We start from the raw sequence: 72,089 nt of genomic DNA on the forward strand, positions 1-72,089 counted from the left end.
CATCATAAATATTTTTTTCTGTTATGAGGTGATGTATGTTGGCTGCTTTCATTCTCATATTTATTTTGAAATCATATCAGACAACACAATGCGACCTTGTATTAGACCAAGCTATTTACAGAATGGAAATACAACATAAACAGTAACTACTACTCTCAATGTCAACTTGAAGCTCTGTAAATAATCATTCACAAATCTAATATGTGACTAATGAATGGGTTTGTCATTCAAACCGTAATTGCCGAATTCATATTACAATACATAGGTCCATCACTCAAAATATAAGCAGACTAAGTCTTGTAATTGTCATCTGATAATTCTAATTACATTAGATGGGTTATAACTCAAAATCTAAATAAACAAAACTAAAAGAAATATTAGGAAAATTTGTTTGTATACTACAAAATTGACCAATAAATCAATAATAAATGAAAACAAATGCATATAAACCTAATATTAAGATGCACCATTTCTCGAGCTGAATGTGTTTTGTTACGCTTTGCATCGATTTCAAGGGAAGTCAATATAAAACATATTGAGGTTCTGGTGAATCAGAATTCTATCTACCTAAACAATCTCCTATACTGTTTTTTTACAGTCTGTTCATTATCTGAAAAAACATATTTCCCAATTTACACAATAATCATTTATACAAACATATACGCAGGACCACATAATTCTAAAACGCAGTACGCAAACGGCATAAAAAATCACAGGAGGCCTAAGTAAAATTGCCTCTAGTTCCATACATGAAACCAATTTCTACAAAACGAAGTAGTGAGAACATGGAATGTACTCCGTTAAACATCTTTATATCAATGTAACATGTATAATTTATCCCCATAAATGTGAAAAACATGAAAAATAATTCACTCCTTTGTTTTCTGGTAAACCACCTCCTAACAGCGCTAGCGGATGTGGCTTATACGTTTAGCTTATTTTGTCTCATAAATCCCTTATACCTGCTTGATATGTCCTTAAAACATTGGTCAGAGTTGGAATAATAACTCTCTATCTATCCTCCTTTGTAAAATTACAAAATATCCCTCATAACTCTTTATTTACTGAAGAAAATATGAAGATTATCCAAACTCTCACCTCGCCCTATTTCGCCGACTGCACGGTAATGGAGACTAGTATGGGCTTCACTATTTTCACCTATATATATCGAATTACGCCTTCCTAAAACATGGTTTTGACTTCAAATTATATTCTATTTATCGGAATACAACTCTCAATCACTCCATTAATAGATGAAATTCTATTTTTGTATTTTAACCGAATAAAACCCATGTATACCTATTCTTAGACTGCCAACAAATGGCCGTACTTGAAGAAATCTGTGTTTGTTCATCCAATTTGAAACATTTATTACAAGGTTGCTAGCACTTTGTTCGTGTTGATTTCCCACTTTTATTGAAGGTAAATAATTCTACTTTCATCATGTTAAATAAAAAGATACACAGACAAGTAATTAATTTGAACATATGAGTTTAAATAAGAATATATCGAGTTTTACAACGAAGTCCCCTTCATATTTGAACACATATCTCAAAGATATAAGATCGCACCTGACAAGTAATACCTCAAAAATGTTGCCAAACGTATATTCTCTTGGTATATACTTAAAAAGACACAAAAAACACATTTAAACAGGTATAATAATTGAAGGAACTGAGTTAACAAACACAAATGGTTGCGATGACGGATCAAGTTGAACGAAAACGGGTGCGAGTGTTTACAGTGCTACGTTTCCGTCCGCACGAAGGCATTTATGTTTCGAGGCAAAATATTTCGGGATAAGTCTCGCCCCAGCTCTCGTACTAGTCGCACGTAGCGCGTCGCTCCTCTGCACGTTACTTTCGTCGCTCTATATCCCATTCGTTATGGCTGATGCTGAAGCTCCTGCTGCCGCTGCTCCTGCAGCACCGGCAAAGGAAAAGAAAGAGAAGAAGCCCAAGGTAAAGAAGCCCGCTGTTAAGCCTACCCACCCTCCCTACGGGACTATGATTGCTGCTGCTGTGAAAAGTTTGAAGGAAAGGAACGGCTCATCCCGCCAGGCTATTCTGAAGTACATCGTCGCAAATTACAAGGTTGGTGATGAGAAGAAGGCTGGAAGCAGACTCAAGCTGGCCCTGAAGAAGGGCGTTACCTCTGGGGCATTGAAGCAAGTTAAGGGTGCAGGCGCCTCTGGCTCATTCAAACTTGCGAAGGAGGACGCTAAGCCAGTCAAGAAATCTGCACCCAAGCCAGCTGCCAAAAAGTCTCCCAAGAAACCCGCTGCCAAGAAGCCTGCGAAGAAACCCGCTCCCAAGAAAGCGGCCAAGAAGCCAGCAGCCAAGAAAGCCGCGAAGAAACCTGCTGCTGCTGCTGCTAAGAAGCCTGCCAAGAAACCAGCAGCCAAGAAGGCCGCGAAAAAGCCAGCTGCTAAGAAACCTACACCAAAGAAGGCCAAGAAGCCAGCGAAGAAGTAAAAGTGACCCTTGATGACCCCTATGAAAGTGTTTAAATGGCTCTCGATGAATGGTATGAACCTAGATTTAAGAAAAATCCCAAGGCATCTGTAGGTGCGACCGAATGTTGTGCTTCTGTAAGAAGTGAAGTTTTCTACTTTTAAGATTTTCTAATGACTGTACCTGAACAATCTCACATACAAAAGATCTCTTGTGTGTAAATATGTGAAATAAAGTATTTCTAGATAATTTTGATATCTATTCATCCTTCCTTATAACAGAGTATATATATAATATTTGATGGCCATAAGCAGATATTTAAGCTGATTGTAAGAATATACTCATAATGGTTAAGGTATGCCTTTTATCAAACAGTATTATTGATGGAAAATGATGATAATTGTCTGAATAATATTCAAAATATAAGAAATGATAAACTCAAGGCAATTGCCTGAAAAATATTGAAAATATAGGAAATGATAATAAACTCGAGGCAATTAAGCAGATTGTAAGAATATACACATAATGGATTAAGGTATGCCTTTTATCAAACAGTATTATTGATGGAAAATGATAATTGCCTGAATAATATTCAAAATATAAGAAATGATGATAAACTCTAGGCAATTGCCTGAAAAATAAACTCGAGGCAATTGCCTGAAAAATATTCAAAATATAGGAATTCATTAGACTAAATGTATCTAAAAGGATCCACAGTATATAATTACTAAATGATAATTATGTTTTCAATGTGTTTATTATAAAAATATTGAAGGTATAGAAAGTATCGAACCAAAATAGTTGAAAGAAAATTCAAAGGGATTCTTATGAAGAAAAGGTATGAATTATCCTACTATGAAATGGTGTTACTTTAAAATGCAGGGCAAATTGGCAATGTCTAAAATAGGGAAACTTGTGGCCGAATCTGATGTATTAAGTATTTTTTCTAAACTGCGTAAAAGTCTACGGCCTGGGATAGATGTATTTCACTTTCTGAAAACTTGAGGAATGAAGGCAATCTAATCTGGTAGACCACGTCTATTCATAACGCTACTTTGTTTTTTTTTTTTTTTTTTCAGATATTTCCCTTCAGTTTATCTTAAATACTGATGTTAAAGGAATGCATTTATGACAGCTAAAAGGGGAACAACGGATCATAAAACATAAAATTTCCAATCGTTGCCTTTTAAAATATATATATTGGTAATATTTTCCTACAGGGGTTGGCTTCTGGTATTCAAAATTTTCTTCCCTCTTATTAAGAGAAGGAATCACGTTAAAACCCTTTCAGTTACTACAATCTCCCAAATAAATCTCATAAATAAGATAAAAACACTCAAGATACTGTATTTCAGTTTCCATTTCATGGTGATGATATTCGAGACTCAAGACCCCGCACTAATGTTGCCAGATAAAAAAAATTCCCTGTTTTAGGGAAATTCTGAGTCTAAAAGGGAATAAAAGGAAAAAACTTCAAAATCCACGGAAATTATACTCGAAGGTTTCACATTTATGAAAAGCAGAATAAGATGGTAAAGGAAAATTGGGAGAAGCCACATAATTTATAACAAATAGTCAAGAGCTGAGGATGCAGATTAACTATTCCTTCCGGCAAAGAGTTGATTAAAGGTACTTTAAATCCGACCGGAAGAATTCCTATTAGACAATAGGCTGGAAAACAATCTTCATGTTATACATAATTTCACTACAACGGAATTTTCTCCTCAAATAAAAATTAGAATTATTTTATTGGCATGTATGCGTTAAATACATGATGCACATCTGTTTTTCTTAATTTTATATATGGAATTCTATGAAATATTCACCCGTGCTCATTATCAAATATTTTTTTTCTTCCTTCACTAAAGAAAAGAATATATTTTGTTTTCAGACACACTGTATATACAGTCTCTCTCTCTCTCTCTCTCTCTCTCTCTCTCTCTCTCTCTCTCTCTCTCTCTCTCTCTCTCTCTCTCTCTCTCTCTCTCTATTTTTATATATATATATAAATATATATATATATATATATATATATATATATATATATATATATATATATATAAATATATATATATATATATATATATATATATATATATATATATATATTATACAAAACGGAAATTTTGCTTGACAAGGGGAATTTTTGAAGACCAAAACAGGGAAATTTAGTCCAGCCCATCTGGCAACACTGCGGCCGCACTAGGGGGATTTAATCTTTATTCACATCACCCAGGGTTACAATCTGTCTATTTTATCTTTTTAAGCCCTCCATGAGAGAAAATGCCTTGTTGGTATATTTTATGTAGACTACAAATATAAATAACGTACTGAAATATATTCATATAAGATGTGAAAGCAGTACTTTTAAGAATCTCCATCAACACCCACATATTTTTTAAAAGTTTTGCATCACATTCTTTCACTGGGTCTTTATTTCACGACCATATCCCTACGACATTGCAATCTTCCACGTGAGATGGTGTAGGCTACAATGGCGGACTGTAACGTGTGACTTGAAATTGACAGTGGACTTAGTCGTTGAAATAGCCCACTAGATGAGCAAAGCCAGCCTATTAAACTGGGCGACACCGTAAGCCCCTAAGGAATATTTGAAACATGAAGAGCTTTGCATGCATTCCTAAGCCACCTAGTAGATAAATCTAAAGTGAAACAAAAAAACAAATTGCTATAATGTACACTATACTTTTCCCTAAGTTGGAAGAAGGATCAGAAAAACAAAAATTTTGGACTATGGCTTTCGTATTTTCATAACTCTTCAGGTCCAATTGGACCGGTATTATTGTACTGTATTGCAGGGTAATGTAACCTAGAGAAAAAACTTCTTTTTTTTTCTATAGAAAAATGACAATTGTTTATCAGTTCATCAAGTTTATACCTTCCGGGGCTACTGTGTACTAATTTTTGTTTATCGGTTCATCAAGTTTATACCTTCCGGGGCTACTGTGTACTAATTTTTATGTTATTGAATTATTTCTTATTTACTACTGTAGAAGAGGTGATTTCAATTCTGTTCCTAACTTTTGTACCAATTAGACCAGAAGAGATGAAAAATACGAAAGCGCTAGTCCAAAATTTTCGATTTTTTTCTTATCCTTCCTCCAGCTTAGTGACAAATATATACATCGCATGCCTCAGCGATAGATCGTACACTATACATTCATGTTACTATGCCATAGACACTACATGTAACCAAATAGGCCAACATACAGTACATGACAAATCATTTTGTCTACAAGTACTGAATGAACACATTTTGCATAATAATTCTAATACTCCCACTGAAATATTACTATTACTGTATCATGAAAATAATATAAAATTCTATTACCATTATTGATGTTCTTGATAACAACAAATATACCTTTAAATTGGATGCTTGTGACCAGCCATCTCCTGAGATGTGAAGTTTAGTCTGGCATTGGAAGAAGCAATAGCCATATCCATGGCACTTCAAGTATGGCTAGAAGTAGCATTTACTGGTAGCATTATTAGTTGTAGCTGGTTATTGTTAATTGTATTGTTCTTTTAAATCTACAGACAAGAATGACTTATTCAAAAGATAAAATTAACATAGAAGTTAGTGTACTTAACAATAATAATCAATATATCAGCATTTTTCTAAGCAGGTTTCATCATGAGCTACATTTCGGCATAATTTCCCTTTCTTTTTGTGGACGTTCACATTGCACTTCCAACTCTATCTCTAGCTGGTCTGCATTTTGAAGTTTCTCATTTGTCCATTGTAAATATGTGTCTGCTGCAACCATACTACCTTCAGTCTCTTTTTATCCCCTCCAGATTCTATTTGTTGCTGTGACCATTCTGTTAAACTGAAAGAGTGTCCATTCTACTCCTTTGCATATATTTTGATGGTGGAATAGTGTGCTCTAATATGTGAAGAAATATCGGAGATCTTAAATTGGTGTCTTATTTAAGAAGTATCAAATATCTAAAAATGAGATTTGCTGATGCAGGTATATTAAAAAAAAATGTGAATGCAGACGTGACTGTGGATATCAATCTTTTTGATTTGCTTAGTAAGATGGAAGAAAATGAAGAAGAAAAGTAGAAGGCATCAAAGTAAAGTAGCTGAGGAATGAAGAGACTCTACAAAAACCCTTTTGTGATACTAAAATTGAAGTGCACTTATGGCACTATCCCTTTTGGGGAAAAGTGTTTATACCTGCTCTAAATGACATGACTATACTAAAACAATTGGTATAACAGAGCTACTTATAAAGTATATAGTGCATAAAATTTGTAAGGCTGGACTCCCACTTGTGAATTTTTCATTGAGCGATGCTGATTGTTGCCAGATATCTCTAGAAAATGTGGCCATAACAGGGAGAGCGACAAAGGGCAAATTTGTGTCTCGAATGACGGAATGACAGCCGTCAACGTTTGCGGCTAAGGTACGAGCGATATAACACTGGGGATATGCGAACGTTAACCGGCTGACAGGATAAATGGTGGAAATATGGCCAGCAATATTAAATATTGTTTGTATGCATCGCACTATGCAGGATCATGCACACAGCCATTGAATGCCTGTGGAGCTACTGATGATAGATGGAACGATCGACAGAACATCGAGTGTCACATGTGATATAAAAGGGGCACTGAACCCAATCCAGCAGACATCTGTTGTCTGTTGTGACAGCCTCACCCTGGAACCACACCCACCTTTCCATTCACCATGATCACTCTTCCTCTCCCACCTTTAACCCTTGCGCAATGAAACGATCTCCGACCTTTAGTGTAAAGAGCTCAACGAATAGTGCTTTCCCTTTGACCTGAAAATTCACTTAGCGGCTGGATGCTGTCAGTGGAACCATGGCTGATAAATATGCACTTTGAAATTTCCTTCCAGAGACTAGAGACATTGCTAGACTATCTTAGGCGTTTTCATCTAAAATTCTTGAATCATCTTCGTATTTTACTATATATGTATGAACTTATGCTTAAAATAATGTATCATTTTAGGATTTTCACTTAAATGGAATCTCATATTTCTGGATTTTCACTTAGATGCAGCATGAGAACTGGCTAGCGATGCTCACATGGCCTCCTGATATACGTGCGGACCGAAAAGCACACCACATGGTGGGTGACGTGTAAATATATTGTCGCAGGAATGTTCACATCATGCATTGCTCCATCATTTTGGTCACCTGTACATTTGCAAGCCTTCAAGCAACATCGCTCCTCATTCTCCATTTGTTGCTCGATGCGTCTTTCAAATGCCTAATTTCCAAATTATGTCGCCACAATTATGGTCGAACCTTCATCTTCGCAAGACGGGACGTGTGGGCATATTGTCGTGTGGCCTAGGAAATTCATTGTGAACAAAGTGGTCGTATTACACAATGACGTCATGATCTATTATTTTTCTTTAAATATCTGTCAATAATCAGCGTCACTAGACAAAAAAATCGCAAGTGGGAGTATAGCCTAAGTTTGTAATACTGTATGTAGGTTCAGTATAGCCAAACAAAGAGTCCAAGTTTAGAAAAAATGAGCATTTTAATACCCTGACACTCATCAGTCTTTTACTACATGCATATCTTGAGCATTATTTAAAATCTTTAAATCTTTGTAATCATTACTCATGACTGTCTCTGGTCCTAGGACAATCAAACTGCCTTAATTCTAAGTTGGTTTATTTCTAGTAGGTCACAAATTGCTCAATCATTTATAAACAAATTTTGACCCTATTACTATGCAATTTCTTATCATCAAGAGTAAAAAATTATCTTCTTTGGCCTACCGCTCTGCTCAGGTTAGGTACGCTAAGGTATACTGACCTACCCCTCTGCTCAGGTTAGGTACGCTAAAGTATACTAACCTTCCCCTCTGCTCAGGTTAGGTACGCTAGGGTATACTAACCCACCCCTCTGCTCAGGTTAGGTACGCTAAGGTATACTAACCTTCCCCTCTGCTCAGGTTAGGTACGCTAGGGTATACTAACCCACCCCTCTGCTCAGGTTAGGTTCGCTAAGGTATACTAACCCTCCCCTCTGCTCAGGTTAGGTTCGCTAAGGTATACTAACCCTCCCCTCTGCTCAGGTTAGGTTCGCTAAGGTATACTAACCCTCCCCTCTGCTCAGGTTAGGTACGCTAAGGTATACTAACCCTCCCCTCTGCTCAGGTTAGGTTCGCTAAGGTATACTAACCCTCCCCTCTGCTCAGGTTAGGTACGCTAAGGTATACTAACCCTCCCCTCTGCTCAGGTTAGGTTCGCTAAGGTATACCAACCCTCCCCTCTGCTCAGGTTAGGTACGCTAAGGTATACCAGCCCACCCCTCTGCTCAGGTTAGGTACGCTAAGGTATACCAACCCTCCCCTCTGCTCAGGTTAGGTTCGCTAAGGTATACCAACCCTCCCCTCTGCTCAGGTTAGGTACGCTAAGGTATACCAACCCTCCCCTCTGCTCAGGTTAGGTACGCTAAGGTATACCAACCCTCCCCTCTGCTCAGGTTAGGTACGCTAAGGTATACCAACCCACCCCTCTGCTCAGGTTAGGTTCGCTAAGGTATACCAACCCACCCCTCTGCTCAGGTTAGGTTCGCTAAGGTATACCAACCCTCCCCTCTGCTCAGGTTAGGTACGCTAAGGTATACCAACCCTCCCCTCTGCTCAGGTTAGGTACGCTAAGGTATACCAACCCTCCCCTCTGCTCAGGTTAGGTACGCTAAGGTATACCAACCCTCCCCTCTGCTCAGGTTAGGTTCGCTAAGGTATACCAACCCTCCCCTCTGCTCAGGTTAGGTACGCTAAGGTATACCAACCCTCCCCTCTGCTCAGGTTAGGTACGCTAAGGTATACCAACCCTCCCCTCTGCTCAGGTTAGGTACGCTAAGGTATACCAACCCTCCCCTCTGCTCAGGTTAGGTACGCTAAGGTATACCAACCCTCCCCTCTGCTCAGGTTAGGTTCGCTAAGGTATACCAACCCTCCCCTCTGCTCAGGTTAGGTACGCTAAGGTATACCAACCCTCCCCTCTGCTCAGGTTAGGTACGCTAAGGTACAGTATACCAACCCTCCCCTCTGCTCAGGTTAGGTACGCTAAGGTATACCAACCCTCCCCTCTGCTCAGGTTAGGTACGGTAAGGTATACTAACCTATCCTCTCTTCAGGTTAGGAACGCTAAGGCATACAAAGTAAAGAAATCTTGCATGACGTGTCCAAATACATTCTTTCCCGGGTAAGGTATATATTATTATTACAAGCTAGGCTATACCCCTAGTGGGAAAAGCAAGATGCTATATGCACAAGGGCTCCAAAGGGTAAAAATAGTCCAGTGAGGAAAGGAAACAAGGAAATAAATAACTACAAGAGAAGTAGTAAACAGTAATATCTTAATATCAAAGGTGATTTTAAGGTTTGGAAAGTACTTTGGGCCTCAGACCACAAAAATTGTCAAGGAAGGTTCTAATATTTTTTTTCTTTTTTTTTATCAAAACAAAATTGGCCTAACTTAATCCCAGCCACCTGTGTATGTGAATGCTCGTGTATCGGGAAATTCCCCACCACCCAAGGGAACATTAGCCTAGGATAGCTTTTCCACTGGGAAAACCAGCCTGGGCTGTTAATACCCACAGTGGATTTCGGACCTAGGATATTTTACCCCCTATAGGCCATTTCTCTCACCCCCCTTACATGGAAGATTTTACTTTTATTTCCACAGCAAGTAAACCATTCTCCCGTTATCCCCCTTTTCCAGACGGACACAGGTGGGAACCTAGGACTTTGGGTGGGCAAAAACAGAAAAAAAAAAAAAACCATGATTATATAACACTTTAGAGATTCGTAAAAGGCCACAGAACCTAAGACACCCACCTAACCTAACCTAGTAGTTCCTTGGTCACAGACCTAGGAAGGGGGCAAGCCTCAGACCAGCTCCTAGGTCACAAACCTCACATGCCCAAGGACCCCCTTCCCAGGTAACAGACTTAGGGGAACCACGAATTACTGGAATACCCAGGTCAATACTGGAATCCCTTTGAAAATTACCGAAATCCTCTACAATATCACTGCAAACCCTTAGAAATCGATAAATAATGTGTTTTTATTAATTTACATTATTTTTTAGTAAATTAATTAAATAAAATGTGTATTTTAAAGCATTTTTCTATATACCCTTTACACAATATATAAAAGGGTACAGAACCTAACAAATCCACCTAACCTAACCTAGTAGTTCCCAGGTCACAACCCCTAGCTAGGGGGAAGCCCCTAGACCCCCTTCCCAGGTCACAACCCCTAGGCAAGGTTCTACCTGTAAATATATAAAAAAACAAATATGCTAAAAACAAAAATAACGTATTTTAATAACACTTATTATTTACGGATTTCTAAGGGTTTGCAGTGATATTGTAGGGGATTTCGGTCATTTTCAAGGGGATTCCAGTATTTACCTGAGGATTTAGCCGGGGGTTTGACCCCAGAACCCCTTTCCAGGTCACAGATCTCAATATAAGATAACTCAGAATCAAACTTACGACACTAAAGTTTGGGTAATGACACAATGAGATTTTAAAATGGTGTTCACTACATTAGGCCTACCATGAGTCACCATGAAACTGTAGTTGCTACAAGTCGCCTGGCTATACGCTTATAATACCAATCTGGGAATCTCGGCTCAGAGGGAGGAATAATATCTGGGGGGAAAATGACCCTAGGGGGATATATATACTAAGGGTAAATTTCGGACTGGGAAAAACAGGTCATTGCAGCGGATTGTGAACTTTACCGTAGGCCTAGGGATTTCAATACTTCATCTCGCAAACTACTTTTAAGTAAACTGAATAATGAAACACCTCTATTAAAGCGCAGATCTTTCAATGTAGGATGAAACACAGTAGAAAGTAGCTTACCTTTACACAGAACCAATTATCAATTTGCTAAAAGGTTGTGTGACTTGAGTCTCTAAGGTGACATATCACAGAACGCGATGCCGTTTCGAATTTAGATTTCCTAGGTAAATTTTTCTTTAAATTTCAGGTAATATCCAACGTTACATTAATAACATAATATAAGAAATTAGTTTCATCCACAAATTTGTTAAAAAATCAATAAAAGATGAATTTGACACTCGAATTTGCGATTAATTTTACAAAACTAACCTCCATAAGTTTCACTCAACTAAAGTTTACTAAACTAAAACACAAAACGTCAAATCCAGGGAAAGTTCATTTCGTAAAAAAAGCTAAAACGATTATATAATTTTAATTATCAAGTAGTCGTTTTTACCTATTTTATCTTAATGAATACCATAAATAATTATTTTTTTTTTATTTAGCCTTCGTCATTTCAGGAATTTAATATTGTTCTGTCATGATATAATTTTGCCATCTCGTTAACAGCTGGTACCAATGGTGGGCACTAGCAATTTCAACCCACTCCCGGTTAGTATGTCACTGCCATTATTATTATTATTATTATTACTTGCTAAGCTACAACCCTAATTGGAAAAGCAGGATGCTATAAGCTCAGGGGCTCCGACAGAGAAAATAGCTCAGTGAGGGAAGGAAACAAAGGAAAATAAAATATTCCAAGAAGAGTAATGATATTAAAATAAATATCTCTATACAAACTTTCACAAAACCAGAGGAAGAGAAATAAGATAGAATATTGTGCCCGAGTGTACCCTCAAGCAAGAGAACTCTTACCCAAGATAGTGAAAGACCATGGTACAGAGGCTATGGCACTATCCAAGATTAGAGAACAATGGTTTAAATTTGGAGTGTCCTCCTAGAAGAGCTGTTTACCATAGCTAAAGAGTCTCTCCTACAATTACAGTGCAGTAAGAAGAATTGTTTGGTAATCTGTGTTGTCAGGTGTATGAGGACAGAAGAGGATGTGTAAGGAATAATCCAGACTATTCGGTGTATATGTTAGGCAAAGAGAAAATGAACCGTAACCAGAGAGAAGGATCCAATGTACTACTGTCTGGCTAGTCAAAAGACCCCATAACTCTCTAGCGGTAGTATTTCAATAACAGCTGAAAAGGTTCTAGTGTTTTAAAATAAATACTATATGGAGAATCCCTTTTCTGGAGCCTTTGTGGATGATTGGGACAGACCGGGTGTTAAATGTTAATAGTTAGGAATTAAAAAAAAAAATTAAAAAGGAAACAAACACAAGACCACCACACTGAAATCTTTCTACCCGGAGATAGCTACCCGAGGATAGCGTTATGTTCGGCTAGCAGTAAATAACTCTCTCGATTAGTAAGGCCAGGTATAATAACAGACGATGCTATAGTAGAGGACCCTGGTGAGGAAATGAGGAAATAATAAAAAAAAACACATGAAGTAATGAACAATTAAAATAAAATACTTTAAAACATTAACATTAAAACAGAAAAGAGGAAAATTTCCCTGTTTTACGAAAATAGGAAGAAAACTTCGAAATCAACAGGGCAATTTTACTCTGTTTCGCATTTATGAAAAGCACAATACATAAGAAAAGAAAAATGAGAGAAGCTATAAAATCTCTAACAAATAGTAGAAAAGTTGGTTCTATTAATGACAGTACTAATACTCTGGTGTATATATAGACCTAACCACTGAAAGTCATACTTATAGGCCTACTTACTTATACTTGGTATACTGAAAGTCATAATGACAGATGGAGGAAAATTTCCGTTGTTTTGGGAAATTTTGAGTTCAAAAAGGTAAAAAGGAAAATAAAATACTAAAATCAAGTGGGAAATTTTATTCGAAGGTTCCATATGAAAGAGCCCCTGTCCAGCAAGAAGGGCTGGGCAATCTCACAAGCAAGCTAGCAAGATGGTAAAATAAAATTGGGAGAAGACACAAAATCTATGACAAGTAGCAAAAAAGATTGTTTCTGTTTCTGAGGGCACGAATTCTGAACAGATGGCAGTGGGAATAGATCGAGAGTTTAACTGTTACGTTGTTGCAGCTTAACTATCCCTCCCGGCAAACTGAGGATTGACGAAACTTTTAATCCGACCCAAAGAATTCCTATTATACAATAGGTTGAAAACAACTGAATAAGTCTTCATGTTAAAGATAATATTACTATTTACTTGGAATTTTCTCCTCAAATAAGAATTAAACTTATGTTATCGGTATGCATTCAATACATTATGTACTTCTGTTTTTCATAACTTTATATATGGTATTCTCTAAATTATCCATCCTTGTTCAATATCTACTATTATTTTTCTTGCTTCACACTAATGTATAAAAATATTTTGTTTTCAAAGACATATAAACAGTTTTTCTTTTAGTAAACTCGTAATTTTCTCTTCACAAATATTTGTTTTGTATCTAGATTTCTATTATGCTATAGGCCTACTGTATTCCTATTGATGAATGTAACTCAAGTTCAGAAGATAGCCATGAACTAATGGCTGACTAAAACTGTAGTTAGTAAAATAAATGTAAAGTAAAACCATGAAAAAATAGTTTCATTTTTACCCCCTGATGAGTTAATGTCGTGAGGTGATAGAAGCCATATGTTCAATTGATCATTATATATATATATATATATATATATATATATATATATATATATATATATTATATATATATATATATATATATATATATATATATATATATATGTGTGTGTGTGTGTGTGTGTGTGTGTGTTTATATATATATATATATATATATATATATATATATATATATATATATATATATATATATATATATATATGTGTGTGTGTGTGTGTGTGTATATATATATATATATATATATATATATATATATATATATATATATATATATATATATATATATATTAGAACAAGGATATATTTTGCTTGAGAAAGGGAATTTTTTAAGACCAAAACAAGGAAATTTAGTCTAGCCCATCTTGCAACACTGATATAACAGACCTATCACTATATCAGTCATAAATGTTGACATGCGAATTTGGTGTTTGAATAACTGCACAGATATTGAAGAAAAAAATTCTCATTCCTAATTTTGCTTACATTATGGAATAAAGAATTAGTGGACGCAAATTTAAAACAATAAGAAATTCCATTTAGGCAGCAAGTTGCATCCAGAAGCAGGCCTCGTGGTTGAAGCATCAAATTTGGTAATTTTCAAGTTTTTTACTATTATTATTATTATTATTATTATTATTATTATTATTATTACCTGCTAAGCTACAACCCTAGTTGGATAAGCAGGATATGCTGTAAGCCCAGGGCCTCCAACAGGGAAAGTAACCCAGTAAGGAAAGGAAACTAGGAAAAATAGAATATTTTAAGAACAGTAACAAAATTAGAATAAATATTTCCAATATAAACTTTAACAAAACAAGATGAAGAGAAGACAGTGGAAGACCATGGTACAGAGGCTATGGCACTACCCAAGACTAGAGAGCAATAGTTTGATTTTCTTGACAAAAATACATCTCTGCCTGCTAGAAATAGAAAAAAATGTTTGCAAAACATGGATTTGGTAAAAAAACTTGAACCACATACATGGTATTATCAGAATCATGTAAAATATTGATATCTTAGGATAGTTGTTCGGGGGTTAGAACCCATGATATCTGAGGGTAATTCTCTTGTAATATCACTCGCAGAAATATTATACAGTAGGAAGCGGCCGGAGGGACCTTCCATCTGGAGGACATGGCTATCTCACCTAAAAATAGATTTTTCCTAGGTAAAAATCCGTTTTAAAAACATTATAAGAGAAATTTCATATATAACGGATTTTGAGCGAAGCGAAAAATCTAGCCATGACATCCTGATGGAAGGTTCCTTCAGTAGCTTCCTAGGGTATATTTAACTACAGATAGGAAGCTACTGAAGGAACCTTCCGTCAGGACGTCATGGCTTGAGCCCAAAAAAACTATTAAAAGACATGTCAGCCAGTTCAACATAAAACGGATTTTGACCGAAGCAAAAAATATTTTTGGGTGAGATGGCCATGATGGTTTTTCTACATGTTTGAACTGTTAAAATTCTACCGATTCAACCACCTGATTAGGAAGATCATTCAACGACTTGGTCACAGGTGGAATAAAACATCTAGAATACTGTGCAATATTGAGCCTCATGATGGAAAAGACCTGACTATTAGAATTAACTGCAGGCAACTGCATGCCCAGTATTACTAACATGATGGCACTGTCCATGAAGATCTGAATGTAGAGGATGGTCAGAATTATCAAAAAATTTTCTCGACTGAAATACATCTGTGGTTGCCACGAATAGAAATGATTTTTGCGACACGTTGGGTTGGTATAGAATTTGAGCCCCATACATAGTATAATCAGAATCATGAATAATATTGTATCTAACCCGTTCCAGAATTTTGCGATAGAGGGGTAAAAATGGGTAATTTTCACTTTTTTTACTTTGCTCGACTGAAATACGTATCTGGTTGCCAGACATAGAAACAATTTTTGCGTCACATTGAGTTGGTATAGAATTTGAGCCCCATACATAGTATAATCAGAATCATGAATAATATTGTATCTAACCCGTTCCAGAATTTTGCGATAGAGGGGTAAAAATGGGTAATTTTCACTTTTTTTACTTTGCTCGACTGAAATACGTATCTGGTTGCCAGACATAGAAACAATTTTTGCGTCACATTGAGTTGGTATAGAATTTGAGCCCCATACAGAGTATAATCAGAATCATGAATAATATTGTATCTAACCCATTCCAGAATTTTGCGATAGAGGGGTAAAAATGGGTAATTTTCACTTTTTTGACTTTTCTCGACTTCAATACATATCTGGTTGCCAGACATAGAAACAATTTTTGCGTCACATTGAGTTGGTATAGAATTTGAGCCCCATACATATTATAATCAGAATCATGATTAAAATTGTATCTAACCCATTTCAGAATTTTGCGATAGAGGGGTAAAAATGGGTAATTTTCACTTTTTTTACTTTTCTCGACTGATATACATATCTGGTTGCCGGACATAGAAACAATTTTTGCGTCACATTGAGTTGGTATAGAATTTGAGCCCCATACATAGTATAATCAGAATCATGAATAATATTGTATCTAACCCATTCCAGAATTTTGCGATAGAGGGGTAAAAATGGGTAATTTTCACTTTTTTGACTTTTCTCGACTGATATACATATCTGGTTGCCAGACATAGAAACAATTTTTGCGCCACATTGAGTTGGTATAGAATTTGAGCCCCATACATAGTATAATCAGAATCATGAATAATATTGTATCTAACCCATTCCAGAATTTTGCGATAGAGGGGTAAAAATGGGTAATTTTCACTTTTTTTACTTTTCTCGACTGATACATATCTGGTTGCCAGACATAGAAACAATTTTTGCGCCACATTGAGTTGGTATAGAATTTGAGCCCCATACATAGTATAATCAGAATCATGAATAATATTGTATCTAACCCATTCCAGAATTTTGCGATAGAGGGGTAAAAATGGGTAATTTTCACTTTTTTGACTTTTCTCGACTGATACATATCTGGTTGCCAGACATAGAAACAATTTTTGCGCCACATTGAGTTGGTATAGAATTTGAGCCCCATACATAGTATAATCAGAATCATGAATAATATTGTATCTAACCCATTCCAGAATTTTGCGATAGAGGGGTAAAAATGGGTAATTTTCACTTTTTTGACTTTTCTCGACTGATATACATATCTGGTTGCCGGACATAGAAACAATTTTTGCGTCACATTGAGTTGGTATAGAATTTGAGCCCCATACATAGTATAATCAGAATCATGAATAATATTGTATCTAACCCATTCCAGAATTTTGCGATAGAGGGGTAAAAATGGGTAATTTTCACTTTTTTGACTTTTCTCGACTGATATACATATCTGGTTGCCAGACAGAAACAATTTTTGCGCCACATTGAGTTGGTATAGAATTTGAGCCCCATACATAGTATAATCAGAATCATGAATAATATTGTATCTAACCCATTCCAGAATTTTGCGATAGAGGAGTAAAAATGGGTAAATTTCACTTTTTTGACTTTTCTCGACTGATATACATATCTGGTTGCCAGACATAGAAACAATTTTTGCGTCACATTAAGTTGGTATAGAATTTGAGCCCCATACATAGTATAATCAGAATCATGAATAATATTGTATCTAACCCATTTCAGAATTTTGCGATAGAGGGGTAAAAATGGGTAATTTTCACTTTTTTGACTTTTCTCGACTGATATACATACTGTATCTGGTTGCCGGACATAGAAACAATTTTTGCGTCACATTGAGTTGGTATAGAATTTGAGCCCCATACATAGTATAATCAGAATCATGAATAATATTGTATCTAACCCATTTCAGAATTTTGCGATAGAGGGGTAAAAATGGGTAATTTTCACTTTTTTGACTTTTCTCGACTGATATACATATCTGGTTGCCAGACATAGAAACAATTTTTGCGCCACATTGAGTTGGTATAGAATTTGAGCCCCATACATAGTATAATCAGAATCATGAATAATATTGTATCTAACCCATTCCTGAATTTTGCGATAGAGGGGTAAAAATGGGTAATTTTCACTTTTTTTACTTTTCTCGACTGAAATACGTATCTGGTTGCCAGACATAGAAACAATTTTTGCGTCACATTGAGTTGGTATAGAATTTGAGCTCCATACATAGTATAATCAGAATCATGAATAATATTGTATCTAACCCATTCCAGAATTTTGCGATAGAGGGGTAAAAATGGGTAATTTTCACGTTTTTTACTTTTCTCGACTGAAATACGTATCTGGTTGCCAGAAATAGAAAAAAATTTTTGCGTCACATTGAGTTGGTATAGAATTTGAGCCCCATACATAGTATAATCAGAATCATGAATAATATTGTATCTAACCCATTCCAGAATTTTGCGATAGAGGGGTAAAAATGGGTAATTTTCACTTTTTTGACTTTTCTCGACTGATATACATATCTGGTTGCCGGACATAGAAACAATTTTTGCGTCACATTGAGTTGGTATAGAATTTGAGCCCCATACATAGTATAATCAGAATCATGAATAATATTGTATCTAACCCATTTCAGAATTTTGCGATAGAGGGGTAAAAATGGGTAATTTTCACTTTTTTGACTTTTCTCGACTGATATACATATCTGGTTGCCGGACATAGAAACAATTTTTGCGTCACATTGAGTTGGTATAGAATTTGAGCCCCATACACAGTATAATCAGAATCATGAATAATATTGTATCTAACCCATTTCAGAATTTTGCGATAGAGGGGTAAAAATGGGTAATTTTCACTTTTTTGACTTTTCTCGACTGATATACATATCTGGTTGCCAGACATAGAAACAATTTTTGCGCCACATTGAGTTGGTATAGAATTTGAGCCCCATACATAGTATAATCAGAATCATGAATAATATTGTATCTAACCCATTCCAGAATTTTGCGATAGAGGGGTAAAAATGGGTAATTTTCACTTTTTTTACTTTGCTCGACTGAAATACGTATCTGGTTGCCAGACATAGAAACAATTTTTGCGTCACATTGAGTTGGTATAGAATTTGAGCCCCATACATAGTATAATCAGAATCATGAATAATATTGTATCTAACCCATTTCAGAATTTTGCGATAGAGGGGTAAAAATGGGTAATTTTCACTTTTTTGACTTTTCTCGACTGATATACATATCTGGTTGCCAGACATAGAAACAATTTTTGCGCCACATTGAGTTGGTATAGAATTTGAGCCCCATACATAGTATAATCAGAATCATGAATAATATTGTATCTAACCCATTCCAGAATTTTGCGATAGAGGGGTAAAAATGGGTAATTTTCACTTTTTTTACTTTGCTCGACTGAAATACGTATCTGGTTGCCAGACATAGAAACAATTTTTGCGCCACATTGAGTTGGTATAGAATTTGAGCCCCATACATAGTATAATCAGAATCATGAATAATATTGTATCTAACCCATTTCAGAATTTTGCGATAGAGGGGTAAAAATGGGTAATTTTCACTTTTTTGACTTTTCTCGACTGATATACATATCTGGTTGCCGGACATAGAAACAATTTTTGCGTCACATTGAGTTGGTATAGAATTTGAGCCCCATACATAGTATAATCAGAATCATGAATAATATTGTATCTAACCCATTTCAGAATTTTGCGATAGAGGGGTAAAAATGGGTAATTTTCACTTTTTTGACTTTTCTCGACTGATATACATATCTGGTTGCCAGACATAGAAACAATTTTTGCGCCACATTGAGTTGGTATAGAATTTGAGCCCCATACATAGTATAATCAGAATCATGAATAATATTGTATCTAACCCATTCCAGAATTTTGCATTAGAGGAGTAAAAATTGGTAAATTTCACTTTTTTGACATTTCTCGACTGATATACATATCTGGTTGCCAGACATAGAAACAATTTTTGCGCCACATTGAGTTGGTATAGAATTTGAGCCCCATACATAGAATAATCAGAATCATGAATAATATTGTATCTAACCCATTCCAGGCTTTAATTGGGAGACTCTGAATGGATATCTACAAAGATGTTGGAATATTTTTAAAGGTACAGCTAGTGTGACTGATGCTACAAAGAAAACCATTGTCCATTTGTGTGCCAGCCATTTTATGAACAAGGTTAAGAAATTCTGTCTTCTCAACTACAAAAGAAATATAAAGTTTGGAATGTACATGATAAGTTTACTGATGAACGCTAGAACTATGTCCGAAGCTGAACAGATCCTGCACGATATATGTGTCTCTTTGAAAAATCCTACGCTGAATGCTGTGACAAAACAAAGTGTTGAGAGACTGATGGTGAAAATTAACAATTTCGATACCTCAGTAGCAGATGCAGAGACAAGTGTACAGACAGAAGGAACACCAGGCGATGAGAAGATTGTGAAGTCCGGGTCTTATACTGAAGAAGATTATTTACTGCTTGGAGACAAATCACCTTTCAAAACATGGGCAAATCAAATTGCAGCAAACACTGATACTGATTCCTCTGATAAAGAAGCAAATCCTTTCTTCAGTTTGAAGTATATGGAGCATATCCTGAAGTTTTATTTACCACTGTTTCCCCTTTGGTCTGCTTTGCTGCTTGGAGACTTGACAACCTTCAATCCATTATACAAGATGCACAAAAACTCGCTCATTTTGGCAAAGACAACTGCTCTCTCAGAAAACAGATTTAGAATTATCAAAAACCTTCATTTGGATGACAGAACTCAATCAAGAATAGATGTATTCTCACATATGCTGTATGAGGCAACTACTTCGGCCCAGATTATTGCAGCCCGTGACTGCCTCAAAGCCCCATCTTTGATTGGGAAGCATCAGAAGAATACATATAAAAAGAAAACCCAGCTACTGCAGGAAAGATGGGCAAAGAGAAAACCTCAGCCAGCAAATTTAAAGAGGACAAAAGGCATTTTTCAGTCGCCACCAAATGACAAATTTTCTCTGCCTGCAACTGAGAAGAAACAAGACTCTCATCGTGGAAAGATTTGTACACCTGTGGGTGACCACTCGGACACAAACAGCATCCAGTCTTGTGGAATGCTAAATAAGGGTAACACCTGCTGGTTTAATGCTACCATACAAGCATTACATGCCAGTAACATCTCAACCAGGATGCTTGAAAGCACTACAAAACAGAGTCCTGTTGAAGTCGAGTCATGTGGTAAACGGAGGCAAGCAATAGACAAAGAAAAGAACAGCATACTGGACATATTAATGTTTCTCAAATGTGAGAGAGAGTGTAAAGACCAGGTACCATCTCAACTAGTTGAACAGGCATTGAAGTGTGTAGTTGATGCAAATCCAGATGCTTTCACAATTGAACAACAGCAAGACGTTCACGAGTTTTATACCTCCATTGTACAGTTCATGGGCGAAAAAAAAGATCGAGAAGTTTTGATAAGAGAAACTAGAGTTTGCAAGAAAAATGGATGTAATTTAGAAGGATTAGAACATGACTTACTACTTGCATTTCCTGATAAGTCCAGCAAAGTCAGAGGAAGAATCACCTTATTTCAGCTAATGAGCCAAAGTCAAAACTTCGGTAGTGGAAAGACAGTCGAGTGCAATCAGTGTGAAGAAGATGCTAGCCAGTCATATAAAATAGTGCAACTTCCAAACACAGTCATCATTCTTTTGAAACGATTTCGCTTTGAAAATGGAAGATCATCAAAGGTTATGGACAAAATTGAAATTGACCAAGTTCTGAATTTGAGCCAATTCTGTGATACAAATATTTCAAGTAACATGTCCTACCACCTCAAAAGTGTTGTTTGTCATCATGGGGCTTCCTTAGCAACAGGACATTACACAACCTTTGTGTTGGACAAAACCAAACAGCATTTCATTGAATATGATGATTTAAATGTCAGTACCAGACCTTTGAATGACAGTAGACTTGCAAGTGGTTCTTATGTCTTCATGTATGACAGAGTGCCTGCCAAGATTCCAGCTATTATTAGGCCAATGTTGAAGTGCCTGTCTTATACTGGTGGCCTGCAACAAGCTTCAACTGAAAATTTTGGTCAAGCTCGTTCGATGTCTTTGAAGAAACAAATGTTGAAATCGATAGCATCTGGCCATATTGACAACCATACTTTGGAAGCACTGGAATCAGGACTTGGGACTATTTCTTGTTCATATAGATCCTGTATTGAACTAATAGAAGCAGTTGATACTTTTTTATTTAAACAAGATGAGAATAGTGTCTCAGTTGGAATAGAATGCTTTGAGAGTGTTTGCGAGAAGATATGGAAGTGTAGAAATTGTCAACGCAGAAAGCATAAGTCGTCGCAGTTGCTGATTTTAGAAGTGGATAGGCTGACTGTTTCCACCTGTGTGGATGCTTTGCAAAAAGTTGGTCCCTCTGATTTCCCACAACGATGCAATTGTCAGAGCGATAATTTCCAAGTTTTTGTTTCAGCTCTGCCAAAAACATTATTGGTGCATGTCAAAGACTGCACCTCTCTCATGACTGGCGATTTCTATGTTCCAGAAATCTCAACCTTGAACATCCAGTCATCTGTCATATGTGCTCTACCTCTTCTTGGAGGAACATATACCGCAGTGTCTGCCCTTGCGTTTGACAGTGGAGGAGCTTGCAGTTTGTTAAAAAAAGTTGGTGGAAGGTTAGAGAAACAAAGTGACTCAAGTACTGGGAATGCTGTATCTCTACAGAGTTGCTCGGAGGTGTTATTGTTTTATGACAAGCAGCCTTCTACAGTCGTGTATGTCTTGCCAAGTTATTGCAGTCTGGACTTTTCACAGTTGGAATCCTTGTCACTGGGTTCTTTAGATGAGGTCACCTTGCAAAGAAGGAAGTTTAAACAAACTGTCATTCAAAACATGGTTATTGACCAGCGGATGATAAATTCACTCACTAAACCACAGAACTGGCTCACATCAAAGGAGATAAATGCATATATGCATCTCTTGTGCAATCTTTCCATTGGGAAGATCCATTCTGTGGACTCTGGATGGTTCAGTCAAAAGCTTCTGTCAGGAAATTTCACCAAAATTGTTGTTTATGGAAGTGAAAGTAGGCATTTATCATGGGCCCGTTTTGATTTTGTTTTGATACCTATCAACGAGGATGAGAATAGACACTGGACAATGTGTGTGGTTGACATGAAGAACAAAATTGTATATTATTCCAATTCTTTAACAACAGAAAACAGGGATCTTGTATTCCAGTTATTCAGGTATCTAGCATATGAGGTCCTCGTACACGAAGGTGAGATAATAAAGTTCAGTGACTGGAGATGCTGTTTTTTCAGTTCCAACAAGGCTTTCCAAAAGCAGAATGATGGTAGTAGCTGTGGTGTATTTGTCTGCGCTACTGCCAAAGCCATTGTTTTGAGGAAGAAACTACCAGTCCACCCTGAATTTGCAACATTGTACAGGTATAAAATGGCTGTTGAATTAATGAAAGGGTGCATTGAGGAGGAGTAGAAGAGTTTTGATCTGTTGCCTACCATCCAGGAGTAGACCATGCTGGACACCACGGCTAACAGCTAACGTCAGATGCCACTGCCACCAGGTCATGCAAGATGTCGCTGCCACTAGGTCATGCAAGATGCCACTGCCACCAGGTCAGGCTGGAAGCCACTGCCACCAGGTCAGGCTGGAACCCACTGCAACCATATCACTCCAGATGCTGCTGCCACTAGATCACTCCAGATGCTGCTGCCACTAGATCACTCCAGATGCTGCTGCCACCAGATCATCCCAGATGCTGCTGCCATCAGGTCATGCCAGAAGCCACTGCCACCAGATTACCCCAGATGCTGCTGCCACTAGATCACCCCAGATGCTGCTGCCACCAGGTCATGACTGATGCCGCTGTTACCAGGTCATGACTGATGCCGCTGTTACCAGGTCATGACTGATGCCGCTGTCACCAGGTCATGACTGATGCCGCTGTCACCAGGTCACCCCAGATACTGCTGCTACCAGATCACCCCATAATACCGATTGAAGTATTATTATAATGAAAAAAAATCATCTTGACTCAAAGGTATTTACATGTGAACAGTCAAGTCATATATTGTTAAGTTAAATATAAATTCAAATGTCCAATAATATTTTTGTGGTTCAAAAAAGCACCTTTAAGTATACAGATGGCCTTTTGATTGAAATTTATAGTCAATGTAATTTTTGCCAGATGCCGCTGCCACCAGGTCATGCAAGATGCCACTGCCAAGAGGGCACGCCACATGCCGCTGACACCAGATCACCTCAGATGCTGCTGCTACCAGATCACCCCATAATATTTATTGAAGTATTATACTGAAAAAAAAAATAATCTTGACTCAAAAGGTATTTACATGTGAACAGTCAAGTCATATATTGTTAAGTTAAATATAAATTCAAATGTCCAATAATATTTTTGTGGTTCAAAAAAGCACCTTTAAGTATACAGATGGCCTTTTGATTGAAATTTATAGTCAATGTAATTTTTGCCAGATGCCGCTGCCACCAGGTCATGCAAGATGCCACTGCCAAGAGGGCACGCCACATGCCGCTGACACCAGATCACCCCACGTGCTGCTGCTACCAGATCACCCCATAATAAATAATCCTGCGAGATGTCAACAAAGAGATGGAGCTGGGGGAGAGTGACTGCTCCCCGCACTCTAGTTTTGGGGTGTTTGAATGTGCGTGGATGTAGTACGATAGAGAATAAAAGATGTGAGATTGGAAGTATGTTTAGGAATAGAAGGATGGATGTATTGGTCTTGAGTGAGACGAAGATAAAAGGAAAGGGTGAAGTGATGTTTGGTGAAATGTCTGGTAGAGTGTCTGGGATTGAAAGGGGAAGAGCGAGAGAGGTTGTGGCTTTATTGCTGAGTGAATGGATGACAGGTAAAGTAGTGGAATGGAAGGAGATATCATTTAGTTTAATGTGGGTAAGGGTTAGGTTGGGTAGGGAATGTTGGCCGTTTGTCAGTGCGTATAGGCCAGGTAGTGAGAAAAGTGAAGAAGAGCAGAATGAGTTCGGGAATGAATTAACTAGGTGTGTAGAAGGACTGGGTAGAAGGAATTATGTAGTTGTCATGGGTGACTTAAATGCTTGAGTGGGCGCTGGAGAGGTATAAGGTGTCATTGGGAAGTATGGCGTACCAGGTGAAAATGAGAGTGGTGAGAGACTGGTAGATATGTGTGTTGAACAAGAGATGGTAATAAATGCTAGCTTTTTCAAAAAGAAAGATAAAAACAAGTATACATGGGTAAGAGTGGCAAATGGAAGAGTAGTAGAAAGGGCATTAATGGATTGTGTTGCTAACTAAAAGAATGTCTGGAAGATTGAAAGACGTGCACGTGTTTAGGGGTATGGCTAACGGTATGTCTGATCATTTTTTGGTGAAAGGAAAATTAGTTGTAGCAAAAGAATGGGGGAATAGAGTAGGTGGATGTAAAAGGGAGCTAGTGAGGGTTGAAGAGCTAATAAAACCGGGGGTAAAAAGTAAATATCAGGAAAGGTTGAAAATGGCATATGACGAAGTGAGAGTAAGAGAAACTGGTAATTTAGAGGAGTGGAAGTTAATAAAAGAAAATTTTGTTGGGATTGCAAGTGATGTATGTGGCAAGAAGGTTGTTGGAGGCAGCATGAGGAAGGGCAATGAATGGTGGAATGAAGGAGTGAAGGTAAAAGTGGAAGAGAAAAAGAGGGCTTTTGAAGAATGGCTGCAAAGTAATAGTATAGAGAAGTATGAAAAATATAGAGAAAAAATGTGGAAGTAAAGCTCAAGGTACGCGAGGCAAAGAGGGCAGCTGACCTGAGGTGGGGTCAGGGATTGGGTCAGTCATATGAAGAGAATAAGAAAAAGTTGTTTTGGAAAGAAGTGAAGAAAGTAAGGAAGGCTGGCTCAAGAATTGAAGAGACAGTGAAAGATGGAAATGGAAGGTTGTTAAAATGAGAGGAGGCAAGGAAAAGGTGGCCGGAATATTTTGAAAGTTTACTGAATGTTGAGGATAATAGGGAGGCATATATAATTGCTGTTGCAGGTGTTGAGGTCCCGGTGATGGGAGATGAGAATGAGAGAGAGAGATTACAATAGAGGAAGTGAGGAGAGCACTAGATGAAACGAGAGTAGGAAAAGCATCTGGTATGGATGGTGTGAGAGCTGAGATGTTGAAGGAAGGGGGTGTGACTGTACTTGAATGGTTGGTGAGATTGTTTAATATGTGTTTTGTGTTGTCAATGGTACCAGTAGATTGGGTTTGTGCATGTATTGTACCACTATATAAGGGTAAGGGAGATGTGCATGAGTGTTGTAATTCAAGAGGTATTAGTTTGTTGAGTGTAGTTGGAAAAGTGTATGGTAGAGTAATGATTAATAGGATTAAAGATAAAACAGAGAATGCAATCTTAAAAGTACAGGGTGGTTTTAGAAGAGGTAGGGGTTGTATGAATCAGATTTTATCAGTTAGGCAGATATGCGAGAAATATTTAGCAAAAGGTAAGGAGGTGTATGTTGCATTTATGGATCCGGAGAAAGCATATGATAGAGTTGATAGGGAAGCAATGTTGAATATGATGAGGTTATATGGAGTTGGTGGAAGGTTGTTGCAAGCAGTGAAAAGTTTCTACAAAGGTAGTAAAGCATGTGTTAGAATAGGAAATGAAGTGAGTGATTGGTTTCCGGTGAGAGTGGGGCTGAGACAGGGATGTGTGATGTCGCCGTGGTTGTTTAACTTGTATGTTGATGGAGTGGTGAGAGAGGTGAATGCTCGAGTGCTTGGACGAGGATTAAAACTGGTAGGCGAGAATGATCATGAATGGGAGGTAAATCGTTGTTGTTTGCGGATGATACTGTACTGGTTGCAGATGCGGAAGAGAAGCTTGGGCGATTAGTGACAGAATTTGGAAGGGTGTGTGAGAGAAGGAAGTTGAGAGTTAATGTGGGTAAGAGTAAGGTTATGAGATGTACGAGAAGGGAGGGTGGTGCAAGGTTGAATGTCATGTTGAATGGAGAGTTACTTCAGGAGGTGGATCAGTTCAAGTACTTGGGGTCTGTTGTTGCAGCCAATGGTGGAGTGGAAGCAGATGTACGTCAGGGAGTGAATGAAGGATGCAAAGTGTTGGGGGCAGTTAAGGGAGTAGTAGAAAATAGAGGGTTGGGCATGAATGTAAAGAGAGTTCTATATGAGAAAGTGATTGTACCAACTGTGATGTATGGATCGGAGTTGTGGGGAATGAAAGTGATGGAGACAGAAATTGAATGTGTTTGAGATGAAGTGTCTAAGGAGTATGGCTGGTGTATCTCGAGTAGATAGGGTTAGAAACAAAGTGGTGAGAGTGAGAACGGGTGTAAGAAATGAGTTAGCAGCTAGAGTGGATATGAATCTGTTGAGGTGGTTTGGCGATGTTGAGAGAATGGAAAATGGCTGTCTGCTAAAGAAGGTGATGAATGCAAGAGTTGATGGGAGAAGTACAAGGGGAAGACCAAGGTTTGGGTGGATGGATGGAGTGAAGGAAGCTCTTGGTGATAGGAGGATAGATGTGAGAGAGGCAAGAGAGCATGCTAGAAATAGGAATGAATGGCGAGCAATTGTGACGCAGTTCCAGTAGGCCCTGCTGCTTCCTCCGGTGCCTTAGATGACCGCGGAGGTAGCAGCAGTAGGGGATTCAGCATTATGAAGCTTCATCTGTGGTGGACAACGGGGGAGGGTGGGAGGGTGGGCTGTGGCACCCTAGCAGTACCAGCTGAACTCGGTTGGGTTCCTTGTCAGGCTGGGAGGAACGTAGAGAGTAGAGGTCCCCTTTTTGTTTTGTTTCATTTGTTGATGTCGGCAACCCCCCAAAATTGGGGGAGGTGCCTTGGTATATTTATGTTGTATTATTATACTGAAAAAAAAATAATCTTGACTCGGAGGTATTTACATGTGAACAGTCAAGTCATGTATTGTGAAGTTAAATATAAATTCAAATGTCCAATAATATTTTGTGGTTCAAAAAAGCACCTTTAAGTATAAAGATGGCCTTTTGATTGAAATTTATAGTCAAGTTGATTTTTGCCAGATGCCGCTGCCACCAGGTCATGACTGATGCCGCTGTCACCAGGTCACCCCAGATACTGCTGCTACCAGATCACCCCATAATATTTATTGAAGTATTATACTGAAAAAAAAAAATCATCCTGACTCAAAGGTATTTACATGTGAACAGTCAAGTCATGTATTGTAAAGTTAAATAAAAATTCAAATGTCCAATAATATTTTGTGGTTCAAAAAAGCACCTTTAAGTATAAAGATGGCCTTTTGATTGAAATTTATAGTCAAGGTGATTTTTGCCAGATGCCGCTGCCACCAGGTCATGCAAGATGCCACTGCCAAGAGGGCACGCCACATGCCGCTGACACCAGATCACCTCAGATGCTGCTGCTACCAGATCACCCCATAATATTTATTGAAGTATTATACTGAAAAAAAAAATCATCTTGACTCAATGGTATTTACATGTGAACAGTCAAGTCATGTATTGTTAGGTTAAATATAAATTCAAATGTCCAATAATATTTTTGTGGTTAAAAAAAAAAAAAACACCTTTAAGTATAAAGATGGCCTTTTGATTGAAATTTATAGTCAATGTAATTTTTGCTATAATTAAAGTACTATAATAAAAAATTATCTTGAGTTAAAATGATTTCCAAGCAAACATATGAGTCATACTGTATATTAATAGGTTAAATGTAAACTCAAATTGCCAATAACATTTCTGTCTGGCAACCAGAGATGTATTTTTTTCGAGAAAAGTAAAAAAAGTGAAAATTACCCATTTTTATCCCCCAATCTGCAGAATTCTGAAATGGGTTAGATACAATATTATACAAGATTCTCATTATACTATGTATGTGGTTCAAGTTCTATACAAGCTCAATGAGTCTTCAAAATTATTTTTATGTCTGGCCACCAGATGTAGTTTAGTTGGGAAAAGTAAAAAATGTGAAAATTACTCATTTCTACCCCTTAGTCTGCAGAATTTTGAAATGGGTTATCTACAATATTATACAAGATTTGGTTTAAACTATGTATGTGGATCAAATTATATACCAAGTCAATGCTGCGCAAAAATCATTTCTATGTCTGGCAACCAGATATGTATTTTTTTCAAGAAAAGTAAAAAATAACTTGAAAACTACCCATATTTACCCCTCAATCTGCAGAATTCTGAAATGGGTTAGATACAATATTATACATAATTTTTATTATACTACGTATGTGGTTTAATTTTTATACCATCCCAATATGTCGAAAATATTATTTCTACGTCTGACAGAGATTATTATTTTTTCAATAAAAGTAAAAAACATGAAAATTACTTATTTTTATCCCCCATTTTATGTATCTAGGAGTAATCATCAATAAAACTCTATTACCTACCAGCGAATTAACCTATTTCAGAGAGAAAACAAAAATTCGCCTCTCAGCAATAAAATGAACGGACTCCCTTAAATAAGGAGTATCAAACAGCCTCCTAAGGCTGTTCTACATTTAACAATTCAATCCCACATCGACTATGCAGCACCTACAGTCACCTCAGTGAGTGAAACTCAAAAAGCTTCCTTAGAAGTGGTAAGAAACAATGTCATGAGACTCATCAGAAGCTCTCAAATATGGCGAAGACTGCTTCTAAAGAGATGAAACTAAACAAATTTTCATTTCGGCTAGGATAGATATCAGAAATTGCAGCATTATATTCAAGTCATTCAAAGCAGACAGAGACTTCTGAACAACAACCTCAATTGACACCTTATCCTTGGCAGAGGAGATTGATCCTCCAAGGACACACGCAAAGAGACTGCTGGATACACTTAGAGGAATGCAAATGCAAAATGAAGCCTATAAGAAATAAAAGCACAATGGCTACATCACTTCGGCCCCGTGGTCACCAAATCCCTTCCAGTACAACTTTACCATCCTCCCAGCAGCAAGCAAAGCTCTCTGCACGCCAGAACAACTTACAGCAGCAGCCGAAAATGCAATCGGCAACACCTACGCCTTGAACATCTGCTATACTGATGGATCACTGGATTATGATATCCTTGCAACAGCAGCAGCAGCAACAATCATTTCTCCATCAGGCTACAGAGAAAACTGGAGGCTTTCCAACCACGCCTCCACCCTGCAAACTGAGCTAGTGGCGATTGCCAAAAGCCCTAGAACACTCGGCCAGTCTACCTGGATGAAATACAACAATCCACACGGATTCAAGAGGAGCCATTCGGGCTCTCAGCAAAAAAGAACCCACTGAAAATGTCTACCTAATCACAGCAATTCAGTACTGTATCTAGCATTAGGTCACCAAAGCAACAATAGGCTGATCATCCTGAATTGAATTTCAACACACTGGAATCATTGGAAATGACGAGGCCGATTACCTAGCCAAGTCTGCAATAATGTGCTAGACAATCAATATCACTTCAACATCACTGAAAACCATCAAGAATCAAAGGATAGCCTTTTACAACATGCAAAAGACAAGTGAAGTAAGGCTAGCCTTTCTTGATGGCTCCAGATTGGCCAAATGGTACATCAAAGCAACTAACCTAATCCCGTATCCTATTACAAGAAATATTCCCCGCTAAGTTGCAGTCATTATTTGCAGACTGCAACTAGGATATCTATGCAACTGGCAAATCATCATCGATATCGACAAGGCCACAGCAGCACAACAGACCGGAAAGACAACAACTGTCGGCAACTGACAGATGAACCTCTGCAACACTACCTATTGCATTGTCCAGAAACAAGCCTACTAAGACAGAACTTCAACTCTAATATTCCTGTAACTGCGACAGCAATCGTAAAACACATTATCCCTTTAAAGTCCACCCTAGGTTTTATGGGAAACTTTAAAAAATCCTTTTAGTAGGTTATTATATTGGTAAATATCAAGACCTTTTTACTCCTATGTATTTTCAAAAAAGTTTCAAAATTAGTGAAATAATTGCATGCAATAAAATATCCCATATAGGTAACTTGGGCAAGTTTAGGCGGACCATGCTCATCTCATATGGGATCGTTTGGGCCATAACGGTAAACTTTTTCATGTTTATACTAAAGTTGATTTGCCCACAAATCATATGATTATTATTGATGAATCACTTTTTTTTGTTCCAATGTATAACAGAAACACAGAGATGGCTTTACAATTTAATTAATATAAGAAATACAATATACAATACAAAACAAAAAGAGTAAAAAAATACACAAAATATAATAAAACTTACTCATAATTATAAAAATTGAAACATACAGTACACACTTACTTACAAACCTTATGAAAGGAAGCAAAGCAATTCCTACTTTTAGTGAGGCATAGGGCCACCTTGCATTCCTCGTACATCCAGCACAAATCTAGCCACGCTGGAGCGGCAGAACAACTTGTACCCCCACTTGTCAGGCTTCTTGGCTACATGCTGGTGAAGGTTACCGGCCCTTGTGCCCTTGTAGGTGACGATCACTTCAATGGAGTGGATAGGGGTCTCGGGAAATTCAGGAACTCTTTTGACCTCGGTGAAGGGGACTCTCACCTTGAAGAATCAATCTTGGGAGGCTGTGGTTGCTGCCTGGTCATTGTCGTTGAAGTGAAGGGAAGATCAAATTGACTTGAAGCGGTTCCTGGACATGAAGTCTGCAACTTGAGGACTCCTGGTCTTCACGGCCCAGAAGTCGACTATGCTAGGGAGGGAAACCAGGCCCATGTACATGATGAGGCAAAGGAAAACCATAAGATCCTCTTCTGATATGTGGAAGTTGCTACTTACATCCTTCTGTCTTGAATACAGGTTGGATTGGAACACAATGTGTTCCCACAATTCAGCTGTGAAGAACTGGGAGAAATATTCATAAGGTTCCCTCAAAAAGTCCGGCTGTGGATGAATGAAGTTTGGCAGGGACTAGATATCAATGTCGTCCTTTTTCCATTCATCAGCACGAGACCTCTTATGCTCAACCTCAGCTTCCTCTTCCACAGGCATCTCCTGAGGGACAACATTGACCTTGCGAGCTGAAACAAGAATAAAGTAACATTAGTGAAACAGTAAATGAATCATGTGTGCTTGTGTTTGTGCATGCATGTGTGCTTGTGTGTGCATGCATGTGTGCTTGTGTGTGCATGCATGTGTGCTTGTGTGTGCATGCATGTGTGCTTGTGTGTGTGCATGTGGGTCTGCATGTGTGTGTGCATTGTGTGTGTGCATTGTGTGTGTGCATTGTGTGTGCTTGCGTGTGCATGTGTGAGTGCATTAATGTGTGCTTGTGTGAGAGCATGTGTGTGCATGTGTATGTCAGTGAGAATGCAAGTAAACAAATAAGTTTTAAAAATACCCATTGTTTACACACCATTTAAAGAGCAACAAAATTTAAAGAACCCTTATAACAACAAGACTTTTAAAAACAATTTTTAAAACAGATATATCTCTCTCTCTCTCTCTCTCTCTCTCTCTCTCTCTCTCTCTCTCTCTCCCTCTCTCTCTCATACTAACCTCCAGAGATAGAAGGGTCAAAGGCATCCTCCTGAGTAAGGCCTGCGTCAGGAACATCGGTAGGGTCGTCGTCATCACTGTTAACGTCCAAAGGGCCCTCGTCCACATCACTTCCTTCAGCATCGTCAGGGGCTACCCATGGTGTACAATCCTGAATCTCCAATGCAGCATTGCGATGCCCATAAAACATATGGCTGTGAAACTGCAAAAACATAAAAAAAACAATTCTAAATTCATGTAATGGAAAAAATGTAACTTTGCCTAACAAAAACCTATCATTCAATCCCTTGTAAGTTAATAATTTACATGCACATGAACCTAACATCTCTAAATCATCACTATCATTTTTAGTAAAAATATTCAAAAATTTCTAAACCAAGCACTAAAATAAATTTGTTAGGTGTCGTATTCTATTGGCTGGTTTAACCGTTACGGTCCAAAAGGTTCCACGTGGGATGAGCGTGGTCTCTCTAAACTCGACCTAAGTATCCCGCATGTGATCAATACTTTTTTCATTAGTCACTACGACACTTCAGTAACACTAAAGCACTGCAAATCCACATCAAAAGGTAGGCTTCACTATCTCACAGTCACTGTGTACTTACCATGATTACGAAGGTTGGGGGAGTGGGCAAATCTTTGGAGGTAGCTGCGATATGTCTTGACGCTTTTCCAACCAGAGGATGCCTGAGGTGTCTTTCGAACGCCCAACAGTTTTGATGAGAGGGGCAGGCAGCTTTTGATTGGCTGATTCAAAGAGCAGAGGAGTGTAGCTATGAGTTGCCAAAGAGTAAATTTCATTCAAGCATGAACTTGTTCACCTTGAATACCACAAAGTAGGTGTTTTAAAGATCCCGCTCAGGATATTTGGACGTTGAAGTGTTATAGCCTATGTTGATAAATTCTCGGTCTTTTTCCACAGCTAACCTCCAACCCATAACGTAATACTAGCACCAGTATGAAACCTAAGTAACCCAACTTTGAAGTTACCCGTTTTTATCCATCAATCTGCAGAATTCTGAAATGGGTTAGATACAATATTATTCATGATTCTGATTATACTATGTATGGGGCTCAAATTCTATACCAACTCAATGTGACGCAAAAATTGTTTCTATGTCTAGCAACCAGATATGTATTGAAGTCGAGAAAAGTAAAAAAAGTGAAAATTACTCATTTTTACTCCTCTATCGCAAAATTCTGAAATGGGTTAGATACAATATTATTCATGATTCTGATTATACTATGTATGGGGCTCAAATTCTATACCAACTCAATGTGGCGCAAAAATTGTTTCTATGTCTGGCAACCAGATATGTACTGTATATCAGTCGAGAAATGTCAAAAAAGTGAAATTTACCAATTTTTACTCCTCTAATGCAAAATTCTGGAATGGGTTAGATACAATATTATTCATGATTCTGATTATACTATGTATGGGGCTCAAATTCTATACCAACTCAATGTGGCGCAAAAATTGTTTCTATGTCTGGCAACCAGATATGTATATCAGTCGAGAAATGTCAAAAAAGTGAAATTTACCAATTTTTACTCCTCTAATGCAAAATTCTGGAATGGGTTAGATACAATATTATTCATGATTCTGATTATACTATGTATGGGGCTCAAATTCTATACCAACTCAATGTGGCGCAAAAATTGTTTCTATGTCTGGCAACCAGATATGTATATCAGTCGAGAAATGTCAAAAAAGTGAAAATTACCCATTTTTACCCCTCTATCGCAAAATTCTGGAATGGGTTAGATACAATATTATTCATGATTCTGATTATACTATGTATGGGGCTCAAATTCTATACCAACTCAATGTGGCGCAAAAATTGTTTCTATGTCTGGCAACCAGATATGTATATCAGTCGAGAAATGTCAAAAAAGTGAAATTTACCAATTTTTACTCCTCTAATGCAAAATTCTGAAATGGGTTAGATACAATATTATTCATGATTCTGATTATACTATGTATGGGGCTCAAATTCTATACCAACTCAATGTGGCGCAAAAATTGTTTCTATGTCTGGCAACCAGATATGTATATCAGTCGAGAAATGTCAAAAAAGTGAAATTTACCAATTTTTACTCCTCTAATGCAAAATTCTGAAATGGGTTAGATACAATATTATTCATGATTCTGATTATACTATGTATGGGGCTCAAATTCTATACCAACTCAATGTGGCGCAAAAATTGTTTCTATGTCTGGCAACCAGATATGTATATCAGTCGAGAAATGTCAAAAAAGTGAAATTTACCAATTTTTACTCCTCTAATGCAAAATTCTGAAATGGGTTAGATACAATATTATTCATGATTCTGATTATACTATGTATGGGGCTCAAATTCTATACCAACTCAATGTGGCGCAAAAATTGTTTCTATGTCTGGCAACCAGATATGTATATCAGTCGAGAAATGTCAAAAAAGTGAAATTTACCAATTTTTACTCCTCTAATGCAAAATTCTGGAATGGGTTAGATACAATATTATTCATGATTCTGATTATACTATGTATGGGGCTCAAATTCTATACCAACTCAATGTGGCGCAAAAATTGTTTCTATGTCTGGCAACCAGATATGTATATCAGTCGAGAAATGTCAAAAAAGTGAAATTTACCAATTTTTACTCCTCTAATGCAAAATTCTGAAATGGGTTAGATACAATATTATTCATGATTCTGATTATACTATGTATGGGGCTCAAATTCTATACCAACTCAATGTGGCGCAAAAATTGTTTCTATGTCTGGCAACCAGATATGTATATCAGTCGAGAAATGTCAAAAAAAGTGAAATTTACCAATTTTTACTCCTCTAATGCAAAATTCTGGAATGGGTTAGATACAATATTATTCATGATTCTGATTATACTATGTATGGGGCTCAAATTCTATACCAACTCAATGTGGCGCAAAAATTGTTTCTATGTCTGGCAACCAGATATGTATAACAGTCGAGAAATGTCAAAAAAGTGAAATTTACCAATTTTTACTCCTCTAATGCAAAATTCTGAAATGGGTTAGATACAATATTATTCATGATTCTGATTATACTATGTATGGGGCTCAAATTCTATACCAACTCAATGTGGCGCAAAAATTGTTTCTATGTCTGGCAACCAGATATGTATATCAGTCGAGAAATGTCAAAAAAGTGAAATTTACCAATTTTTACTCCTCTAATGCAAAATTCTGAAATGGGTTAGATACAATATTATTCATGATTCTGATTATACTATGTATGGGGCTCAAATTCTATACCAACTCAATGTGGCGCAAAAATTGTTTCTATGTCTGGCAACCAGATATGTATATCAGTCGAGAAATGTCAAAAAAGTGAAATTTACCAATTTTTACTCCTCTAATGCAAAATTCTGGAATGGGTTAGATACAATATTATTCATGATTCTGATTATACTATGTATGGGGCTCAAATTCTATACCAACTCAATGTGGCGCAAAAATTGTTTCTATGTCTGGCAACCAGATATGTATATCAGTCGAGAAATGTCAAAAAAGTGAAATTTACCAATTTTTACTCCTCTAATGCAAAATTCTGGAATGGGTTAGATACAATATTATTCATGATTCTGATTATACTATGTATGGGGCTCAAATTCTATACCAACTCAATGTGGCGCAAAAATTGTTTCTATGTCTGGCAACCAGATATGTATATCAGTCGAGAAATGTCAAAAAAGTGAAATTTACCAATTTTTACTCCTCTAATGCAAAATTCTGGAATGGGTTAGATACAATATTATTCATGATTCTGATTATACTATGTATGGGGCTCAAATTCTATACCAACTCAATGTGGCGCAAAAATTGTTTCTATGTCTGGCAACCAGATATGTATATCAGTCGAGAAATGTCAAAAAAGTGAAATTTACCAATTTTTACTCCTCTAATGCAAAATTCTGAAATGGGTTAGATACAATATTATTCATGATTCTGATTATACTATGTATGGGGCTCAAATTCTATACCAACTCAATGTGGCGCAAAAATTGTTTCTATGTCTGGCAACCAGATATGTATATCAGTCGAGAAATGTCAAAAAAGTGAAATTTACCAATTTTTACTCCTCTAATGCAAAATTCTGGAATGGGTTAGATACAATATTATTCATGATTCTGATTATACTATGTATGGGGCTCAAATTCTATACCAACTCAATGTGGCGCAAAAATTGTTTCTATGTCTGGCAACCAGATATGTATATCAGTCGAGAAATGTCAAAAAAGTGAAATTTACCCATTTTTACTCCTCTAATGCAAAATTCTGGAATGGGTTAGATACAATATTATTCATGATTCTGATTATACTATGTATGGGGCTCAAATTCTATACCAACTCAATGTGGCGCAAAAATTGTTTCTATGTCTGGCAACCAGATATGTATATCAGTCGAGAAATGTCAAAAAAGTGAAATTTACCAATTTTTACTCCTCTAATGCAAAATTCTGGAATGGGTTAGATACAATATTATTCATGATTCTGATTATACTATGTATGGGGCTCAAATTCTATACCAACTCAATGTGGCGCAAAAATTGTTTCTATGTCTGGCAACCAGATATGTATAACAGTCGAGAAATGTCAAAAAAGTGAAATTTACCAATTTTTACTCCTCTAATGCAAAATTCTGAAATGGGTTAGATACAATATTATTCATGATTCTGATTATACTATGTATGGGGCTCAAATTCTATACCAACTCAATGTGGCGCAAAAATTGTTTCTATGTCTGGCAACCAGATATGTATATCAGTCGAGAAATGTCAAAAAAGTGAAATTTACCAATTTTTACTCTAATGCAAAATTCTGAAATGGGTTAGATACAATATTATTCATGATTCTGATTATACTATGTATGGGGCTCAAATTCTATACCAACTCAATGTGGCGCAAAAATTGTTTCTATGTCTGGCAACCAGATATGTATATCAGTCGAGAAATGTCAAAAAAGTGAAATTTACCAATTTTTACTCCTCTAATGCAAAATTCTGGAATGGGTTAGATACAATATTATTCATGATTCTGATTATACTATGTATGGGGCTCAAATTCTATACCAACTCAATGTGGCGCAAAAATTGTTTCTATGTCTGGCAACCAGATATGTATATCAGTCGAGAAATGTCAAAAAAGTGAAATTTACCAATTTTTACTCCTCTAATGCAAAATTCTGAAATGGGTTAGATACAATTTTATTCATGATTCTGATTATACTATGTATGGGGCTCAAATTCTATACCAACTCAATGTGACGCAAAAATTGTTTCTATGTCTGGCAACCAGATATGTATTGAAGTCGAGAAAAGTCAAAAAAGTGAAAATTAACCATTTTTACCCCTCTATCGCAAAATTCTGGAATGGGTTAGATACAATATTATTCATGATTCTGATTATACTATGTATGGGGCTCAAATTCTATACCAACTCAATGTGGCGCAAAAATTGTTTCTATGTCTGGCAACCAGATATGTATTGAAGTCGAGAAAAGTAAAAAAAGTGAAAATTACCCATTTTTACCCCTCTATCGCAAAATTCTGGAATGGGTTAGATACAATATTATTCATGATTCTGATTATACTATGTATGGGGCTCAAATTCTATACCAACTCAATGTGGCGCAAAAATTGTTTCTATGTCTGGCAACCAGATATGTATATCAGTCGAGAAATGTCAAAAAAGTGAAATTTACCAATTTTTACTCCTCTAATGCAAAATTCTGAAATGGGTTAGATACAATATTATTCATGATTCTGATTATACTATGTATGGGGCTCAAATTCTATACCAACTCAATGTGGCGCAAAAATTGTTTCCATGTCTGGCAACCAGATATGTATTGAAGTCGAGAAAAGTAAAAAAAGTGAAAATTACCCATTTTTACCCCTCTATCGCAAAATTCTGAAATGGGTTAGATACAATATTATACAATATTTTACTTCAATATTCTCTATTCTTGGGTAGTGCCATAGCCTCTGTACCATGGTCCTCCACTACCTTGGAGTAGAGTTCTCTTGATTGAAGGTACACTCGGGCACACTAACTTAATCTCTTACTCCTGTTTTGTTTATATAGGCGATATTTATCTTAATGTTTCTGTTCTCAAAATATTCTATTTTTCCTTGCTCCCTATCCTCACTGGGGTATTTTCAATATTGGAGCACCTAGGCTCTTAGCATCCTGCATTTCCAAGTAGGGGTGTAGCTTTGCAAGTAATAATAATAATAATAATAATAATAATAATAATAATAATAATATGTAGGAATGAGAATTTTTTTTTTTCAATGTCTGTGCAGTCATTCAAACCCACGGGTCCAGTCACGGACTGATACAGTGATAGGTCTATTATGATTATCAGTAATAAGGGCCTATCGATACAGGTCGGGACCATTATATATGAGTGGTCAGCTCCCCCAAACGTGCATAAAAAAGGGATACTAACTAATTTCACTCCTTCTTACCAAACCTACAAGCCATGCCCCTTAAACAGCCCTATTCTTCGTCAACCGTCACTATACATACAGGTGGCCTCTATCATACATCCACCCACACGTCTACTACTGTAATAGTGATATATTCAATAGATAAGTGAACATTGAAACACTATACAAACCTTCTTTATGTATTTTCGTGTACAAATACCTCCAGATAAACAAATCCGAAAGCATCGTCTGCAACTACCTGGCCTTACTAGTCGATAAACATTTCTTATGTTCAGGTACTATCTTCGGATAGAAAGATTGTACCGACCACCACCTAAGGTTCCCTGCTTAACCTAACGTAGGAGCCATATCCTAACCATCCTAATTACTGGGGGAAGGGGCAGCGCCACCATGGGACAACAACCCCCACCCCTTAAACTGCCATACCCTGTGTTTCTTCTGGCAAGGTAACACTAATTCATATTTCTTAAATTGTAAAACTGGCATTCTCCCATAAATTGAATGAAATAGTTTATGGGTATGCCAGCCAACTACATTCACCCCCAATGGCCTATAAAAAGTTTAGGAACTATTATATAGGCTACTATAGTCTTTATCTCATTTTTATAATCACATATTTATTTTCCTTTATTGCATTCTCTCATTTACCCCTATCATAGAGTTAGAGTTTAGCCAAAGCGGCCATTATTTTCCAGATGGCCAGTATGCCCCTGATGGTGTATATCTATATTTAACTTCCTATGTAGAAGACATTTCCATTTTTCATTTAAGGTATTACAACTTATACTGGAAAAAAAAAAACAGTAAATCACACCTACGAGTCTTAATTTCTAACTAATATAAAGTACTCTTTAAAGGTTTAAATTAAACCAACCTGCCACTGGATTTTAAAAATTTACTACCTAGTACAATAAATAAAATTATGTATCCTGCCAATACTGCTATGTATTTAACTTGTACAGCATTTAAATAAATTTGGCTTACCATTTTAATACCTTCATCTTGAACCACAAGAACAATAGATAGATAGATAGATAGATATCTCCTTTAGCCTCATCCTGGAGAATTGCTGACAAATCATAAAGATTACGAAATCAGGCAGTTGAAATTGTGGAGCTTCAGAAGTTCAAACTTGCAGCGAATGTTTTGACGTTGAACAGATTGGCATGATTCTTTCTTCATTGTTTACTTTCCTCTTAGTAAGGGTAGAAGAAACTTTTTTAAGCAGCTCTTCTAGGAGAAAGACACTCCAAAATCAAACCATTGTTCTCTAGTCTTGGATAGTGCCATAGCCTCTGTACCATGGTCTTCCACTGCCTTGGCCAGGGCACCAGCCACCCGTTGAGATACTACCGCTAGAGATATTGGCTCCTTTGACTGGCAAGACAGTACTACATTGGATCCTTCTCTATGGTTATGGTTTATTTTCCTGTTGTTTACGCATACACCGAATAGTCTGGCCCACTCTTTACATATTCTCCTCTCCTCATACACCTGACAATACTGAGATTACCAAACAACTCACCTTTACCCAAGGGGTTAACTACTGCACTGTAATTGTTCGGTGGTCACTTTAATCTTGGTGAGCGTAGAAGAGACTCTTTAGCTACGGTAAGCAACTAGAAGGACACTCCAAAATTAAACCATTGTTCTCTAGTCTTGGGTAGTCCCATAGCCTCTGTACCATGGTCTTCCACTGTCTTTGGGTAGGGAAAATATAATGCAGATTCTTCTTAAAAAAAAAAAAAAGCAGAGCAGATAACCAGCCGGGCAAGTTGCAATCATCTTTATTAATAATTTTTTTTTTTATCAAAACTTTACAAAGATAAAAGGAAAATACTGGAGCAATTGTTAAATTCCTCCGCTTGCATTCCATTTCATTTATTTTTCTCGGACTGCTATCCAAAGCTAATGTTGACATGTTCCGATATTATGCAGTTATCAACTACTATTCAATTATGTTCACTTGTATTTTTCATTTTATTTAACATGACTTGGAGAAACTCTTTATGACAGAGAAAGGCTAAAATGGTTAGTTATCTATAAAAAAAATACTCAATTATAAATTGGATTTTATTTTTAATATAGGCTAATTACTTTAAAAAAATCAGACAAACATTGCTACTAAATAACAGACCTCGCCTTACATAGGAGAAATTCTGGAAACAATCGTGAAACAAAATAACAAAAAACTTGCTACAGTATTCCTAACCTGGTAAAAAAATAAAGAATAATACATTCTAAGCTATTTATAACAGACGACTGATTACCCGTGTGACAAGTCCTCATTAACCTAGCTAAAAAAAAATAGCCCTGTTAAAATATCCCTCTCTTGGGGCTTGATGGCATAATTATAAGCAGATAGTTACAAAAGTTTGATTAAAAACCTAATTTCATTAATCAACCATTATCCATATCTTAGAGCTACTTGGAGGCTGTTTGCATACATACTTAAAATAAGTTTGTCACATCCAAAACTGCATTCATTACATAAAAGAGCAAATAAAAAAGTAAAGGGGGGTTAGTGCTATTAGTGAACAGTAGGCCTACTTCACGTAGTGCATAGTAGGGCATTTGCAACATACTGTACCTTTTACCTGTAGCTACATCCAGCCTTTAGTCATTTCCTTTACTGTTCCCATTTAATTTTTTTCAAATTCCTGTGCAATTTCTATTCAACTTTTACTTCAACATATTTATGTGGTTCCCCTTCACACCTTGGTGTTGAATGGCCTTCCTGGACCCAGTGTTGGGCCATATGGACAAAATTCCACATATAGGCCACTAAAGTCCACTATGATGAAAAACAAATTTGCACATTGAAAGACATCTGTCGTGACCTCTCACTACTGGCCATACAGCTTCTCTTGTAATGTCAGGGTTGTTGTTTTCAGTCAGGAAGAGGGTCTATCTGTCAACATGTGGTGTGTACACTGCATCTCCAATAGCCTGGTACTGCAGCATAACACATCCTATCTACTTGGTCTCAGGGTCCTCTGGCTCTTCAGCCAGGCCTTCTTTATCATATTTAGAGCATCTTTGTTCTTTTCCAAGGGTACAAATGAGATGCATAGCTTCAACTGAAATTACCATCTAATTCTCTAGGGATTTCTAGTCAACACTTTATGATCATCTCTGAAACCCCCTTCCTATGTAGTGTACTATCTTTTTGGCTGTTCTCACTGACTCCATCCATCTTAATGTTGTACAGTCCTCATTTCAACAACAGGGTGATTCACACACTTAGATTTTACTTTTAACTAAACCCATACATTTTCCAGTCTTTACCTCCTTCAATGAGATGGAGCTGGGGGGAGAGTGACTGCTCCCCGCACTCTAGTTTTGGGGTGTTTGAATGTGCGTGGATGTAGTACGATAGAGAGTAAAAGATGTGAGATTGGAAGTATGTTTAGAAGTAGAAGGATGGACGTATTGGCCTTGTGAGACAAAGATGAAAGGAAAGGGTGAAGTGATGTTTGGTGAAATGTCTGGTAGAGTGTCTGGGATTGAAAGGGGAAGAGCGAGAGAGGGTGTGGCTTTATTGCTGAGTGAATGGATGACAGGTAAAGTAGTGGAATGGAAGGAGATATCATCTAGGTTAATGTGGGTAAGGGTTAGGTTGGGTAGGGAATGTTGGGCGTTTGTCAGTGCGTATGGGCCAGGTAGTGAGAAAAGTGAAGAAGAACGGAATGAGTTTTGGAGTGAATTAACTATGTGTGTAGAAGGACTGGGTAGAAGGAATTGTGTAGTTGTTATGGGTGACTTAAATGCTAGAGTGGGCGCTGGAGAGGTAGAAGGTGTCATTGGAAAGTATGGCGTACCAGGTGAAAATGAGAGTGGTGAGAGACTGGTAGATATGTGTGTTGAACAAGAGATGGTAATAAGTGCTAGCTTTTTTAAAAAGAAAGATAAAAATAAGTATACATGGGTGAGAGTGGCAAATGGAAGAGTAGTAGAAAGGGCATTAATGGATTATGTGTTGATAACTAAAAGAATGTTTGGAAGATTGAAAGACGTGCACGTGTTTAGGAGTATGGCTAACGGCATGTCTGATCATTTTTTGGTGGAAGGAAAATTAGTTGTAGCAAAAGAGTGGGGGAATAGAGTAGGTGGATGTAAAAGGGAGCTAGTGAGGGTTGAAGAGCTAATAAAACCGGGGGTAAAAAGTAAATATCAGGAAAGGTTGAAAATGGCATATGACGAGGTGAGAGTAAGAGAAACTGGTAATTTAGAGGAGGAGTGGAAGTTAGCAAAAGAAAATTTTGTTGGGATTGCAAGTGATGTATGTGGCAAGAAGGTTGTTGGAGGCAGCATGAGGAAGGGCAGTGAATGGTGGAATGAAGGAGTGAAGGTAAAAGTGGAAGAGAAAAAGAGGGCTTTTGAAGAATGGCTGCAGAGTAATAGTATAGAGAAGTATGAAAAATATAGAGAGCAAAAGGTGGAAGTAAAGCGCAAGGTACGTGAGGCAAAGAGGGCAGCTGACCTGAGGTGGGGTCAGGGACTGGGTCAGTCATATGAAGAGAATAAGAAGAAGTTTTGGAAAGAAGTGAAGAGAGTAAGGAAGGCCGGCGCAAGAATTGAAGAGACAGTGAAAGATGGAAATGGAAGGTTGTTAAAAGGAGAGGAGGCAAGGAAAAGGTGGGCGGAATATTTTGAAAGTTTGCTGAATGTTGAGGATGATAGGGAGGCAGATATAATTGCTGTTCCAGGTGTTGAGGTGCCAGTGATGGGAGATGAGAATGAGAGAGAGATTACAATAGAGGAAGTGAGGAGAGCACTAGATGAAACGAGAGTAGGAAAAGCATCTGGTATGGATGGTGTGAAAGCTGAGATGTTGAAGGAAGGGGGTGTGACTGTACTTGAATGGTTGGTGAGATTGTTTAATGTGTGTTTTGTGTTGTCAATGGTACCAGTAGATTGGGTCTGTGCATGTATTGTACCACTATATAAGGGTAAGGGAGATGTGCATGAGTGTTGTAATTCAAGAGGTATTAGTTTGTTGAGTGTAGTTGGAAAAGTGTATGGTAGAGTACTGATTAATAGGATTAAGGATAAAACAGAGAATGCAATCTTGGAAGTACAGGGTGGTTTTAGAAGAGGTAGGGGTTGTATGAATCAGATTTTTACAGTTAGGCAGATATGCGAGAAATATTTAGCAAAAGGTAAGGAGGTGTATGTTGCGTTTATGGATCTGGAGAAAGCATATGATAGAGTTGATAGGGAAGCAATGTGGAATGTGATGAGGTTATATGGAGTTGGTGGAAGGTTGTTGCAAGCAGTGAAAAGTTTCTACAAAGGTAGTAAAGCATGTGTTAGAATAGGAAATGAAGTGAGCGATTGGTTTCCGGTGAAAGTGGGGCTGAGACAGGGATGTGTGATGTCGCCGTGGTTGTTTAACTTGTATGTTGATGGAGTGGTGAGAGAGGTGAATGCTCGAGTGCTTGGACGAGGATTAAAACTGGTAGGTGAGAATGATCATGAATGGGAGGTAAATCAGTTGTTGTTTGCGGATGATACTGTACTGGTAGCAGACACAGAAGAGAAGCTTGACCGACTAGTGACAGAATTTGGAAGGGTGTGTGAGAGAAGGAAGTTGAGAGTTAATGTGGGTAAGAGTAAGGTTATGAGATGTACGAGAAGGGAAGGTGGTGCAAGGTTGAATGTCATGTTGAATGGAGAGTTACTTGAGGAGGTGGATCAGTTTAAGTACTTGGGGTCTGTTGTTGCAGCAAATGGTGGAGTGGAAGCAGATGTACGTCAGAGAGTGAATGAAGGTTGCAAAGTGTTGGGGGCAGTTAAGGGAGTAGTAAAAAATAGAGGGTTGGGCATGAATGTAAAGAGAGTTCTATATGAGAAAGTGATTGTACCAACTGTGATGTATTGATCGGAGTTGTGGGGAATGAAAGTGATGGAGAGACAGAAATTGAATGTGTTTGAGATGAAGTGTCTGAGGAGTATGGCTGGTGTATCTCGAGTAGATAGGGTTAGGAACGAAGTGGTGAGGGTGAGAACGGGTGTAAGAAATGAGTTAGCGGCTAGAGTGGATATGAATGTGTTGAGGTGGTTTGGCCATGTTGAGAGAATGGAAAATGGCTGTCTGCTAAAGAAGGTGATGAATGCAAGAGTTGATGGGAGAAGTACAAGAGGAAGGCCAAGGTTTGGGTGGATGGATGGTGTGAAGAAAGCTCTGGGTGATAGGAGGATAGATGTGAGAGAGGCAAGAGAGCGTGCTAGAAATAGGAATGAATGGCGAGCGATTGTGACGCAGTTCCGGTAGGCCCTGCTGCTTCCTCCGGTGCCTTAGATGACCGCGGAGGTAGCAGCAGTAGGGGACTCAGCAGTATGAAGCTTCATCTGTGGTGGAAATGTGGGAGGTTGGGCTGTGGCACCCTAGCAGTACCAGCTGAACTCGGCTGAGTTCCTGGTTAGGCTGGAGGAACGTAGAGAGTAGAAGTCCCCTTTTTTGTTTTGTTTCTTGTTGTTGTCGGCTACCCCCCAAAATTGGGGGAAGTGCCTTTGGTATATGTATGTGTATGTACCTCCTTCAATCCCACCAGGCCAGAGGTATCCAAACTTACCAGACCCCAGGTTCCCTGGTGCCACAGAATCGCAAAGCTGCACAGGGGCTACCATGGAAGAGGCAAAGGCTGCCATTTCCCTCAAAACAGTATTAGAGGGCCTACCTAAAAAAGTCCAAGGAAGTCCAGGCCTTCCGTAGGTCAACCTGCACGGTCACAGCAGCAGTAGGAGTCCCTTCAGCCTCCGCAGACGAGCAGCGAAGTCGGAATAAACACTGGCGAAATCTGAATAAGACACTGATATCAACCCACGCTCTCCTTACACACACAGCGTACTCCCCCGAGACTGGTCCAGGGACATGAGCGTAGAGGCGGCAGCTGCAGACAGTTTTGAGGAAACAACAGCTACACCACCCTTTGCCAGCATCTTCTTGGGCGTTATCCAGTCGGATCCTGATGAATGCCTAGCATGCTTCTTTCCCTTCAGAGCATAGGCCTGTGACTACACTGAAGGCCACAATTGACACTCGACATAAGGGAATGCCTGCGAACAAACATGCCCCCGACAAGAAGCACAGAAGGGATAATTGTCTACCTCCGACTTCGCCGTGAAGCAGTTGCAGCGCCCACCCTTCAAAAATTTCCTATTTCCATTTCATTGTCAACAACAAATCAAGAAGAAGCAGCGTTGATTAAGGAATCAACAGTTTGAAGAGTGCTACCACACATGTGCAAACAGCACAACAATCGAAGCAAAAGTGAATAAAGAACCAGACTGTGAAGGGGAGGCAGGGCTATCTCCCACTCCCCTCACCTGTTTAATAACTGCTAGTTATCCATTTCAACAACCGATTCCAGTTCACGCCGAAGTAATCTCCCTAATTAACGGACAATGGTTCATATGTTTTGTAGGAACTAGAGAATATTACTGAACTACAAGTAGGTTGAGTGTCCTCAAATCAATGAAAACGATATGAAGCACCAAGTTTTTTTTGCTTTCTGAGGGCTAGAAGGAATAGGATCTTCACACGACCTTGCTACAGAAACTCGGTTGCCAGCTAGCAGCCAGGAGTTATGAGATATAACAGAAAGAATATACTTTTATCTTTTGTTATTAAGATTGAGAAACTATAGCTTCAATATGACACAGCTATGATTCACTGAAACAATAAAGGAATTACTTATAATATATTAAAACATTAGTTTCTCATGTTTATATAGTTCAACAGTTTTTGTGCATGACATTTTGAAACAACAAAGGAACAATAAAACCTTACCAGTTTTTAGTATTTTAATCTTTTACAGAATATGAACAATATGTACATATTTCACATGTTCTTAACAAGAAATATATAAAACAAATATCCCTTATGTCCCAGCAAGTTAGTTGCATGGAAAAGAATTGTGGAATAAAACCCACACTGTTAGACTATCAATCATGAATACTCCACTCCTTACAATCTTTGACATAAGACTAGGTTCACAAAAGAACTCTACCCTTTCTCCTACTCTTATTACTCCACAAACTTCTCTCATCAAGAAAACAAGCATTGCATTACATAATATTCTAAACTTATCATTCCTAGCTTCAACAAACTTGAACTTGCAGTTTCGTAATTACTAAATTTACTATATATCCAATAAAATTTTAATTCATATCTTCCGCAAAAATAAAATTTGTTAATATAAACTCATATTTTCCTCATATAAAAACTGTCTCCCATAAAACTGGACTCCCTTAATATTTCATTATATAGGAATACTCTAGTTTTAAAAAATGTCAACTTGTAAGTACATTAAAATTGAAAGTATTACTTTCACAGATGTTACCATCTTAAATTTTTCTTCACAACATCATAATCATCAACACCATCAATGTCAATGTTTTTACAAATAAGTATTTTCCTTTTAACGAGCTGGATGGTTTTCATAAAATTTTCTGGCCTCTCTTATTTTTTGTCATCTAATAAAAGTTTTTTTTTTTTTATACATTATTACACATCCAAATTGTATAAGAACAAAAATGAATAATTTCAAATATAAAAAATAAAGTGTCTGCAATCTAAATTATGAACACTGCAATATATCTCTACAGCATTTGATATATAATGAATTAGACATAAAAGACAAAACGAAAATCAATGCTGTTACTAAATCAATAATAGTGAGTGTGTTTTATAAAAGTTAAATGATAATCAGCATTCGTAGAGGACTCTATAACAACTAAATTGTAAAATGTATCATATCAGGTGTTGGGAGTACTGAACCAAGTTCTGTATAATGGAATAAATGTACATTTCATAAAACTTATTAACTTTCTATTGGACTAAAATTACTTTCTTGATACTGAAATTTCCGTAAGTCAAGTTTTGTCCTCTGAAAAGAAATAAATATATCACATTACCAGTAGTCTATAACAGAAATGTTTTTATTATACATCCTACATATGTGTATCCTCAATCATTTCCATCACCTTTACTGTAGAAGAACACAATTTTACCACACCAAATGAACACCTAGGGAAAAGTCAATGTTAAAGTATTATCACTCACACCCCACCAAAGCCACATTCACAACAAACCCTATTCCAATTTGTTTATGGATTAATACACCACCCACAGATATTATATGGGTGAGCATTATGAGTTAGAAGTGTAATAAGGAACCAAATGCATCTATAAATGTTACTCACGATCTTATTCAACTACTTTACTATAATAAAAACGATGAAGTTGTATTTTCATTATCTTTTTCTTTATCTTTGATCTTCATTTCCCATCTATCAATACAGTACTGCCCTTCTCTCTGCATATGATTATGTTCATATTGTTATTTCATCTCTTTTAAATCTAAATTCTTATTTCATTTTCCATCATGAGCTGTTTCCCCATTGGGGACCAAATGTTTCTTCTTCTTTGTTTTTTTAATGAAGGGACCAGCTTGGCTTGTAACACTACAATTCAAAAAATTTGGGATAATGAGATGTAAAAGAAAAAGTTTCTATAACAGACATGGAAAAAGTTAAAATTTCTCACTTTTCTGATGCCTAAGCTTCAGAATCTCTTACCCAAAAGTTTTTGGTATGATGACAAAACAAAAAATTGTACATTGATGGGAGGGTTCCAATACATACAGATGTTGTGTTCCCACACGTGACTTACCCTTTAACCGCATAGTATTACTTAGCTGTTAGCAGTTTCCACAGTAACACCTTTGCTCCTTATTTATTTAGATTATGACCTTTTTGTGTTTTCCATGATGTGAAATATATGAAAAATTTCAATAAAGCTTGGAGATACACTTATAGCTAATAGTGAAAATAAAGAGAGAAGGCATTTATTTTTACTTGTAATTAAAAGTTGTATTGCTGAAAAAACTTGAAAGTGGCGCAAGCGTAATAAATGTGACAAAGGAGTTTTGTGTTTGAACAACAACTATTTATGACCTAGAGAAACAGAACGACAACTGTTGATGTTATAAGCTGAAAGTGAAGAGCAAAAGTTAGAGAAAATTTGAAAAACATTGCATATAGAAGAAATGATCCAAAGGTATTCTGGAGTTTGTGTTTGGTGCTGTATTTATATTCTTTTAAACAGTGATTGTATGATGTTGGCAAATTGAAGTGATGTTTTCATGTTGAACAGGTCTCTTCATAGTCTATATATGACAGATCTATTTTTCATTTATTACTTGTCATTTACAATTTATCTATTTCCTATTTCCCTTTCCTCCCAGGGCTATTTTCACTGTTGGTGCCTTTGTGCTTGTAGCATCCTGCTTTTTCAACTAGGGTTGTAGTTTAGGTTGTAATAATAATAATAACGATAACACAAGAATATGATGGTGAAAATAATCTTTAATTTAAATCTTGATGGATATTCGGTCAACCATAGATAATTCGGCAATGGATAATCTGGCACCTTTAATCAGGGAATAATTGTGGGAACTGACTGAAATTAGCTAATCACAATAAGATCCTTTACATATGGCATCATTGAGGATGAAGATTGTTGGATTCATTTTAGTGCTTGATGCAATGCTGTTTTGCTTAATACTACAATAAAAATGTCAACATGCGAAGACATGAAATAAAATAAACAAGAAACTACTTAAAGTAGGCTTAATTAAAAAATCCCAGAGGCTAACCCAATTATAGCTGCAAGTAAATCTATATACACACAAAACACTAGCTTGCATAACAAAGTCTTGGAGGATGGCATATACACTAATGCAAATATGTTTATATTACTTTTCTCAGTTTTGACTGCATATGTTGAAAGCTATTCTAGTCATAATGCCATATATTTAGTCTGAGCATATTTCTTTATCACTAGTTTACAATTAATTTCCTTTATTTAGCAGTGTTTCATGTAAACATTTCTGTCTTAGCAATGAGGGCCTTTCTCGCGTTGCCACATGCTAGAGATGCTACTCGGTCAGAATAAATTTGATAAGATTTTCACCTTCTATAATGTCAATTGTTATTTTTAAAACATTCTCAGCGTATTTAAAAAGTAATTGATTACATCTTCAAATAATATTAGCTCCTATTAGTTTTAAACATTCCCTTTTAATACCAGATTGTATATTACCTTTTCAACAACTTTCTTGGTTTAGTTAAATCAATCTAACTGAATTTCTGTAAAACTATCTAAGTTGTAACACTTTTGTTTATCAATAAATTTTCAGTTCCTTGTGACCAAATTTCTAATCCTCAGAGACCTGAGTTTACTTAAATATTTTTTTCACAGACCTCAGTTAAATCAAATATCTTTTCTTCTACCTGAATTACCTTCTTTAACAAATACCATTTCTCATACTTTATTTTAAGTTTTATTTTACTACTTAGAACTTAATGGTTTACAATTGGAACGAGTCTTATAACAAAATCTAGACAACTGCCTAAGTCTCTACATTGCATAGTTACTGCCACGTGATGTGTTTTCTTTTGTCGTTACTGTCAATGAGTATGTTATTTCTAGCCAGTTACTTAAAACATATTGAAGAGAAATAGAAGTTATGACTAAGTATAAAAGAAAAGAAATGCTACAGATCACTGAATGAAATAAGATAGAAAGTAACTTGAAGATGAATTTATAAGAAATAATATTTTTGTCATTTTGTTGCTTATATTCTATATCTATTTTGCTTACCAATTATACCTTATGTAATTTTCATCAGAATGAAATCAAGATTTGTGAACCAATTACAAGGATATTGCAAAATCCCAAAAAATTCTAAAGACCTTCGGTCCAAAGAATTCCAGATAAGAAATTCTCAAACTGCCGTTTGTAAAAATCAAAAGGGAAACCTTGAACTGTTGTAATTATATTCAATTACGTACATGATGAAAGAAAAACATGTACTGTATAATTACTAAAAGTCCTTCAAGTTACATAAATGCATGATAACACAGGTATAATCAAGCCAAGGTTTTTCAGCAGGAAGGTATACTGTACTATTACTGCACAAGGCAGCTCAAAAAGAGGCCAATCTACATACTCCTCTAGTTAATAGAACCAAATTATACTAATAGATTTAATTTTTAGTTAAAATGAAGAATTAAACATTAAAAACCAAGATATCACTTTTGAACTCAACTCACTATACTTTAATTAAACACAGCCTATAATTCCAGGTACGAATGATGACAAAATGCTTCAAGTAAATTGCAAAATGTTTTATGACAATTTTCTTAATGAAATTGGTACTTTTAAAATTTTTCTTTCAGTTATTCAGATAAATGTTTTGGGTGTCCTTAATCTACTTGCTGATATTGTAATAATAAATTGACAGTATTTTAATATACTGTGTGTGTGTGTATGTATATGTATATGTATATGTATATATATATATATATATATATACACACACACACACACACACACACACACATATATATATATATATATATATATATATATATATATATATATCTATCTATATATATATATATATATATATATATATATATATATATTGATTTATATTTATATTTACATATATATATATATATATATATATATATATATATATATATATATATATATATTAATCATTGTATTACAAAGAAGAAGATATAATTTGATATTCAAAAGATAAAGTTAAGCTTAAAAGTAATCATGTAATATTCAGATGTTGTCACCACCACATCGTACAATTACATCTTATGAGAGATTAAGCGACATATTTACAAAAGAAACATTTCATTATAAATACTATCAATCTATAATCATATCAGAAAAAAATACCTTAGTTTTTACTAATAAATTTGTATACTACTTTTCAGAAAAAAAAATCCTTAACTCTTATGTATCTATAGTATTAAAGCAACATTGACAATCACTTGTAGAAAACTGGGCAATTCAGTAAAATACTTGTTTACAAGTACAGTATATCATAATTTTATTCACAATTGTCTCTTAAATAATCTCGGTTAACTATGCTAAGTAAAATTGATAGAACCAGATGGAATATAAACATTACAATATACAATACCCAAAAATTGGATTAAATCTTTAAATGTTAAAACCATTTAATAAAAGCTATCCCCATCCGTATACTGAAATATTTGGGTCCAAAAGTTTACTTGCTTAACAACCAATGTAATATGATAAATTGGCAGAAGAAATCTGAAATGACTTCAAATCCTCAGCATCTTGCAGCTTTTAATACAAAAGGCACCTGTATCAAAATGCACAATCTTTTTCTGAACCCTTCATGGCTCTTCAACAGAAAAACAAATGTTTATAGTCCAACAGTAAAGGCAGATGTGGAGACAAGTTTCAGATATTATATCTAATGTACTGTATCTAAAAAAAGATACCAAAGCAAGATATCAACTCCACAAAAATCACTTTATCTACCTGTTTTATCGGGCCTTCACAGCAGTGGCTGCAGCATGTGCCAGCAAAGCATCCGCTGCTTGACGGGCCTCCAAGGTCAATCTGGCTTCTTTCAACCAACCTGATGCTACGTTGCGTGGTTCACCACGGAGAAGATTCATGTAACGAACACTCATTGGGAGGTCATCCTTATCCAAACAGTATCTATTGTAGAAAAAAAAAAAGTATAAATCTATATTTATCCCCACAAGTTAAAAAATCAATACAATTCTGGAATCAAAAGTTCATCATCTATGTGTATTCGTTGAATGTTCTGGCTTTATGAGTCACTTTTATGCTTCAACTTGCGTGACCAATTTAGCGATATATCTTATCATTTCATATAACAGAAACTCAATAACAGAAGGATGTTTATTAAGAATGCATATCTTACTGTGTGTCCTACAAATATACATACTTTTTATTCTGTTTCTACATAAACTTGTCCAAATTTTATGAAAATGATCATAGTCTATAATGGTTTTCATGAATTCTTACTAACAAAATTAATCCTAAAAATGGCACAATCTTTTAATTCAAATCATCATCCATCATTATGCTACATAAGAAAATGAGCCTTGTAGTTTTACCTTGCTCTTGCAAGAATTTCAAAAGTCGAAAGGGAGTCAACTGCAATTTCTTCATCTCTTACTTCAGCCCCAGGCAAGTATTCAAATGCATTAAGGATTAAAAAGCTTTGCATATAGGAAAGCAAGTACCTGAAAGAGAAGATAGCTGGTTAAGACAAATCTAATTTAGTTTTTACAATAAAATTGATTCTATACTAACGGAAGTTCAGCGTTGATCCTCCTCCAGAAGGAACAGAAACAACCACCTGCGCTGAAAGAAATTCCAAAAGATTTCCCATTCTTCCAATTGCCCCCAAAGTCATAAGTGCAAATATTGTATCCTTATGGTGGTAAATTTGGTGAATGCATAGCTGCTTTAGTCCAGCTTGTCATTCTCCTCTGGGTGGGACAAAAACCGATACTACAACTCTTACCACTATATGTGGGGAGGAGGGGAAAATACTAATGAATTTGGGAAGTATTGAAATAATAAAAAAAATAGAAAAAAAATTCTTAGTTAATACTCCCAAAGCAAATTGTTGATTCACTCACGTATTAGGAGACTGGTATGGTGGTAGCACTAAAAATGTCCTCAAACCTCAAGTGAGGGGCAAGATGGTACTTTGATAATTTTTGCTCATTCAATTGTGCTTCTTTTCCAGACCAAACTAAGCCACAGTAAGCACCATCACACCATTAACAAGGTTTTTCTCATACCCTGCACTTTCAACCTGCAACCATTACAATAGCACCTCGATCTACAAGATTAATTTGTTCTGGGAGTTTTGCAATCTAAAATGTTTTCCCTTAAGAAATAAAGGAAACTTACTCAAAGATTTGTAATGGTAATGGTTGTTAAAATTATAAACTCTAATACAAAATAAATAAATAATTCACAAATAAAAAAAAAAATTGTAAATTAACACACACTTGATCTTTGAGGAGTCGTGGCTGGTGAAGAAGATGAGAAAGGAGGAGGGGATTACTGCTTGGAGGCACAATCTCCCTCAAGGAGAACTTCTAGTAAAATATAAGGAGTTTGCTCTATCGAACTATGTTCACTATCAGTAACTGAAAAACTTAATTTATACTTTCTGGAGACTTGGTCATATTTTTTACTATTATGTTCATCTTTCACAAGGAACATATCTAATGACAACTAATTTTGCCTTTTCTTTAAAATTGCATAAAAATGAGTCATTATTGTCAGTGCACAGCATGAACAATGCATGGGTAAAGTATGGACATTGCATGACTGATTTCTGCACATGACGTGCTGGTCACGTTAGTACTACATATCCACAAAAAATACTCATACAGAGTGAAATTTTATGCTCACAGACTGACGTAAAGCTCGTAATCCAATTCTAATTTTTATACTCATATTCCAATCTGTTTGTAATCAAACTTGCTCATAACCCGAGGTACTAGGTACCATATACAATTCTTCTTCACCCAATGGGTTACTACACTATCATTGTTCAGTGGCCGCTATCCTCTAGGTAAGGGTAGAAGAGACTTTTTAGCTATAGTAAGCAACTCTTCTAAGAGAAGAACACTCCAAAAATCAAACCATTGTTCTCTAGTCTTTGGTAGTGCCATAGCCTCTGTACCAAGATCTTCCTATGTCTTAGGTTAGAGTTCTCTTGCTTGAGGGTATACTCGGGCACACTATTCTACCTTATTTCTCTTTTTCTTGTTTTGTTAGTTTATATAGTCTATATAATTTATTTTAATGTTACTAATGTTAATTTTTTTTCCTAGTTTCCTTTCCTCACTGGGCTATTTTCCTTGTTGGAGCCCCTGGGGTTATAGCATTCTGCTTTTCCAACTAGGGTTATAGCTTAGCAGGTAGTAATAATAATAATAATAATAATAATACTGTAAACCTACAAAATTACTAAGCTAATAAAACTCAGGTCCCGACAAAACCTAATAAGCCTACCTTTCAACTATAAATAAAACCTTGCTGAAGCAATGAGAAATTAGACTATTTGTATTTAACTTGATTTGCCCCCATTTGTCTCCAGCAGTCTACCTAAGCTATCCCCATCTTATTCTAGTACAAATGCAAAACACTCTTCAAAGACAAATTCTTGATGCATGCCGTTACTGTGTGGCCTCATAACACTACCTTCAAAGATAAATTCTTGACGAAGATATGGGATGTTGCTAAACCCCCAATGCTGAAAGCCTTCCTCTTGGGTATTATCTAGCTCCTTAAAAGTCACTATTTTTTTTTTTTAAATGACGAAATTTTTCCATCAAGTTCTAGTAGGATTTCAAATCCCATAAAACAGGTCCCTCATCAAGCCCTGGATACCTGAGGTCCTATTTAGGTTAATTTTCAAGACTCTTAACGCTCAGAACCACATTTCCCTTAGGCTCATTACCAGGTACATATCTCAAAGATTGTATCTCAACACATCTCTGAAGGGCCTTTGTTTTGGATTCATTCTTGGCTCTAAGCTCTGGCAGGAGTGAAAGAATAACTCCATTGGAAAAAAGCCTCCCACTTAAACAACACCTGTAACTCACTCACTGTTTTATAAAATTCCAGAGTAACAGAAATAAGGTCTTGACTTGTTTAGTCTATATAGATCTACAGTCTCCAATGGCTCATACAAAGACTTCTTCAGGAACTACAAGACTTCAGTGTGTGTGTGTGTGTAAGATTTTAATGCACTATATGAAATTAATATTACAGTAAAGAACATTACCTTCTACAACATATTTGGCCTTCAAAATACAATAAAATTTCTTAAGTGGATATTTACACGGGATAATGAACATAGTTGAATTTATATTCCCTAATACCCACGAAATTCCGTGACAGTGGGGGTGGTCGGAACAAAATGACAGAAGATTAGGTTTGACTTTAATCTATTAGCGTAAAAAAACTTGTATTTAAAGTAGTGTGTAAAAAAGTTAAGGTAGTCTATCTATATACTACGGCACTTCCCCCAATTTTAGGGGGTCGCCAACACCAAACAAATAAAAAAAAAAAAAGGACCTTTCCTCTCTACGCTCCTCCCAGCGTGACGAGGGACTCAACCGAGTTCGGCTGGTACTGCTGGGGTGCCACAGCCCACCCTCCCCCGTTATCCACCACAGATGAAGCTTCATAATGCTGAATCCCCTACAGCTGCTACCGCCATAGGGGATTCAACGTTATGAAGCTTCATCTGTGGTGGATAACAGGGGAGGGTGGGCTGTGGCACCCTAGCAGTACCAGCCGAACTCGGCAGTACAGTACCGATATCAGTAAGTAACAATAAAAAAAAAAGCATAAAATTACTTATTCAACCTATAATTGAGTCCCTTTCACCAAAAAAATTGACTAATCTATTTAAAAGATCTAAATTGGATTATTGGCTGCTGTCATTAATGATTCCCTCGACAGATATTTCATTAAAAACAATTGTAGATAATATCAGCAAAACAGAAGGGTCAATTAGATTCAGTAGTCATATCTAAACATCTCTTCTTGCATTTGCATCTCTTTCTGTTAGTGTAGCCATTATGAATTTAAGGTAATCAATAATTTTTCAACAATAAGGACAACACAACAATGACAAAGAAAGACTGAAGAACCGGGAACAATCGTTGCCCCGCCAATGAACACACATCAAGTGAGGATCAATTGTGTCCAAAAATAACCTATTTGTCTTGCAATTAAGAAAATATTTGGATAAACTACAACAGAGAGATACCTGTGCAACTCTGAAACAAATATACACTAAACTTTCTTATCACAGTTTAATAAGAAATAAAAAATATTCAAAACACTGAATGTAAAACCCAACAGAATTAATATAAATAATACTCTTTGTTTATGTCTACACTCGGGACTTATCTTCCACTAACTTTTCAGTAAATGGCAGGTGAGGGCTGTATTGCAGCACCATGGAAAGGTACATATGGTACGAAGAGAAAAATTTAATTCTTTTTTTATTTTCGACTCCGAGGTCATGAAGTTGACCTATCTGAATTAATATTCTTTTACTATTCGAAGGTAACATTCATGGAAATATGCTACAAGTATCCAGCAAGAAACAACATACAGATAAAAACCATAGAAATACTGAACATTTGCAGAACCATAAGAAAATAACCATTAACATCATCTAAGATGATTCTTACCTTAGTAATGATCCACCATTGTCGCCAATCATGGACACTCTCTTACATATTCGTTCCACCTTTATAAACCGTTCTTTTATTGCCTCTTCAGTAAACACACCCCGTTCCAAAGCCTCATCAGGAATTGCATTTAAGACAGCAGTAATGTAGGGATTTGATTCACCTGCAAATAATAAACAAAATGTGTTGTGATAAAACAAGACAATATCTCTCTATGCCCTAACTAGCAACAATAAAAAAATGTAATCTAAATCTCAAAATACGTATTCATTTTGCACAAATTCTGGAGTTGCTTCCTATTATATATTTCTTAATTAATTTTGCCTGCATATATAACCCTTTATTACTCTAGGTTGGCATTGTGATGGTAAATATGAAAAATTATCTAACTTGCATATACATTATCCTTTGGTCAAATTAGAGTTTATAATTGTCCCAAATTTTACTTCTCATTTCCTTCTCTGTAAACAGTTTAAAATGATAGTAAGACTTGACTGAATGTTGTGATTCCATCTATTGGATTTGTGCTATTTAGCTAAACACTGGGGCTTGTGAGGACACCTGGAAGAAAACCCTGCTGTTGCACTATTAAGTAAATGTTAAAAGAGGGTGGGAGGACAATAGGATGGAAGAAGGGAAACCCCACAAAAGTAAAGCGTAAGTTTGAAGTGTGTTCAAAGATCGGGATAAAAGGATGTTGGAAAGATCCTTTACAAATTGCCTACAGAGCCATTAACAGACAATACACCCTTGAGGAGGGGGGAGGGTAACTGCCTGATATGATTAAGCTGAATACTCTGAAAACTTATCACCTTTCATCTGTTTCTAAGACAAGGTTTATAATTCTTCATGGTACTTTTCTTTTTTTTAGTCTTTCTCAGCGCAGTTACTTGTGATGTATGGTAAATTCTCAAACAAGTGGAATAGCTTTTTGCTCAACCTCATTGTAAATTATTTTTATATTTCATCCTTCCTACATCTGTCTGCATTAGTTTTAAACTACATATATTTTAATTTAGTGTAACCGACACAGTAACATATCTATGCTATACTGTACTATTCTACTGTGTAAAATTCAATTGGTTTATGAATATAATTTCTTTCTACTTCCCTTATTAAATATCATATACGAACATATCAATCTTACCTCCAGCAGTTTTTATAGCTTGGACATGGTCACTAAGGGGTTTCAGCTGCTCTTCCCAAGATTTTGCCTGCTCTGCTCCAAGCCTGTGAAACAATGCAATTAATTCAGTATAGCCAGATTCACCATCTTTCCAATTGAAACTACAGTACCAGTCTGTGTTGCTTAAACTATTAAAAATTTTGAAATCTGTTATACTTTTTAATCATTCTTACCAATTACCGATCCACTACCCATAATCTATATTTTGAACCTCACATCTTTGTTTAAATGCAATACTCTTTAAATTTACATACAACCAAGGAAGTTTGCTACAAAAAAGGGTTACCATCAAGACTCTCATGTTAGTGAAAACAAACAGGAACTGACCAATTATTCCAAATTTATTCAACAGCATATTGCCATTTACTTTTTTATCAAATCAAATTTGAAGAGTTCCTACAGTTATAATCTTTGCTCAAAATATACGTTATGTTCCTTTTCTACTATAAAGAAAAAGGAAAGTAACGTAGTAAAAGCGTTTCTCAAAGAAGCAATGACTGAATAAGCTCAATCTCTCTCTTTGCCACTGTTTAGTAGACTACTTGTCTCTGGATTTGGATTTTATCTCTATATAAGGCTCACCTTTGTACATATATAGCCTATGTTCATATTTAAAAACTTACCAATTTGAGTCGAAGCCATTATAAACACCCTTCTTGTCCATTCTTTCTTTTGTAAATCTTGCTTATGCACTTCCAACAATTTGAATGCATATCTAATTTTCTATTTTCTGCCTACATCCTTTGGTCTTCCAGAGTATTATTAAGGCTGAAGCACTATTAAATAAATTTCCTGATATAAGTCAAAACAACCATAAATTCTAATCCAACAGTAAGGAAAATAACAAAAACAATTAGGTGTATCAAATAGATAATTAATTAGCTTGAGTACCTTTACTTTTAACAAAAGGTCCACACATAGAACAGGGCTACTCAACTCCATTGTTAGATAAAATGCAAGTTACTTATGGCACGCTGCTATTTACCTTTCCGGGTGGGTATGCAGGAGGCTGTCTTCTTGCTTAGGGAGTTATTTTGATAGATATAGCTATGTGACTATTAGGAAAGATCTTAAAAAATACTAATCAGTATAACCAGTAACTAGAAACTGTTTAAAACATCTTGTACCACAATATTGTTTCCAGAGCTTTAGAACATCCACACAGAGTAAACCACATAAGAATTCAAGCAGATATTGCTCAGATAGAAGTGTGGAGGAGGATCATGTAAAACTTAATCCTTTTAAGGGCAAATCTGATATAATGTTTGGATGGATATAATAAACACGATATCCAGAGCCAATATATAATATCTATATTCCCATCTCACCTGAGTGCACTTCTTAAAGACTCGCATGCCAGCCACAATTCCCTCGCAGCATAAGCAGCTTTGTCAACATCTGCCCGTGCAGTCATTGCACTCTAGAAAAAAAAATAATAGACAATTACCTCATTAGTTCTAAATCTGTTCCTACAATCTTGCATGATAATATCCTTTTAATTAATGAAAAAACAATCAAAATAAATCTATAAAACAATATAATTAAAAGCCTTGATTGAAAATCAGTAAAACCTACTTATCATCTGCCACTACATACCAAAGCCCAAATTCTAAATAAAAATATTTACTTTTAATTGTAAATATTCACTTGAAAACTATAATTGTACTTTAAATGTAAAGTACACTATATTGTAATAACAATATAATACATTGCATTGAAATCTTATACAGTAAGTTCCTTAAACTAACACCTAATACATCAGCAGGCTTAATCAATAAGCACCCAACAGCAAAGCTTTATTTATTCATTAAACATTACCTAGAATTTGTAGACAATTGCCGGTTTAAAATTTGTAGGTGTGTACTCTATCAGCGTTACCGTTATTTTTTACATTTCATTATTGTGTGTTTGTCGGATTTAAAATAGTAAATGTAAATTTTCTGAATTTAAGTCAATTCACATCATGCATAATTTTCTTTTGAAGAAAGCAAGCTCCTTCAAATAAACCGATTTACGAATACTGTTTGAACCCACAAGCAAAACAACAGCTGATCATCCAACATATAGGATTGCATCCCCTTCCTTTCCATTAATTCGATGAACAAATAATGTGCACACTGTGGTGTAATTATACTTAAAATGCATGTATAAAAGTAAAAAATAGAAAATGATGGAAAAATAACGGATTCAAAAAATGAGAAAAAAAGATACAATACATAATAATATAACATTTTTGAGTAGTGAAAATTTGGGGCTCCCACAATATGCGAGATCACAGGCCTATAAACGTTAATAATTTTTCCATTCTTTATCTGTTTTAAGCAATTTATATCATTTTCTTTCTAACTCTAGCGTGTCTGTAAGTTGTTTGTGGTCACTTGGGTGATATAATAGGAGGTTTGAATAAGGTTTTAAGGAATTTTCAAGGGTCACCTTCTGCAACCACTTGAGCGGTTTTGTAATTCTCATTTGTATGACAAGATGTTTGATGATTTTTGCATTTTATCTTCAAAAATGTGGATCAGAAAGGATAACAAGAAATATGGAGTTACCTGATACGGTGACCTATTTCTAGGAAAGGTCATCAATGCCTTCCCCATTGACTGGAGTTGTCTAGTGGATGAAGACCACTAGCAGCTCATTAGGCGTAAGACGAGGCTTGAAATGAGTCTGGGGGATTGGTCTCTTTGATGATTGCTTTTGAGTCTACTTCTAATTCTTATTATAGGCTGAAGCCTTGTGAAAAAGGACCTCCTCTTTCCTAAGCAAGACCAAAAACCTATCCTCAATTTTTTCTGGAAATAAAGTAGCCACTGCCTCTGCATTAGCTTTGACTTTATCCACTAAAGCTTGGTGGAAAAGGGATTTACTCAGGATTGCTACATAGAAATTCCTGTACCTTGACCTTTTCCAAATTGCAGACAGCAACCACATGTTGCCTCACCTAAAACTTAGCATTGACAAATTCTGTAAAGCCTTGTAAGTAGGTTTACAGACTAACATTGTTATTGCCCAAGTGGTTGACTGGGATTCCCCTACAGCTCCCAATTCTGAAGAGTACATGGCAGACACTATGCTCTATAAAGTCTAACGGGCACTAAATTCTTCTATCCTAAAATGGTCTAGAACTAAAGGAAAACCATCAGTCAATTGATTAGTTCTTACTAAAGCATCACATTTCTTAGGGAGAAGAACTTCATGAAAACCTTCAAGTTTAGTGAATCCTTCAAACTCTTTAAGCTACATCATTAAATAAGTACACTCAACTCTCATTGTACTGTACATATGTTTAGTATTCGCGAATTTCGTACAACTCCTAAACCCTAAATCTGACAATAAATTTTGTAACCGCAGAAAATCACCACACAACGCAATTCAAAACATGAAATTTTCTTAAAAATTGCAACAAAATGTTAAAAAGCACAAGTTGTGTGAAATTTATCATTAAAACTTACTAAATAATACTGTATAGTATCATATTTACTATCCCCAAAGAACATGTCAAAATATGAGATTTAGTTAGAAATCGGCAACAAATGATAGTCAAAATGTAATATTTAATGTTGAAAAACCCAAAATACAGCTTAATATTAAAAAGCATATGTCAAAACATGAAATTAAGCATTAGAAATTGGTAAATAACACTACACTATAAGGTAATGCTAAAAACTCATTCTGCTTATTAAAAGATTGGGTAATAAATTTCTATTAAATTTAATGCAGTAAATTTTTCTAAACAAAATTTGCAATGAATAACATACCTTAAGACCTTCAAGCTGTCCTTTAACCTCGGAAAGTGATGTTAAGTACTTAGTTTTTACACTATGAACCTCATCATCCAAAAGACCTATCCACCTGAAAATGAAACACATTACTTTTACATTCATCAAAACAAGAAACATAATTGCAAACAAATGAAAAAGGATATATTGCATAAAGAAAAGTCAAGTAAACAAGGAATTTAGTGGGAAAACTAAAAGTATTTAGACTTTCAATGGCTACTTACTTTGTCTCCAATTCTTTTTCTTGTACTGACAAAACATCTGCTAAATGATCACTATGTGCTGCAGCCTGTCGTTTCAACTGAGCCCTTAACTCGCTCTCTAGATCTTCACGGAGCTGAGCAACCTTTCGTCTGAAAAATACCTTAGGACTTAGTACCTTAATCAACAACTTTCATGATAACTAATATCTAAAAATGCAAATGCGGCCCTGTGGCCACGGGGGCATAAAAACAATTAGAATAGCACCAACGTTATCCCTGCGTGTCGTAAGAGGCGACTAAAAGGGACGGGACGAGGGGGCTGGGAACCCCCTCTCCTGTATAAAATCCTGCGAGACATCAACAAAAGAGATGGAGCTGGGGGGAGAGTGACTCCAATGACAACCCAAAACACATATTAAACAATCTCACCAACCATTCAAGTACAGTCACACCCCCTTCCTTCAACATCTCAGCTCTCACACCATCCATACCAGATGCTTTTCCTACTCTTGTTTCATCTAGTGCTCTCCTCACTTCCTCTCTTGTAATCTCTCTCTCATTCTCATCTCCCATCACCGGCACCTCAAAACCTGCAACAGCAATTATATCTGCCTCCCTATTATCCTCAACATTCAGTAAACTTTCAAAATATTCCGCCCACCTTTCCTTGCCTCCTCTCCTTTTAACAACCTTCCATTTCCATCTTTCACTGTGTCTTCAATTCTTGAACCAGTCTTCCTTACTCTCTTCACTTCTTTCCAAAACTTCTTCTTATTCTCTTCATATGAATGACCTAATCCCTTACCCCACCTCAGGTCAGCAGTAAAAAAGCAGCTCAACAATATGTTCATTGCAGCCAAAGACAAAAGTGACTTCTAGGACAGGTGGATGAACAGGGCTTCCCATCCACCACCTGTCATTGACTAACTATTTTGTTAACAATTAACTGGTTACTCCACAGCTGCTAAGACATGTCCCTATTTTAAAGGACAAAAGGTTCGTATACACACAGATATAAATGCTGATCAATTTCTACAAAATATATTAATATCAGAAATACACAATACAAACTACCTTAAAAAAATAATAGAAATCTTCCAGTGAGGAGTCCACATTCTTACCAAACCCTAGTAAACTTTATTCATACCTGTACTCTACTTCTAGATCTTGACCTTGTTTCTCCAACTCAGCAGCAATCTTAGCCTCTAGAATTTTGGTGTCCTCATCACGTTGCTTTGCTAATGCATCTTTGAACCGGTCATGCTCAATGGACTATGAAAAAGGAAGACCAAATTAAAATTAAGAATGAGATTAAAGATTTAATATGCAATTTTGAATATAATGTCAAAACTTCCACTTATAAAAATGAAATAGCTCTTTCTTAAAAGAAAATATTTCACAACAATTAGTTTCACGGATTTTTATCTATTTCATTTCTAAAATACAGAAATTTAAAATTTCCTTTGCGATCAAATATTCTCTAAAACAAATCAATACAAATCTTTCTGTTAACCAGTGATCAATTACTAAAAGAACAATGAAATCTTCCAAACTTTTAAAGGAAGGCATTAAATAAAGATATGCAATAGTGTTAGGTCAAATTGAAACATTTATAGAATAAAAAGCATCACATCATTCACCATCAGTTATTAATAATGTAAGTGAAAACAGAAATAGAAAACTTGAGGTACTGGCTAAAGCTACAAAGAAAATGCAAAGGTTTTCAATTATGGAATTCAAAAGGTCATTACTTTAAATCATTACCCCTACATTGCTTATTTGCATTTGGATTTTATGAAATATTGAAATGATTTTAGAAGAAAGGGAAACGATTCCTTCCAAGAATATTATATTCCACTAGGAAGAGATACAATAAATAACATAAACAGTACCATAAAAGTTAGAAGTTCAAACCTGACCCACCTGAACGTCAGCCTGGCATGAAAGCAAAAGCAAAAGAGAAATTAGGATACAATGTATTAGTAAACAGTATATCAATTATGAAACAAGATATTGCCATCTGAAGTATCACTCGACACAAACAAAAGATGCATGTTTCCTAAAAGCAAACAATTACCGACAGAAAAACTTTAAAATTAATGTTCAAATGCTAGAAACTTATGCATAGTTTTGCTTGAGCCAATACTGGCCAAAAAAATAAAAATGGTTATAAGCAATACTACAGTGATTATATAGTTCAGTATACTGCCATTTCAGATCTCACAAGATTGAAAGTAACAGCCCAAAACCAGTTCAAACAAACAACTGCTAATGTGCAAAATTAAAGGGACTGCAAACCCACAAGAATGAAATATGAAGTAAGCCAATGGTAAGCAGAGACTAGAACAGGGAGACAGTTGCAGAGGACAATGATCTTGGGTAAAAATTCTATCATCATGAATCAGAATAATTTTTTTGTAGAGTTAAATTCTTTTAGGTTTACAGTCCTGAAATATTCAGAGGACCTGTTACAATAGCTAGCTACAGCAAGTATTCAAAACTATAGAAAAGGTTCATACATTTGACAAATCTTTTATTTACAAAAACTATCCCAAACTGTCAATATTCTTCCTTTAACACTTTTCCCATCTTCTCTAATTCTTGTACTGTATTCAACATTAGTTATATTAGTCTAGTTAAATTATTCGATATCATCAAGAACTATCAATATCAAAAGGCATATAAAACTGTCTGGCAGCAGTTAAACTACAATATAACCTACACATAAGAAATAAACTCGAGATTCGAAAACTTATCGTTATTTTTCTCTTTCAAGATTTTGTCAAAGGGGCTTATTCAACATGTGCAAAGATGTAATGTCCCCCCAAACTGTTATTTTTCATAATATTTTTCAATGAAAGTCAATGAATATCCCATACTCTGTGTTTTAGTATTTCAGCCCACCTGCAAGCTTCTGCCTCTCAAGTGCCCTGGGCTTTATGAAGTTTCAAAACATCTTATATGCATTCTCTAGGCCTTCGGGGATAGATATGAAGCCACGTAAACTTTTTTGTTTACCTTCATAAATAAGCAAATAAATAAAAGCATCTATAGAAGTCCTACAAACAATTTAACTTGAACTATGAATTAGAAGGAGAAAGTAAAAATTAATATCTATAATTCTATTTATGTATCTATCATGCAAAAGAAACAATACTCAAAAATGTGTGCACAATCCCTTTAGAATTCAACAAGCATTTATTAACACTGACCTGTTGTCTGGCAACCTGTTTCTGAAGCTGTAAGACCTTTCTATGTGCATGTGCTATGAGAAGATTTAATTCATCTGTTGTCAACTTGTCACTTGTTTCTCCCAGTTTCACCTCGGGCAATAATGACTTCAATTCAGACTCAAACTGTTCGCGTCCTGACTCTATGAGTTCCTTGTAATCACCTGGCATCCAAAGTTGAAATATTTATTTATTAGGTACTAATATATGATTTTCAAACTAAACCCTTCTATTTCCATACTTACTTCTGAATAGAATAAGTTATCAAGTGGAAAAGCCAACTTGATCTAATAATAAAAACAATAGAGAAAACTTTTCTCCCCTGCCACCGCGCCATCCCAGTTTTTGAGAAGGTAGTTACCGCTTAGTTGGTGAAGTATAACAATAGCCTAAAGGAGGGCTGACTGTACATTCAGCACTCCTTATTCACAAGAAGCCTCGAGTGCTTGCTACCCTAGAGTGGGTCAACTCATAACCTATCAACTCACTGACCATTGCTTACAGGCAATTGACTAACACAATAGGTAACCCACTGTACTGCACTGCATTTTTTTTCTGTGCTTTCTATCATGGTATTTCAGTTCATAATACTTTTCAGTGGTAATTGTACATTATTAACACAACTTCAGTACAAGGTAAGACGTAAAAAGAATCATCACCACAACTCATAAAACTAATCACTGCCACACCATGCTTTGTATAAGTTAAAAAAAAAAAAAAAACACTAGTTTGTATCTAACAACACTCAATGATACTGTAGAGTTAAAAAGTCACTAATAGTTGATGGTCGACATGCACCCAAATTCAAAACAAATGTAAAAAATGCTCTAATGAAGCACAATTGATGATTTTTAGAATGGATAATGTCTGCTTAAACTTGTCAGTCTGAGCTGACAAAATTGAATACTGTGCTTTTATGTTTTATTTATAGTAAAACACTGTAAATACACTATTAGTAGTTTTTTTTAATGAATTTATGAATATTCATCCTACCACAAGAGAAAAAATAACCTAAAAAATTTCTAAAACACCATTAAATGTTTACAAAGTTTTATTGTAAATAACTCTCTGGAGAAAAGTTTCGAGCAGGCTGCATGTATGAGTGCATCTTTCTCTCTCGGTGAGAATCCTTACATTACATGTATGTAAATTACCCTCTTCACATTCAATTTTAATCATATCCCTTCTTTCATTGTTTTCATCTACGGCACTAAGTAAAATATTTTAGGGCTACAGAACATGGAGAATTCCTCTAAAATGTTACGGCGTGATTTAAGGATGAAAGACATGAAATAATTTCTCTGAAACTATTTACCTTAAAAAAAATGCTTTGCTACATACATATTCCTAAATAATTCTGTATGGAGTACTCATCCAAGGTATGAATGCAAATGAAACTTGAACGATGGAGAAGAATAGGTGTGCGGTATATGATGTTGAACCTGGTGATATTGCACAGCCAACTGTAGGTTCCATCATAGGGCTTAATTAAGAGAAATTAAAAGTAAAAACTTTATTGAAAGTATCAAAAAAAGCACAAATACAACGTAACACTTGAAGACGCACAGCTCGTAAAATGCAATTTGGAAAGCAACAATGAGAGATCGTAATTGGCCGAGCATTATTCTCGTAAGTGATACTGCACTCCGAGGGACAATCAGCCAGGATACAGATCATCAAGCCCTGATTGGTCAACTCTCATCTGTCGGCCAATATGGGTAGCGTGTGGTGTACGGTATACACAGTCTCCGCTCTTGATCAACTACACTTTCTAGTATTTATCATATTTTTATTGTTTTTTGATTTGCAGTAAAAAATTATTTTATTGTTAAAATTATTAAAATAATAAATCATTGAACATTTTTATTTTTGGCAAAATTCAGCACATTTTGCCACGAAATTCTGGTCCAGATAAATCCAGATAAGTCAGATATTAGATAAGAGGATAATACCGAATTAATGGAAAACTGGCCAGGCCTTTGTTTTAAATTTTGACCTTTGAGATTTAAGTTAGGTTTAGCAATGGGCAAAGGAAGTTTTTGTTGTCAAGAGATTACAAAGCTTATCACAATCAAAAGTTGGCTGATTCTGTGATTTGTCTAAACTTGGTGTGTAATCTTCGTCATCACCCCTGCTATAATCAACTAGCATAGTCTTCCCTGGCTTTTATCCTGAACTAACATCAAGTTTCTTTTGCTCTTTGAACTATCAACTTGATAGGAAATCACTGAAAATTATATTTTGATTATAAAATAAATTTTTGAATATACTTACCCGGTGAATATATAATAGCTGACGTCTCCGACGCTCGACAGAATTCAAAAACTCGCGAGCGATCGCCATGAAGGTAGCGGGTGTGCCCACCAGCGCCGACTATCGGCCAGATACCGCATATACATGTAAACAGCTCCAGTTCTTCTCATCCCGCTGGGTCTCTATCGGGGAGGAAGGGGGGCCTTTAATTTATATATTCACCGGGTAAGTATATTCAAAAATTTATTTTATAATCAAAATATCATTTTTAAATATTAAACTTAGCCGGTGAATATATAATAGCTGATTCACACCCATGGTGGTGGGTAGAGACCAGTATTAATACAGTTTACGGCGTATATGCTTACAGTTTTTGACAGTTATGAAACCCAAATAAATATAGGTACCTGGTAAGGAAGCTGACTCTAACGATTACTCTGCCTTGTTAGTCCGCTTTCCTCACGAAGCCCAGCCATCCTCTTAGGATGCTGAAAGACTCCCAGGAGCTGAAGTATCTAGGGCGACAACCCATACAACAAGACCTCATCAAAACCCTTCATCTGGGCGCTCTCAAGAAAAGACATTTGACCACCCGCCAAATCAAAAAGGATGCGAAAGGCTTCTTAGCCTTCCGTACAACCCAATTAAAAACATTTCAAGAGAAGATTAAAAGGATATTGGAATTAAGGGAATGTAGTGGTAGAACCCTTACCCACTACTGCACTCGCTGCAACGAATGGACCCAGTGTGTAGCAGTCCTCATAAAGAGTCTGGACATCTTTTAAGTAAAATGACGCGAATACCGACTTGCTTCTCCAAACGGTCGCGTCCATAATACTTCGCAGAGATCTGTTTTGCTTAAAGGCCACAGAAGTTGCTATAGCTCTTACTTCGTGCGTCTTAACCTTAAGCAAGCAACGATCTTTTTCACTCAAGTGAGAATGAGCCTCTCGGATTAAAAATCTAATAAAATATGACAAAGCATTCTTTGACATAGGCAATGAAGGCTTCTTAACTGAGCACCACAAAGCCTCAGATCCACCTCGTAAGGATTTAGTCCGAGCTAAATAAAACTTCAGAGCTCTAACTGGACACAGCACTCTTTCAAGCTCGTTGCCTACGATCTCTGACAGGCAAGGTATATCAAATGACTTAGGCCAAGGACGAGAAGGCAGTTCATTTTTGGCCAAGAAAACCAAGCTGAAGTGAACATGTGGCTTTATCTGTAGAAAAGCCGATGTTCCTACTGAAGGCATGGATCTCACTGACCCTTTTAGCCGAAGCCAAGCACACTAAGAAAAGCGTCTTGAGGGTGAGATCCTTCAGGGAGGCTGAATGTAATGGCTCAAACCTGTCGGACATTAGGAACCTTAGGACCACGTCTAAGTTCCATCCAGGAGTTGCCATACGACGCTCCTTAGAGGTCTCGAAGGACTTAAGGAGATCTTGGAGATCTTGATTATTGGACAGATCTAAGCCTCTATGTCTGAACACAGACGCCAACATGCTCCTGTAGCCCTTAATAGTGGGCGCTGAGAGGGAGCGAACATTTCTCAGATGTAGGAGAAAGTCTGCAATTTGGGCTACAGAGGTACTGGAAGAGGAAATGGATGATGACTTGCACCAGTCTCTAAAGACTTCCCACTTCGACTGATAGACCTTGATGGTAGATGCTCTCCTAGCTCTCGCAATCGTTCTGGCTGCCCCCTTCGAAAATCCTTGAGCTCTTGAGAGTCTTTCGATAGTCTGAAGGCAGTCAGACGAAGCACGGGGAGGCTTTGATGAAAACTCCTTACGTGGGGCTGCCGTAAGAGATCCATCCTTAAAGGTAGACTCCTTGGAACGTCTACCAGCCATTGAAGTACCTCTGTTACTCACTCTCTCGCGGGCCAGAGTGGAGCAACCAATGTCAACCTGGTCCCTTCGTGAGAGGTGAACTTCTGCAGCACCTTGTCTAGGATCTTGAAAGGTGGAAAGTCATAAACGTCCAGGTGAGACCAGTCCAGCAGGAAAGCGTCTATGTGAGCTGCCTCTGGATCTGGAACTGGAAAGCAGTAAGTCGAGAGCCTCTTTGTCAGAGAGAGTAGCAAAAAGATCTATGGTGGGTAGACCCCATGTCATCCATAGCTTCTCGCACACAGTCTTATGCAACGTCCACTCCATGGAGATGACTTGTCCTCTTCTGCTGAGGCTGTCCGCCAAGACATTCATTTCTGCACAAATCTCGCCAAAGGAGAGATGTTACTGCCTTAAAAGGAGTTCCTTCTGATCCGTGGATCAAAGAACCGAGCCTTCCAGACTGTCCAGTGGAGCTCCCTAACCCAAATCCGCTGCATCTGAAAACAACACATGGTTTGGGTTTCCTGATCGCAAGAGAAAGACCTTCTCGAAGTCTGATGTTGCTGTCCCACCAAGTAAGACATGTCTAGACTGAGTTGGAGATTGGGAAAGAGATACTCACTAAGCCCTTCTCCTTGTTCCAATGTTTTAGGTGAAATAGGAAAGGGCATAGGTTGAGTCTCCCCAGAGAGATAAACTACTCCAGCGATGAAAGAGTTCCCACGAGGCTAGTTCAAACTCTTACAGAGCAACTGTTTTTCTCTTGCAAGTGAAGGACTTTTAACAGAGCTTGTTCCATTCTTGCGGGAGACGAAAAGGGCCGAAAAATCAGACACTGTATCTCCATTCCCAAAAAAAGAATAGTCTGGGATGGGATACTGTAAGTTACGACTTCTCTACGTTCACTATGAGACCTAGCTCCTTGGTTAGGTCTAATGTCCATTAGAGGCTCTCCAGACAGCGATATAATGACGAACGCCCTGATTAGCCAGTCGTCAAAATAAAGGGAGGTTCTGAATCCTCAAAAAATGTAGAAAGCTTGCTACATTTTGCAAGGGCCTTGTAAAAACAAGAGGAGCAGGAATGAGGTCGGAGTACAGTGCTCGACAGTGGTACATTACTTTCCCGTCCACAAACTTCAGATGTAGTTGAAAGTTTGGATGAATCGGGATGTGGAAGTATGCATCCTGAAGGTCGAGAGAGACCATCCAGTCGCCTTCCCTTAATGCTGTCAAGACAGCTTGGTAGTCTTCATCGTGAAGTTTGTCTTGACAATGAACACATTGAGCACACTTACATCTTAAGTACTCCTGCAGTGAACGTGGCTGCCAGATCATTGGAGCCATCCCTGATAGTCTTGTTCCTGCAGAGAACGTGGCTGTCAGATCATTGGAGCCATCCCTGATAGCCTTGTTTATGCATGACATAATTGTACAGCAAAACTTCAAACGCTCAAAAAACTCCTAACAGGAGATGGTCTAGCTCTGAAGCCGACCATAAAATCTTGGAGCGTCTCATGGCCAGGCGCCGGGGAGAGTCTATGAGGCTTGAGAAGTCTCTCTGGGCAGAGGCAGGAACTCCCAAGCCGAGAACTTCTCCCGTGTCATACCAGACGCTCGCTCTATAAGCCAGTTTAAAAGGAGGGAAAGCAAAGGCTGTCTCCCCCAAACTCCTCCTGGTGATCAACCAGTCGCCTAGCAAACGTAAAGCTCTCTTAGAAGAGCGAGAGAGCACTAGCTTAGAAAACAACGGCTTCGAAGTAGCTAGGCCTAGTGTAAACTCTGACATTTAGGCGAACGAGGAGCAGCAGTTACAAAATGGTCCGGACAAAGATCCTTAAAAATCAGCATGATTTTTTTTAAAGTCCATAGAGGGCTGAGCAGCTTTAGGCTCCTCTCCGTCTGACAGAGTCCCCAAGGGAATATCAGTAGGAGGGGGATCAGCAACTTCCTCATCTGAAGGAACCTCGTCCGACAATTGCCGAGTCTCAAGCAAGGGAGAGACCTGCCGTGGTGGCAATACTTGACAAACAGAGTCCACACGCAAAGGAGCATCAGTAGCAGTCAAGGACGCTACGTCATGTAACTGCTTAAAGGACTGACCAGCAACAACAACAGGTGCGGGAGGACGCTCGACGTCAAGTCGAGACTGCCTTGACTGCCTAGATAGAGCAGTTAAAACAACTCTTGACTGCGGTGCTTGACGTTCAACGTCAAAACAAGGCAACTGAGCTGGTTGGCGAACGTCCTGAACGTCAACACGAGACTGCGGCAGCGGCTGAACGTCAACACGAGGCTGCGGCAGCAGCTGAAAGTCAACACGGGACTGCAGCGAGTGAGGATCCAAGACACGTGACTGACGTGACAAACTACCGACATCACGTTTCATAACGTCAAAAGGACGAGTAAATGCTCATTTGGGAGGCTGACGGCCAGAGTCTCGTTTAGTGTAACGGCGACTCGAAAGCGAAGGTTCATCGTGAACCTGGTCAACGTCATACTTCTCCATAAGGGAGGCAAGCTTAGTC

The 72,089-nt window shown here is 36.8% G+C and overlaps 4 protein-coding genes across 7 annotated transcripts in view; 2 read left to right on the forward strand and 2 right to left on the reverse strand.

Moving 5' to 3' along the window:
• The first annotated feature begins 1,788 nt into the window (after positions 1-1,788).
• LOC137634311 (histone H1-delta-like) lies at positions 1,789-2,702 on the forward strand. Its single transcript, XM_068366672.1, has one exon. The coding sequence runs from the start codon at positions 1,887-1,889 to the stop codon at positions 2,472-2,474; it is 588 nt and encodes a 195-aa protein (XP_068222773.1). The 5' UTR covers positions 1,789-1,886; the 3' UTR covers positions 2,475-2,702.
• A 16,566-nt stretch (positions 2,703-19,268) lies between these two features.
• Positions 19,269-29,306, forward strand: LOC137634368 (uncharacterized). The gene is made up of 5 exons (XM_068366765.1): positions 19,269-19,272; positions 19,974-24,002; positions 24,150-24,304; positions 24,452-28,139; positions 28,286-29,306. The coding sequence occupies exons 1-2, from the start codon at positions 19,269-19,271 to the stop codon at positions 23,435-23,437; spliced, it is 3,468 nt and encodes a 1,155-aa protein (XP_068222866.1). The 3' UTR covers positions 23,438-24,002; positions 24,150-24,304; positions 24,452-28,139; positions 28,286-29,306.
• Positions 29,307-31,132: 1,826 nt separating this feature from the next.
• Positions 31,133-39,262, reverse strand: LOC137634111 (protein virilizer homolog). Of its 2 annotated transcripts, none has more exons than XM_068366333.1 (4): positions 39,126-39,262; positions 33,084-33,496; positions 32,479-32,680; positions 31,133-32,000 (listed from the first exon to the last, which is right to left on the reverse strand). In XM_068366333.1, the coding sequence occupies exons 2-4, from the start codon at positions 33,084-33,086 to the stop codon at positions 31,891-31,893; spliced, it is 315 nt and encodes a 104-aa protein (XP_068222434.1). In that variant the 5' UTR covers positions 33,087-33,496; positions 39,126-39,262; the 3' UTR covers positions 31,133-31,890. The 2 variants fall into 2 exon arrangements, with proteins under 2 accessions (XP_068222434.1, XP_068222435.1); XM_068366334.1 differs by lacking the exon at positions 39,126-39,262 and adding an exon at positions 38,974-38,997.
• Positions 39,263-46,751: 7,489 nt separating this feature from the next.
• Mitofilin (inner membrane mitochondrial protein mitofilin) overlaps positions 46,752-72,089 on the reverse strand; it is an 83,996-nt gene continuing 58,658 nt past the window's right edge. For all 3 annotated transcript variants that reach the window (XM_068366501.1, XM_068366502.1, XM_068366500.1), the window contains 10 exons: positions 65,453-65,634; positions 63,388-63,512; positions 62,262-62,390; positions 62,017-62,110; positions 59,584-59,675; positions 58,217-58,299; positions 57,070-57,232; positions 52,948-53,076; positions 52,340-52,522; positions 46,752-47,849 (listed from right to left, as the gene is read on the reverse strand). In XM_068366501.1, the coding sequence (XP_068222602.1) occupies positions 52,345-52,522; positions 52,948-53,076; positions 57,070-57,232; positions 58,217-58,299; positions 59,584-59,675; positions 62,017-62,110; positions 62,262-62,390; positions 63,388-63,512; positions 65,453-65,634 (1,175 nt within the window). In that variant the 3' untranslated portion in view covers positions 46,752-47,849; positions 52,340-52,344. The remainder of the gene's footprint in view (positions 47,850-52,339; positions 52,523-52,947; positions 53,077-57,069; positions 57,233-58,216; positions 58,300-59,583; positions 59,676-62,016; positions 62,111-62,261; positions 62,391-63,387; positions 63,513-65,452; positions 65,635-72,089) is intronic.

The sequence above is a fragment of the Palaemon carinicauda genome, chromosome 44 (assembly GCF_036898095.1).
Source record: "Palaemon carinicauda isolate YSFRI2023 chromosome 44, ASM3689809v2, whole genome shotgun sequence".
Taxonomy (NCBI): domain Eukaryota; kingdom Metazoa; phylum Arthropoda; class Malacostraca; order Decapoda; family Palaemonidae; genus Palaemon; species Palaemon carinicauda.

Excerpts from the sequence above, each read along its gene's own strand:
- LOC137634111 (XM_068366333.1), bottom strand. Across the intron at positions 32,001-32,478 it reads TGACCCTTCTATCTCTGGAG|CTCGCAAGGTCAATGTTGTC; the intron begins GTTAGTATGAGA and ends TTCTTGTTTCAG.
- LOC137634311 (XM_068366672.1), top strand. The coding sequence starts at position 1,887 with ATGGCTGATGCTGAAGCTCCTGCTGCCGCTGCTCCTGCAGCACCGGCA.